A 72,089-nucleotide genomic window follows, 5' to 3' on the forward strand; every position below is an offset into this window, starting at 1 on the left:
CCGATGAGCTTGGACTTGAAAGCTTCAAGTTCCACATGTGCGAGAACCTCCGACGGCTTACACCCTCGCTACCGAACCGTAACCGGTCCCTACCTCGTAGCTTAGACGAGGCTAGACCAAAAATAACTTAGAGTTTACGAACAAAGGTTTTATCGCTTTTGGAGATCCCTTAGAGTTCACCAACTCAAGTGAAATTCCCAATACCCAATGATGGGTATTTATCGAGAAATGTCCCCAAAAATTTCCATCATATTTCAATGTGGGATAGTTGGTAAAAAGGCAAAAAAAAAATTAATTCAATTTCAAATTAAATTAAATATCAAAAGCAATAAGCAAACAACACTTGTCACAATATTAGGGAGGTTAGGTAAGGACAACTTACCATGCCTTGGAGAAGAAGCAAAGAGCTAACAACCCCAAATATATCCCTATGTGGCCAGCCCCAAACATGTGCCTCAATGGCAAGCCTAAGTGGCTTCCATTACATGCGGCTGGGCTGCCATGCCGCCGCAGCCCATGTGCTAGCCAACGGGCTGCTGCTAGCCACCACACGCCCAACAGCCATGCAGGCTTGGTGCACTAGTAGCCCCGGCTAGCTAGGCTTGCTAGTGCGCATGGCTTGTTGGGCTGGCTGCCATGTTGTGCATGGTGGCACGGCCTAGCAGCCATGCTAGCAGTTTACGACTAGCACCCCTTGACCTAGCCCACGCATGACTAGCACGAGGCTAGGACAATGAGATGTTACGACTTTAGGGTTTTGGCTTTAAATTGTGTTGGTCAATTATTTTTCCATCTCATTGATTCATTGAAATGACTCAACGCTTGACGTTCGGTTTCAATGCTCTTAGCTCCAAATCCTACGTCTTAGTTTGTAAAATCTCTATTGACTTATTTAATCCTTTAGATTAATTTGTCCCTTCGATTTGGTTACACGATTGGGTGTGACCTGAAGGGTTCAGTCAAGATTAAGCTGTAATATTAATTTTACATTAATATTACTGATCAGAAGGGGCCTCTAGCTAGGCATTCCTATCACTTGACCTCACTGAATAATTAGCTTTCCTAACTAATTCGCAAACCCTCTATTGGAATAATACAATTGTTCGAAGGACACCATTATTTTCAATCTTGCACTTGTGCTGATTGTGTATAGCCTGTTTCTTATGTCACTTAATGTCTCTTCATGAACTATAAGGTATGATTCAACGTCATCTTTATTACATCCAGAAGTGTTTTTCAATTTCCGAGTTTGATTGTCGATACGCAGATGATTTCTAAAATCCATCTGAATACGACCATGCATTTTCATAGTCTTGCTCTTCGAGAGGCCTTGTAAACAACAAAGACATGTTCCCTACTATTAATAGGGGGGACATTCTCAGTCTTGCATTGTTAGCTTCCCTTACTAAGAGGGCCTAGCCGCCCGAGTGTTGCCTTTATAATCCCCTTGTACGGGAGACGTTTGACAACATCAAAGCGGACTAATACTCATACACGAGAATTAACAATACTGATGGTTGAGGAAAGAGGTTTCGATAGCCCTAATGAGTAATATACTTATGACAATTGTTAAATCTCTTAAAGTATTCTCATAGGTCGATCCAGTATAGTTCCAAACCAATACCTATGTAAATAATTTATGACATTCTTGTCCTTGTAGCACAAGAAACGATGCTATAAATCATACTACACACTAATCTCGCATGGTCATTAGTCGTCCAACTTTCAAATGACCTCGATTAGGGATAATTTTGATATGATATTCAACGTTCACTTAATAGGTGTTTCTTTATCCAAGACATTGTCTTGATACCCTATATGAATATTCTCAAATCGAATGGACTCATTATTTAATTCTAAACCACAATTAAATACAAATCGAATAATAATTTAATGAAAAAATTAAATTACTCCATAAATGAATGGTTTTACTTAGTGTTTTATATTAAGATCTCCACAACTTAACTAAAACACACAAATAGGGAAATCAAAGCCAATCTCCAATATGCCTAATTCTCATTGCCTCAACGTGCTTGTTGTGTTTCACTTGAGGCAAAGGTTTAGTGAGTTGATCGGCTACATTGTCGTCCGTTCTAATCTTGCAAATTATGATTTCACCCTTGGACTTCCATTCCCTTATCATGTGAAATCGCCTCATGACATGTTTGACTTTCAGATGCTCCCTTGGCTCTCTGGCCTGAGCAATAGCCCCACTATTATCACAGTAGAGGTCTATTGGTCCGTTTATTGAGGGGACAACACCAAGTTCACCAACGAACTTACGAATCCAAACTGCCTCTTTACCTGCTTTTGAAGCTGCCATGTATTTGGCTTCAGTTGTAGAATCTGTAGTCGTGCTTCATTTAGACAGAACACGTACCCTGATGATTGTGACTTGAATCGTCTATGTCAATCTGAAATCTTGCGTTGGTATAACCTTCAACAACCAAATCCTTACTCCCACCATAGATCATAAATTTATCCTTGTTCCTTTTTAGGTACTTTAGGATATTCTTAACCGTAGTCCAATGCGCCTCTCTTGGGTCTGATTGGTATCGGCTCGTACCACTCAAGGCATACAATACATCCGGCCTAGTGCATATCATGGCATACATGATCGATCCAATAAGCGAAGCATATGGAATCTGACTCATTCTCTCTTGCTCATCAGGTGTCTTTGTACATTGTTTCTTGCTTAGAGTTATGCGTTAGACATGGGTAGGTGGCCCCTCTTGGCTTCCACCATATTGAATCGTGCCAATACCTTATCAATATAAGTACTTTGGCTCAATCCAATCATGCTCTTAGATTTATCCGTATAGATCTTGATGCCCAATATGTACTGTGCCTCTCCCAAGTCCTTCATTGAGAAACACTTCCAATCCAGACTCCAACATTGGAATGTTGTTTCCAATGAGCAATATGTCATCGACATATAAGACAAGGAATGCGATGTCACTCCCACTGACCTTCTGGTAAACACAAGACTCATATGGATTCTTGATAAAACCAAACTCACTAATGGCTTCATCGAATCGCAGATTCCAACTTATGCTTGCTTGCTTTAGTTCAGAAATGGACTTCTTAAGCTTGCATACCTTCCCAAATCTTAAGAAAAGACAACCTTCGAGGTTTCTTCGTCCATAATTCATATAAAGTCTTTTTGACAGCTTTTGACGGAGCGCAGTTCTGTGTAAGTATCGCGGTTAGAAGTGCATGTCCTTAAAAAGAGATAAGAGATCTCTAAGACCCATCATTGATCGAATCATGTCTAACAGAGTTCGATTTCTCCTCTCAAACACTATGTTCCATTGTGGAGTTCCGGGAGGTATCAACTCTAATAGAATACCATGTTCTTTCATATGCAAGGCCTCTGACGGTTCGTACCCTCGAACCCGACCCGATCGTCCTAAGTCTCGTAGGTTAGTCAGGACCCGAACAAAATATAAACTTTGGAGTTTTACGAACTTAAGGTATTCTCAACAAGGGAGACGCCTATATAGTTCCACTCAAGTGTGTTCTTTCCCAAATGCCAAGCCCTTGGTATTTATAGGGAAATGAACCCTTGAATTTCAATCTCCCACTAATGTAGGAGAATTGGTAAATGTGATAATTTATTTAATTCTTAATTAAATAATTAATCAAAGCAATCACCATGCAACAAGTGTCAAGGGGAGAGAGAGAGTTAGGTGAGGACCAAAACCAATGGGGAGACCATTGCCTTGCTACTGAAGGCTTTGCTCCAAGCATTGGTCCCCACCTCCCTCTAACCGGCCTCAAGCAATGGCTAGGCTGGCAGTCAGCTAGCACGCCAGCACACCAGCCAACTAGCCCCAGCACGCACTAGCCTTAACATGCTGCTGGGCTGCTGGGCGCTGGGCGTTGCTAGCATGGCGCTGCTGCCTAGCCATCGCACACGCACACGCAAGTGCCTAGCACTGCGATGGTGTTGTGCTTGTGCGATGGCACATACGCACGCACACACGCCAATGCCTAGCACTGCGATGGTGTTGTGTTTGTGCGATGGGTGATGGGCGATGGGCGATGCTACTGCGCTAGTGCTACCTGGGCTGGGCCTTGCGACAGCACATGCATGGCGCGCCTAGCACACACATGGTGCGCCTAGGCTTGCAATGAACTAGCCAAGCCTAGCATTCACATGGCTAGGCCAATGTGATGCTACGGCTATGGTCGTAGTTGTTGCTTGTGATTTTGCAACGCTCGGTCTTAACGCCCTTGGCTCGATATCCGACGTCTGTGTTCGTAAAATTCCGACGACTCATTGAATCCTTCGGATTAATTCGTCGTCTCGGATTAGTTGTTCGATTGGGTTCGACCCGAAGGGTTCAGTTAAGATTAAGCTGTAATATTAATTGTACCTTAATATTACTGATTGGAAGCGGCCTCCACCTAGCCATTACGATCACTTTACCTTACTGAAGAATTAGCTCTGTAATAATTCTGAACCCTCTATCAGAATAATACACTTGTTGGAAGGACACCATTCCTTTCAAGAATACACAACGCCGAAGAAGGAAATGCTTGCGATTGTGTTTGCCATGAACAAGTTTAGGTCCTATCTTATTTGCTCCAAAGTGATTGTGTACACGGATCACATAGCGGTTTGCTATCTTATGATAAAGAAGGAAACAAAGCCACGCCTCATCCGTTGGGTTCTTTCGCTTCAAGATTTTAAGATGGAGATGAGAGATAAAAAGGGAGCGGACAACTATGTGGCGGATCATTTGTCTAGGCATCCTTTACAGAAGGAGGATGTACCAATCAATGAAGAAGTAGGATTTGAAACTCTCATGGCTATAGCTTCAACATCTAGCCCATGGTATGCGGATATAGCCAACTGTCTTGCTTGCGGGGTCATTCCCCCGGAGTTTTCTTCTCAACAAAAGAAGAGGTTTTTTAAGGAAGTGAGGAGGTACTTTTGGAATGACCCCTACATGTTTAAACAGTGTGGAGATGGCCTTTACCGAAAATGTGTTCCGGACTATGAAATCAAAGGAGTTCTTGAGCATTGCCACTCGTTTCCATGTAGAGGACATGGGGGAGTTGATAAGACGGTGGCAAAGATTTCTCAATCTCTCCTATGGTGGCCGATGATGCATAAGAATGCTCCAAACTTTGTTTCAAGATGCGAAAAGTGCCAAAGAAGTGGTGGCATAACCAAAAGAGATGAAATGCCTCAACAAAACATTTTGGAAGTTGAGCCTTTTGATGTTTGGGGTGTCGACTTTATGGGGCCTTTTGTCTCTTCATGTGGTAATCTATACATCTTGGTAGCGGTCGACTATGTGACTAAGTGGATTGAAGCCATACCCTCCCCTACCAATGATCATAAGGTTGTGCTTAAACTTCGCAAGAGAATCATATTTCCGCGGTTTGGGGTTCCTAGGGTGCTAATTAGTGATGGAGGTTCCCATTTCGCCAAGAAGCAATTCGAAGCTCTTCTTAAGAGGTATGGAGTTCATCACAAATTTGGTCTACCTTATCATCCTCAAACTCAAGGGCAAGTGGAGGTGTCAAATAGAGAGATCAAGAACCTTCTTGAAAGGATGGTGAACAAGTGAAGGAAGGATTGGTCCCTCAAGCTTGACGACACACTTTGGGCCTTGCGGACGGCGTACAAGACTCCAATTGGTACAACCCCCTATCGGTTGATCTATGGGAAGGCTTGTCATTTGCCGGTTGAGTTTGAGTATAAAGCTTGGTGGGAAATCAAGGAGCTTAACATGGATATGTCGTTGGCCGGTGAGAAGAGATTGCTCAAGCTTAATGAACTTGAGGAGCTAAGATATGATGCCTATAAGAACTCAAGGCTATATAAGGAGAAAACCAAGAAATGGCACGACCAACATATAAGGAACAAGAGCTTCAAGGTTGGAGACAAGGTGTTGTTGTTCAACTCTAGGCTTCGTTTGTTTCCCGGATAGCTCAAATCCAAATGGTCAGGGCCTTTCGTGATTTCAAGGACAACTCCTTATGGGTCTTTTGAGTTCAAGGAGGGTGCCAACAAGTTCATGGTTAATGGTCATCGTTTGAAGAAATACTTTTGCAAGGATGACGTTGGTTTGATTGAATGCATGAGGCTTGATCCGATGGATCTTGAGCCACACTTTGGATGATAATTTCTCACGGTCAAGCTAGTGACCTAATAAAGAAGCGCTTCTCAGGAGCCAACCTGAGTTCTCAACTCTTTTGTTTCTTTATTTCCTTTATTTGGTAGATTTTAATTGATCTCTTTTAGGGGTTTTTATCTTATGGTCTTTGGTTGTTATTTTGTAGGTACTTGAATATTTTAGCATTGCTTTTGTGGATTAAGGTTTGAGGGTGTTTTCACCTCAAGGGAGTCCTTTTGAAAGGTGAAGATGGAGTTATGAAAGAAGAAAGGGTGGAATCATATGTTTCAAGAGCTAAAAGGGAATGCGTACAAAGGAGATCCTTCTCCAGAGATCAGCAGGCGTGGCAAAGATACCCACTGGCGCGAACATGAGGACCCGCAAGCGTGGCCCTGGTATCCACGAACGCGGACAGAGAAATGAGGTCTCCCCCCCCCCCACTTTCTGGAGATGCCTTGCCGCGCCCCAAGAGAGGGCGCGTACCTTCGTGCTACGGGCGCGACACTGCGAGTCTGTGAATTGAAAGGAATGGTGTCCTTCCAACAAGTGTATTATTCCGATAGAGGGTTCAGAATTATTGGATAGCTAATTCTTCAGTAAGGTCAAGTGATCGGAATGCCTAGGTGGAGGCCGCTTCCGATCAGTAATATTAATGTACAATTAATATTACAGCTTAATCTTGACTGAACCTTTCGAGTCAAACCCAATCGAACAACCGATTTGAGACGACGAATCAATCCGAAGGATGTAATGAGTCGTCAGAGTTTTACAAACAAAGCCATCTTATATCGAGCTTAGAGCGTCGAGACCGAGCGTCGCAAGTCGAGTCGAATTTAGAATTCGACGAGACGCGAAATCAATCAAGTTACAAGTACGAGCCTAGCCGTAGCCTCGCATTGGCCTAGCCATGTGAGTGCTAGACTAGGCAAGACCTATGGCAATACTAGTCGCAAGCCTAGCATGCTAGGCGCGCTAGGCCCATGCATGCTAGCTAGTCACCGCAAGCATCGCAGCCTTGTGTGTGTGCTAGCAGGCCATGTGCCCAAGCATCGCAAAGCTAGGCCTTGCTAGTATACTAGGCGCTGGCGCAAGGCAAGGCTTAACACTGGTCGTCGCACCAGCGCAGCCACGCACCATCGCATAGTAGCATGCTAGGCGTGGTGCGCTATGCATGAGGCTGGGCAGTGGCACGCACCAGCCCTAGGCATCGCTGCGCAACATGCGTGCAAGGCATCGCATGGCAGCAGCTCCATGCCTCGCACATCGCAAGCACCACGCACCAGCCAGCAGCGTGCTGGGCTTCCGTGTGGTGTGTGTGCCTCACATAGCAGTTCCAAGCAAGCTACTCGCAATGCCTCGCATAGCACCAGCGCCCAGCATGCATGGCTCGCTAGCAGCACACATGCTCTGGCTGGCTGCGCATGCGGGCTGGCTGTGTGTGGGGTGCTTGCTGGCTTGCTGCGCTGTGTGCGTGTTTGTGCAGGCTGGCTGCCCAGCCTTGGTGCTAGGCGCCAGCTGGCAGCCTTGGCAGCCAAGGCAGGCTGCCTACCAGCCACATGGAGGATACCGATTTGCTAAGTGGGGACCAAGGGTTGTGGGAATTACCTTGGGCACCAAGGCTATGGTCCCCCCTTTGGAAATGGTCCTCACCTAATCTCTCTTCCTCCTTGTGCCACTTGTAACTTATTGATTGCATTGCAATTTCATTTTTGTTTTAATTAAAATAATATGGGAAAATTGCAAATCTCCCACATTGATTGAGAGTGGGAATTCAAGGTTCATTTCCCTATAAATACCAAGGTATTGGGATATGGGAAGAACACTTGAGTGGAACTAAAAAGGCATATCCTTAGAAAAGTGAGAAAACCTTAAGTTCGTAAAACTCTAGTTTTTATTGGTCAGGTCCCGACTAACCTTCGGGACTTGGATCGTTCGGGTCGGGTTCGTGGGTACGAGCCATCGGAGACCTTCGCATTTGCGGGGTTCAAGTAAGAGCTCGAGATTCGAGCGAAGCACGCGCCAAGGGTAAGAATGTCTTTTCTCTCTCTCTCTCTTAATTGTTGTTTAATTAGTGATTACATGATTAGTTGCTTTAATTAGTGTGCGGGTCTTGGGTGGGTTTCTCTTCCGCGAAGAGTCGGACTCTACGAAACCCAACACCGGTATTGGAGCCGTGCTCACTTTTATTATTGTGACTAATAATTAAATAATGTGATTTAAAATGGATTTAAATTTCTGGCTGACGAACCCAGATTTCGACACAAAAATAGTGATTTTTGGGTGGAATCGATGTTCTAAATCGTTTTTGAGTCTTTAGGGTTGTCCAGAAGACAAAATCCACCTAGAAATATGTTTTTCGAAGGGGTTTTTCGTTTTTGACGAAAATTTTTAAATCTTTTAACCTTGATTATTTATTATAAACCTCATTGATGATGAAGGTAGATCAAATGTATGATTGCATCCCTAATCTAATGAATTATAAACCTCATTAAGCATGTTTATGAAGTCATAATTAGTGCTTAATTTGGTGTGTTCACTTTTCACATAAACTTGTATTTTTCACATTATTGCAAATAAATTGCTTTAAGTGTGAATGTTTATGGTGAACTAACAATTTTGAAGCCCCTAAAATTTCAAAGATTCAAACTTTAATTGTTTATTTGGTTGGAACTTTGATTGCTAAATTTCATGTTGAAATAATTTTTGGATTTAATCATTTTTGTGTTGATTAAAGTCCTTAAAGTTCAAAACTTGTGATTGAATTTTGATTAATCTTCATATTGGAAGATATAAATTTTTTCAATTTTACACAAGTTATTGTTGGGAAATTTTTCATTGGATGAAAGGGTTTATTTTTCCAACTCCCTATTTTGTCAAAACTCAATATTAATTTTCATTTTGGTTAAATTAATTATGGGTGTAGCCCTTCAATTTTAAAGCATCAAGAAAGACCTAAATTATTTCAAAGGTAATTTGGGATGATTTACGCTTGTGCACCATTAAAATTGAATTTAATTAAGTTGGACTTATTTTATTTCATTTTGCCCTAAATTGATTCTAAAAAAAATTTAGAATTAATTTAATGTCACACGTACAACGGGATTAAAATCCCGAGAAAAGGCATGCAAATCGAGGCAACAACACCCAAGCGCCACCAAGGCTAGCCGGGCTGCCCACGCAGCCCACATGCAGTTGCCTTAGGTGCGCACAGGGGTGTTGTGCCTTGAGGTGCTGCTGCTGTGTGGCGAGGGCTGTTATGCGCTGATGCTGGATGCGTGGCCATGGCTGCTGGAAGATGCTTGTGCGTGCTGCTGGGCAGCGAGGCAGCAAGCCCCAGCCAGCCAGCCACTCGTTGCCTGCGCCAGCGAGCATGCTAGCATGCGTAGCGTGCTGCTGGTTCTACCTAGCGTGACGTGCTACACTGGGCAATTATTCTAGCACCCAGCATAATCAGGCGCAACAACAAGGGCTGCATAGCAGCCATGGTGCACAGCCCACGAGTTTTAGGGATGGGCCATTTTTGCTTAAACTAGGGCTATCGCTTTTGCAAATTTTGCCGTTTTAATTTATTTAATTATTTTAACCCGAGGCTAGACCTCGGTTTTTCCGGCTCTTGCAAAATTTGGGTTAACCGGCTTGATTAATTGGATTAATTAAGTTGGATGAGAAATTTAGTGGGAGCTTCGTTAAATGAATGATATAATTGCGTCTTAATCACATAAAATGTTAAACAACTTTGAATAGTTTTAATCGGGCGCGTTAATTGGATTAACCACGTATGTTAGTTACTAGTTCGCACGCGTTGTGTATTGTTGTTTTTCGTTGTAAAATGCATGGGCCATTCACATATAGTGAATGGAAGAATGGAAAATATATTGTTTCACAGGTTTCGTGAAAATGGCAACTAGTGGAGCCTGATTAGTATAGTAAATATGGATTGCGATCCGTTATGTATTTTTGTAAATCTAAATACGGTCTGCGTACCGTTGCGTATTTTCGTACCTTAATATTTAGATTAATTCTAGTCGTAGTAGCCATTAATTTTTTTTTGGTAAAAATGTCTCAAGACGGCGTTTCTATGAAGACGAGCCAAGATGAAGACTCTTGAAGATTTGAAGATTTCAAGGGGTCATGCTAGTTGCCAAATGCATCTTATTTCATGTTTGCTATATGTAATTGTTCTTATATATATGTGAATGATATCTTAGGTGCATGTTTAGGATTTCAAATGTTGCGATGATTAATTAAGTTCACTTAAATCAACCAACATAGAAACCCTAGGTCCCTAAAATATTGAGCTAAAACATGCTATTCCAAGAACAACACTTACCAAATTAATGCGCGTATGTGATGGGCTATGCCAAAGCGAGGCATCACTACTTCCCTAGGAACGTAAGGTATACTAGGTATACAAGTTGTCTTGGTTAAGCTCAACGATATCGGTAAGGAGTCCTTAGATGTCGTGGCAATGGAGATAAAATGTCAAGAAAGCATTAGATGCGACGTTTTATCGTACCGAGAGTAGCTTGGAGCTATTAGCAATTAGATTGCTTACCCTAAAATATTAAGTGTTATGACAAGCCAAAGCATGCTTAATCACTTAATTATTTTTGGGATCATGGAATCATTTAATTCTCGCCTAAAAGGGACTAATGTTAAATGCGTGGATAAAATACTCAATAAGATTGAAAATTTGCATGAACGCTTTAAATTTCAAGCTTATCGGTTTATGAATGGTTTTTTCATTTCAAATTCTTTCATTTGTTGAAACATGTCTGCAAGTAACTCAAACAACCAGTTTACATTACGCTCAATTCTCGACAAGGAGAAGTTGAGTGGGCCAAATTTTCTTGATTGGCAAAGGAATTTGTGTATTGTTCTAATGCAAGAGCAAAAGGAATACGTCCTTAATGAGGAAATGCCAACACTCCCAATGAAGAGGTCACCCAGGCAGCCCTTAACCGAGGGCAAAGTGCCAATCAGGATGTCAAATGCATCATATTGGCCACTATGTCTCCGGACCTTCAAAAGACTTTCTTTGAAAAGGAGACGGCTTTTGAGATCATTTCTGAGCTTCAGACTATGTTGCAAGAGTAGGTTTGAACTGAAAGGTTCAAAACCCACAGGTAGATCCGTGAGAGCAAGCTCAAGAAAGGAGAACCAGTAAGCCCGCATATTCTTAAAATGATTGGATTGTTTGAGAACATGGAAAGGCTCGATGATGGGTATTCAACCGAGATGGCAATTGACATCATTCTCCACTCGCTACACAAATGCTATTATCAGTTCAAGATGAACTATAATATGCACAACATAGAGAAAACTCTCACCGAGCTTCATGGTATGTTAAAGCAGGCCGAGCAAACCCTCAAAGATGAGGGAAAGCATGACATGCTCATGGTGAGAAAGGGCAAGCCATTTAAGCGCTCGGGCAAGAAGAGAAGCTTTAAAGGGAAAAAGAAGAAGAATTTTCCGCCTAAGTCAAGTGCTGCTAAGAGTGGCAAGGACAAGAAGGTAGTCTCTTCTAAATCTGATTCCGAATGTTTCTATTGCAAGAAGAAGGGAAATTGGAAGCGGGATTGCCTCAAATTCAAGGAAGATAAGAAGAACGACACCGTTGCTTCTTCATAAGGTATTTTTGTAATAGACTTAAACTTCGCTAGAAAAACATCATGGGTATTAGATACCGGATGTGGCTCACACCTTTGTTCCAATGCTCAGGGACTAAGGATAAATAGGAGGCTAGAGAAGGGAGAGGTTGATCTTCGGGTCAGAAATGTAGCAAGGATGTCTGCCTTATTCGTTGGAGCTCTAAGTTTGTATTTTCCCTCTGGTCTTGTTTTAGAACTTGACAATTGCTATCATGTTCCTAGAGTTACCAAAAACATTATTTCAATTTCGGCGTTGGACGCCAAAGGTTTTGAATTTCGAATTATGAACAATAGTTGTTCATTTTATTTCGACAATGTTTTATATGGTAAGGCATATTCAGAAAATGGTCTTTATGTGCTTTCTCTAGACAAACAAGTTTATAACATTAATGATACCGCCAAAAGGGCTAAGACCATCGAGTCGAATCAAACCTACTTGTGGCATTGTCGTCTTTGCCACATTAACGTCAAACACATCAAGAAATTTCTTCAAGAAGGTGTTCTTGACTCATTCGACTTAGAGTCATTTGAGAATTGCGAAAGATGTCTATTAGGCAAGATAATAAAGCAGCCATTCTCCAAGTTGGAAGAAAGGGCAAGTGACTTATTGGGTCTAATACATACGGATGTATGTGGACCAGTGACTACACCCGCAAGGCAAGGTTATCGATATTTCATTACCTTCACCGACGAATATAGTAGATATGGTTATGTCTTGCTTATATCGAATAAATTTGAATCCTTTGAGAAATTCAAAGAATTTCAGAGTGAAGTTGAAAATAAACTTGGCAAGAAAATAAAAGCACATCGATCGGATCGAGGTGGCGAGTATTTGAGCCATGAATTCAACAATCACTTGAAAGAAAATGGTATTCTTTTAGAGTTGACACCTCCCGGAACTCCACAATGGAACGGAGTATCCGAACCGAGGAAGGCATGGTACGATCAATGATGGGTTTAGTGAACTTCCTATCTCTTTCTGGGGACACGCACTTCTAACTGCGGCACTAACACAGAACCATGCTCCGTCAAAAGCTGTCGAAAAGACTCCATAAGAATTACGGACGAAGAAACATCCAAGGTTGTCTTTTCCTAAGATTAGAGGTTGCCAAGCATATGTCAATAAATTAATTTATGACAAGCTTCACTAAAAATCGGACAAGTGTTTCTTTGTGGGCTACCCAAAAGAAACCAAGGGGTATTACTTCTACAATAAATCCGAGAACAAAGTGTTTGTTGCTCGTGATGGTGTCTTTTTGGAGAAGGAACACCTTTCCAAAATGACAAGTGGGAGGAAAATCGAACTCGACAAAGTTCGTGAGGTAGAGCAACAAAGTTAACATGACAAAACTGACAATCAAAGTGCTTTGGAAGCAGCTGTTGACATTGGTCAGAGTCAAACCGACAATAAAAATGCTCAACCCATTACCCAGCATAGGTCGGAATGGCCAATATCTCAACCAGACAAATACTTTAGTATTGTCTTAACCGAAGATTAAGACAACCTAGTTATGGAAGGAGATGAGCCAGCGACATACAAACAAGCTATGATGAGCCCCGACTCTACTAAATGGAAAGAGGCCATGAAATCCGAGATGGACTCCGTGTCTTAAAATCAAGTCTAAGACTTGGTTAATTTGCCCGAAGGTTATACACCTATCGGTTGCAAATGGATTTTCAAATTGAAAACAGACAAAGATGGAAATGTATTTATATACAAAGCTAGACTGGTGGCAAAAGGTTGTAGGAAAATTCACGGAGTTGATTATAATGAAAGCTTTTCACAAATCGCAATGCTTAAGTCCGTCTAGATAATCCTAGCGATTGCTGCATATTACAATTACGAAATATGGCAAATGGATGTTAAAACCGCCTTCCTTAATGGGATTTTGGAAGAAACTGTTTATATGACACAACCGGAAGGTTTTGTTGATCCTAGCAATGTTGGGAAGGTATGCAAGCTTAAGAAGTCCATTTATGGACTAATGCAAGCAAGCAGAAGTTGGAATCTGCAATTCGATGAAGCCATTAGTAAGTTTGGTTTTGTCAAGAATCCAGATGCGTCTTGTGTCTACAAGAAGGTTAGTGGGAGTGACATCGCATTCCTAGTATTATATGTCGATGACATATTACTCATTGGAAACAACACTAAATAGTTAGAGTCCGTAAAGGACTTAGGAAAGGCACAATACATATTGGGCATCAAGATCTATAGGGATAGATCTAAGAGGATGATTGGATTGAGCCAAAGTACTTATATAAGTAAGGTACTGGCATGATTCAACATGGAAGTCTAGGGTTTCGTAGTGACCCACACTACGCGAAAAGAAACCCGCCAAGACCCGCCCCCATAATAAATGCAATTAACAAGCAAAACGTAATTTAAAGCATAAGAAAGGATAAAAGATTATACCTTTGATGCGTGCTTCGCTCCACTATGAGCTCTTACTTGAACCTCAAAAACACGAGGCCTCCGACGGGATCGTACCCTCGAACCCAACCCGAGCGTCCTAAGCCTCGAAGGTTAGTCGAGGCCCGACAAAATATAACTAAGAGTTTTACGAATTTAAGGTTTACTCAAATCAAGAGTTGCCTTTTTAATTCCACTCAAGTGTGTTCATTCCCAATACCCATGTCTTGTTTACTCAAATCAAGAGTTTCCTTTTAATTCCAATGTCCCTTCTTCTTGCAGTAGAAACATTCGGAATCAGATTTGGAAGAGGCTACCTTCTTATCCTTGCTGCCCTTGGAAGTGTTTGACTTAGGCAGAAAATTTCTCTTTTTCCCTTTAAAGCTCTTCTTCTTGCCCGGACGTTTGAATGGCTTGCCCTTCCTCACCATGAGCATGTCATGCTGCCCTCATCCTTGAGGGTTTGCTCGGCTTTCTTCAACATACCATGAAGCTCGGTGAGGGTTTTCTCCATGCTATGCATATTATAGTTCATCTTGAACTGATCATAGCCTTTGTGAAGCGAGTGGAGAATGATGTCAATTGCCATCTTGGTTGAATACCCAGCATCAAGCCTTTCCATGTTCTCAAATAATCCAATCATTTTGAGGACATGCGGGCTGACTGGCTCTCCTTTCTTGAGCTTGCTCTCAAGGATCTGCCTGTGGGTTTCGAACCTTTTAGTTCGGGCCTGCTCTTGAAACACATTCTGAAGCTCAGAAATGATCTCAAAAGTCGTCTCCTTTTCAAAGAAAGTCTTTTGAAGGTCTGGAGACATAGTGATCAACATGATGCATTTGACATCCCGATTGGCACTTTTCCATCGGTTAAGGGCAACCTGAGTGACCTCCTCATTAAGAGCGTCGGGCTTTTCCTCATTAAGGACGTATTCCTTTTGCTCAAGCATTAGTAAAATGCGCAGATTTCTTTGCAATCAAGAAAGTTTGGCCCGCTCAACTTCTCCTTGTCGAGAATTGAGCGTAAAGAAAATTGGTTGTTGTTTGAGTTACTTGCAGACATTGTTCTACAATTGAAAGAATTTGAAATGAAAAACCATTCATAAACCAATAATTTGAAATTAAAGCGTTCATGCATATTTTCAATCTTATTAAGCATTGTATCCACGCATTAATAAATTGTCCCTTATGGGCGAGAATAAAATGATTCCGAGATCCCAAAGATCAAGAAATGGTTAAGCATGCTTTGGCTTGTCTTAATCATTAAATATCTTAAGTTAAGCAATCCAATTGCTAATAGCTCTAAGCTACTCTCGGTTTGATAAAATGTCGCATCTAATGCATTCTTGACATTTTATCTCTTTTTCCACGACATCTAAGGACTCCTTACTGATATCATTGAGCTTAACCAAGACAACTTGTATACCTAGTATACCTTACGTTCTTAGGGAAGTAGTGATGCCTCGCTTTGGCGAAGCCCATCACATACGCGCATTAGTTCGGTAAGTGTTGTTCTTGGAACGGAAAATTTTAGCTCAATATTTTAAGGGACCAAGGGTTTCTATGTTGGTTAATTTAAGTGAAATTAACTAATCATCGCAACATATGAAATCCTAGACATGTATCTAAAATTCATATATAACAATAATATATAAAGCATAAATTGATGCATTTGGCAACTAGCATGACCCCTTGAAATCTTCAATTTCCATGGGTCTTCATCTTGGCTCGTCTTCATCGAAACGCCGTCTTGAGACACCTTGGCCAAAATAAAATAACTAGCTAGTACGACTAAGATTAATCTAAAGTACAAAACTACTTAACGGTTTGCAGACCATATTTAGATTTACAAAAATACATAACGGAACGCAGTCCATATTTTCTATCCTAGTTGGGCCCTACTAGTTGCCTTTTTCAATAACCTGTTTTGAATACAATCTTTCATTCACCCATTCACTATTTGTGAATGGCCCATGCATTTTACGAAATACATAATTAAACACGCAAAACTAGTAACTAACTTAGGTGGTTAATCCGATTAACGCGCCTAATTAAAACTAGTCAAAGTAGTTTAATCCATTACTTCTAAAAGCAAATTGCTCAAGCAATCAACTAAGCTCCCACTAAATTTCGCATCCATACTTAATTAATCCGATTAATTAAGTCGGCATAACCCATAATTTGTCAAAATCAAAATTTTGCAAAAGCCGGAAAAACCGAGGTCTAACCTCGTTAAAATAATTACATAAATAATTTTAAAAGGAAAAATTTTCGCAAAATTACATAGCTCAAAATTAAGCAAAATATCCCACACAAGCGCTTGGTGGGTGCGCACCATGGCTGCTAGGCAGCCCATGTGTTGCCCCTGCTGTGCTGTGTGCTAGCATCCACGCCCAGCGTAGCATGCTACGCCAGCCAGCACTAGCAGCTCGCTACGCATACTGTGCATGCTAGCTTGCTAGCTGGTGCCTGGCAGCATATGGCAAGCTGGGTGGGGCTTGCTGCCTCGCTGCCCAGCAGCACGCACAAGCAACTCCAGCAGCCCTGCCACGCAACTAGCACTACGGCAGCACGAAACTCCCATGCCACACAACAGCCCCTCAAGGCACACCCCTGTGCGCACCATAAGCAGCCACATGTGGGCTGCTAAGCATCCCGGCTAGCCTTGGTGGCGCTTGGGTGCCTTTGCCTTGATTTGCGTGCCATTTCTCGGGATTTTAATCCCGATTTACGTGTGACATAAAATTAATCTAAATTTATTTTAGAATTAATTTTAGGGCAAAAATGAAAATAAAATAAGTCCAACTTAATTAAATTCAATTTTAACGTTGCACTAGCCTAAATCATCCAAAATTTTATTTTTGAAATAATTTAAGTCTTCATTTATGCTTAAAATTGTAATAGCTATGTCCATAATTAATTTAGCCAATATGTAAATTAATAATGGATTTGACAAATGGGAGTTGGAAAGATAAATTAACCATCTAATGATAAAAATTTTCCAACTTTCATACTTGTGTAAAATACCAAGGTTACATCTTCCAATATGAAGATTAATCAAAATTTTACTCACAAGTATTTGAACTTCATGGATTTTAATCAACCAAAATGAAAAATCCAAATTTTGTTCAATATGGAATTTAGGGTTAGAGTTCCAATCATTTAAACCTTTAAAGATTAGATCTTTAACATACTTGGGAACTTAAAATTACACATTCACATCAAACATTCACACATTAATACAATTTATTTGCATAATTGTGAAAATTTAAGTTTGTGTGACAAATAGCATATCAACTCAAGCACTAATTAAAACTCCATAATTATGCTTAAGGATAATTAAAATAGCAGTAGATTAGGGATGCAATAATGCATTTAATCTAACCTTGTAATGCTTGCATTAATCAAGGCTTAAAAAGATTTAAAATTTTCGTTGAAAAACGAAAAAACCCTAAAAACTTGGGTTTTTGGTTCGAATTTGGCTTCTGGACAACCCTCAAAAAGGGTTGAATCTGTTTCAGAATGTCGATTCCACCCAAAAATCTTGGTTCGATAGCCAAATCGTTAAAAAACGAGTTTTAAAATCAATTAAAACAAGCTTTCAATCTAATTAGAAAAGCAAAACCAGAATTTAAATCTGAATTTAAAACACTTTAATTAATCAATAATTGCAAAAATTAAAAGGAGCGCTCTTACTTGAACCTCGAAAACACGAGGCCTCCGACGCGTGCTAGCGAGCCACGCATGCTGGGGCTTGGTGCTAGGCGATGGTGCACATGCACACGCACGTACGCAAGCGCCTGGCATTGCGATGGTGCTGTGCGATGGTGCATGGCCTGCGATGGTGCGAGACACACACACGCAAGGCCCAGCATGCGTGCTGCTAGCGAGCCACGCATGCTGGATGGCTTGATGCTTAGCAATGGTGCTAGGCACACACAAGTGCCCAGCACCGCGATGTTGCGATGGTGCTGCGATAGTGCCTAGGCAGCTATGCACGCAGGCTGTTGTGCTGCTTTGCCATGCGAAGGCACGCACACACGCAGGTGGTGCTGCGATGGGCAGCCTAGTGCGCCTAGCACGCATGGCGCGCCTAGCACACCATGGTGCACCTAGGCTTGCGATAAGCTAGTCTAGCCTAGCTACTGCTATGCTCGTAGTTGTTGCTTTTGATTTTGCGACGCTCGGCCTCGACGCCCTAGGCTCGATATCCGACATCTTTGTTCGTAAAACTCCGACGACTCATTAAATCCTTCGGATTGGTTCGTCGTCTCGAAACGATTGTTCGATTGGGTTCGACCCAAAGGGTTCAGTTAAGATTAAGCTGTAATATTAATTATACCTTAATATTACCGATCGGAAGCGGCCTCCACCTAGGCATTCTGATCAATTAACCTTACTGAAGAATTAGCTCTGTAATAATTCTGAACCCTCTATCAGAATAATACACTTGTTGGAAGGACACCATTCCTTTCAAGAAGGGGCCAAGAGAGGGCACCTACCCATCTCCCATGGCATAACTCTCAACAAGAAACAGTGTGCACAGACACTTGATGAGCGAGAGAGGATGAGTCAAATTCAATATGCTTCGCTTATTGGATCGATCATGTGTGCTATGATATGTACTAGGCCGAATGTATCGTATGCCTTGAGTGCTAAGAGCCGATACCAATTAAACCCAGGAGAGGCGCATTGAACTGCGGCTAAGAATATCATAAAGTACCTGAAAAAGAACAAGGATAAATTCCTAGTCTATGGTGGTTGTAATGATTTGGTTGTTGAAGGTTATACTGACGCGAGCTTCCAGACTGACATAGACGACTCCAATCGCAGTCAGGGTACTTATTCTGCCGAAATGGAGGAGCTTTTAGTTGGAAGAGTGCTAAGCAAAGCACCACTACAGATTCTACAACTGAAGCCGAATATGAAGGCGAATACTTGGCAGCTTTGGAAGCAGCTAAGGAGGTAGTTTGGATTTGTAAGTTCAATGGTGAACTTGGTGTTGTACCCTCGATTAAGGGTCTAGTAGACCTCTATTGTAATAACAATGGAGCTATTGTTCAGGCAGGGAGCCAAGGGAACATCAGAAGGTCAAACATGTCATGCAGCGATTTCACATGATAAGGGAATGGAAATCCGAGGGTGAAATCAAATGTAGCCGATCCTCTGACTAAATCTCTGTCTCAAGTGAAGCACAGCAAGGACATTGAGGCAGTGGGAATCAAGCATATTGGAGATTGGCTTTGATTTCCATGTAAAACTTTTTTAATTAAACTCGATGTCTTAATGTAAAACACTATGTTGAACCATTCAATATTGGAGCAATGAAATTTTCTTTAAATTTATGATTACTCCATATCTACTTAATTGTGGTTTAGAATTAAATAATGACTCCAATCAATTTCTGAGAATATTCAAAATAGGGTATCAAGACCATGTCTTGGATAAAGAAACACCTGTTAAGTGAACATTGAATTTTATAATCGAAAATTATCCCTAATCGAGGTCATTTATACGATGGATGATTAATGACCACTTAAGATTAGTGTCTAGTATGTTTTATAGCACCGTTTCTTGTGCTACAAGGACATGATAGTCATAAATCATTTGCACAGGTACTAGTTTGGAACTATACCGGAAAGACCTCTGAGGATGCTTTAAGAGATATCAAATCATCATAAGTATATTTCTTAATATAGATATCGAAACCTTTTTCCTCGACCATGAATATTGCAAGTTCTCTTGTTTGGGTACTAGTCGTTTTGATGTTGTCAAACGTCTTCCGTAAATGGGATTATAACGGCAACACTCAGGCGACTAGGTCCTCTTAGTAAGGGAAGCTTACAGTACCAGACTGGGAATGTCCCTCTATTAACAATAGAGAATATGTCTTTGTTGTTTACAAGGCCTCTAGAAGAGCGAGATTGTGAAAATGCATGGCCGTGCTCAGATGGATTTTAGAAATCAAGTTTATTGACAGTCAAACTCGGGAATCGAGAAACACTTCTGGACATAATAAGGATGACGAAGAATCTTACCTTATAGTTCATGAAGAGAAATTAAGTGACATAGGAAAAGGGTTATACACTAATTGCACAAGTGGGAGATTGAAAGGAATGGTGTCCTTCCAACAAGTGTATTATTCCGATAGAGGGTTCAGAATTATTAGAAAGCTAATTGTTCAGTGAGGTTAAATGATCGGAATGGCTAGGTGGAGGCCGCTTCCGATCATTAAAATTAATGTATAATTAATATTACAGCTTAATCTTGACTGAACCCTTTGGGTCGAACCCAATCGAACAACCGATCCGAGATGACAAATCAATCTGAAGGATTAGATGAGTCATTGGAGTATTACGAACAAAGACGTCGGATATCGAGCTTAGAGCGTCGAGACCGAGCGTTGCAAGTCGAGTCGAATTTAGAATTCGACGAGACGTGAAATGAAACAAGCAACAAGTTCGAGCCTAGCCGTAGCCTCACATTGGCCTAGCAATGTGAGTGCTAGGCTAGGCAAGGTCCCAAGTAATGCGTGCCTAGCATTCCCTAGCACACGCACATCGCATGGCACAAGCATTACAAGATGCGTGCATACGTGTGGTGTGGCTATGCATGGCTGGGCATGCTAGCATTGCAGCCCTAACCATCGCATCATGCTAGGCAAAGCCCTTCACTAGTTCTCAAGCATCGCCAGGCCATCAGCATGCTAGGCTTGTTAGGCCTTGCTATCGCAAGCAACATAGGCATGGTGCCTTGCGTGCTTGCTAGCGTGCTAGGGCCTGGCGCATAGCTAGCAGCCTCGCACATCGCACAGCACCATGCACCAGCCAGCAGCGTCCTGGGTATACTAGGTTGTGCGTGTGTGCTAGCAAGCAGCAGCCTCGCATATCAATGCCTAGCAGCATGCATCAAGCAGCAGCGATGCATGCATGCTGGCAGGCTATGTGCTGACTGGCTTCACATGCATTGCGGGCTGGCTGGCGATGTGCTAGTTGGCTGGTTGGGATGCCCAGCCTTGGTGCTAGGCGCCATCTGGCAGCCTTGGTAGCCAAGGTAGGCTGCCTGCTAGCCAAGTGGGAGTGTGTACTTGTTTTTGTGTGGGGACCAATGGTTGGTGTTTGCCTTAGGGAGCAAGGTGGGTTGATCCCCTCCGTTGGTGGTCCTCACCTTCTCCCTCTCCTCCTATTTCCACCTGTAACTTGTTGATTGATTTTGAATTTCTATTTTGTTTTTATTAAAATAATATAGGGAAAATGCAAATCTCCCACATTGATTGAGAATGGGATATCAAGGTTCATTTCCCTATAAATACCCATGTTTTGGGATTTCGGAAGAACACTTGAGTGGAATTAAAAAGGCATCTCCTTAGAAATGTGAGAAAACCTTAAGTTCGTCATACTCTAGTTTTTATTGGTCAAGTCCCGACTAACCTTTGGGACTAAGACCGTTCGGGTCGTGTTCGTGGGTACGAGCCGTTGGAGACCGTCGCGCTTGCGAGGTTTAGCTTCTCAAGTAAGAGCTAAGGTTCGAGGGAAGCACGCATCAAGGGTAAGAATGTCTTTTCTCTTTCTCTTGTTTATTGTTTAATTATCTGATTGCATCCTTAGTTGCCTTAATTAGTGGACGGGTCTTAGGCGGGTTTCTCTTCCGCGTAGAGTCGAACTCTACGAAACCCAACAAATGGCTCTAGTAGTAATTTTCAACTTGATAGTACCAACAGCTTGACGACGGGTATTATCATAAGCACAAATCCCTTGAGTGGATGGAATCAATTCTTCATCTTTTTTGCCAAGCTTCTTCGTAGTGTGAAGCGGGCACACATTGATTGCCAAGCCATTATCAACTAGGCTCATAGGGACATTCATTTGCCTGCATACTACAGTAAGGTGCATGACCTTGTTATGTTGATCCCCTTCTGGGGGTTAATCTTTTCCGAAAACTAAATCAGATAGTTGGTACGTGGTAATTTAGTAGTAAGAAAGCTAACTAGCCCTTGAGGAGTCATGTCACTATCAACTCCTATTTTCGCAAGAGCATTCATCACAGCCTTTCTATGCTTATGAGAGGTAGCCAAAAGCTTCCATACATTCATTTCCTCCTTAGTCTTTTAAGGTTGCTTGATCACATTGTTGCTTAGAGGGTCGATGGGATCAACTACTAGTTGTGCTTGTGGTGGAGGTTGTGGTGGACTAGGTTGTTGCAACCTTCCATTTCTAGTGAGGACCTTGACCTCGAGATCATTCCAATCATCTTCACTAACTTCATAGTTGACGGCACCAAGAGGTGGAAAGGCCATGTCTTTGAGATAGACATCTTCTTCGTCACTCTCCCAAATTCCATTAAGTTCTTCATAGATTGGTATAAAAATAATTTATGGCAGAGGTTCATCCACAGATTGAATGAGTAGCGACGGATCAAAGGAGACTTCATCTCCTGTGATAGTCAGAGCATCAGAAAGGGGACATGTTTGAATATTGGGCTTCTTGGCCCCTGGAGGAACACGAAGCTGATTGGCATCAATCAGGTCTTGAATTGCGTCCTTCAACTTCCAGTATTGTTTGGTAGTATGATCCTTACCTTAATGTAGCTTGCAATGAGCAATGGGGCCATAGCTAGAACTTCTATTCTCAGGTCTGGGTTCTGGAAATGGCCCAATAGGCATGATAAATCCTTGATTGTGCATGCAATCGAAAGCAGTATCATAATTTTTTCCCAAAGGTGTATAAACCCTCCTTTTCCTTTGGAATTTTTGTGTGGGAGCATTAAGAGCCAACACATCATTGATATTAATGTTGTTGGTAGCATTGTTGGGCTTGGAAGACGAAGAAGAAGGATTGTCGTTCTTCTTGTTTTTCCAAGTGTTATTATTATTGTTACTACCACCAGCAGACTTGATCAGTTCATCTTCGATCTCGATGCCTACATTGTACTCAGCTTTAAAGGTGTTCAAAGGAAAGAACCTAAGATGTTGCTTGTACTTGTGAGTTAGGTTCTGGATGAAGAGGTGAACCCTCTCTCTTTCTTTGGGAGGATTCACCAAGAGTGCAGATGTTTCCCTCCACCTTTTCAGATAAGCGGTGAAGCCTTCATTCTCTTTCTGTTTGAGAAAGGAGAGTTCACAGTTAGAAGTCCTAGCTTGGATGTTACACTTGTAACGATTCATGAAGCTCTCAATAACATCTTCCCAAGTCGCAGTATGCTTGGATTCCAAGGAATAGAAACATTGTTGGCAGGCATGCTCCAAGGAAAGAGGGAACACTGTAGGGAAGAGTGTTACATCTAGTTCTTTAAGAGCCATAATTGCAGAGAAATCCTTCAAGTGGAACATTGGGTTGTCAATAGGCTTGAGTTTTGGAATATCAGCAATTGAACTTCTTAGGGAGTTTGTCCTTCACAGCCAAAGAAGTGGCAGGTTGCTCCACATAGGTGATGTTCTCAGAAATCTTGCTCACTTGCTCTTTGATCCTATCAACTGCAACAACGGTGACCTTGGTTTGGTCTATGGTATTGACTTGGGTAGTGAACTTTTGCATCATGGTAGTAAGAGTCTCAAACTTTTGGATTCCCTCAATATCTTCCTTAGTGGCCATGAGTTGGAAGTAAACTAGAGATGGAGTTGAGCTTTGTGGAGACGCTTGTGGTGGTTTCCTTGTACGCCTCTTAAGTATAAGAGGTTGTTGTGTCAGTGACTCACAGCGTACCAATCTACCCCTGCTTCTCGACCAAGCGCTGCAATATTGAAACAAACGCACCTTTAATGACTTGACTCAACCTTAACTCATTCGGAAGCGAGAATGAGAAAAAGGAAATAAAGTAAGTTTTCAAAAAAAAAAAAATTCTTAGAAAAGCATGTATGGGAGGATACCATCCGACTTACTCCTAAAAAAATGGAAAGAACGACGCAAGACCATCCTAATGAACAGTCATGAACTACATGGTGCATGACTCGAATAAAAAAGCAAGTGTGTGGACTCGACTCGACTTGTGAGTGATTAAGTGGGGTTATGGACACGTGTTATAACCGTACAGCTAGACATGAAACTAAACAGGGCACACAAACCACAAAAATACACATGGAGGACCAAAACAAGATGGACTGCGACCAAACCTGGGTACCGCACCACGATACAACTGTCGTGGCACGGCAAACGTACCGTGGTACGCTACAATCTGCTGTGACACTGTAAACAGTTCTAGGTTCTGTTTGTGACTATTTTCCAGTTTTATTCAATTTTAGGCTCCGTACTAAATATTATGTGGAATAAAAATCCTCGGTCATATGTTAGTCCAAATAACAAGATGAATAAACACACTTGGGGTTAGAAACACAACAAATAATCCAAGTAGCACTTAGTCACGACGATGAAAAATTTTGCAACCTAAGTTCAAGATCTATGTTCCACTATGATAAAGCTTCTTGGCGTCAAAGGGTACCATGGTTAAGAGTTTGGACGTGTTAGCAAGGCATCCTTCCTTGAGAGTGTATGCCAACAGGCGGCTCCGCAAGTTCGTGATTAAATCGAACTCCACTCTATGGTTTAGGTGGATTTAATAACTCGGATGAACCCTTATTGTCATTAACGTTTTCGGGTTGATAGAGCTTAAATCCCCCGGGGCTAAGATGAATGTAGAACATATACGTTTTTTAAGAAAAGTCGAAGGAAGTTAATAACGTGAAAATTACAGAACCAAGAAAAGATTTCAAGACTACCATTACACGGCAGGGATCACCGTGTCTCGATACAGTTTGCCACATAACGCTAAACTGTGACGTGACACGGCAATTGTGCCGTAACGCAGTTGTCAGAAAATCTGATCAGTGCCTCTATTTTTTCTTTCCCGATCAGGTTATTCGATTTTTCCTACGAGGCGAACCTATATACGGCGGTAAAACATCAATGCATATGCAAAAATGCCAAATTAATCATAGGAATACGATTTAAGAATCTTTCAAGTCTCATCCACTCATCTCAATTAAATATTGATCACTCAAATCGATAATTAACAAAGAATCCTCCCAAGTGGAGTCGCCAAATTGTAGGCGTCATTCGAAGCGCGCCTACATAAGCATGTTGTGAATATGCTTGGCACTCATAGGAAGTGGGAATTGACATACGATTAGTGACAATGATTAGGGACGAATAAAGTAGGGAGCCGCCAACAAGTTTTTAAGGAACTTGTAAACCGTTCACGGATCATTATAAGGCAACCACGATAAGGGACAACGAAAGGCAACAACGATTGACCCGTGAAAGTTACACCCCATTCATAGTCCATGATATTACTAACTCCATATAGTTCGGAACCACGAAAGGAGGATCAAGGATGATGGTACGAAGTAAGTCATGGAGTCACGTTCGCTCGTATTGGCCTCTACTCAATTCTTATTGTGAAATGTATTCCTGCGATCTCAAAGGCATGCAAATAATGATTCAATTTGCTCCAAACTATTATTAGGCTAAATTGGTTGAACGTTAATGCAACACATAAATCTAAAATATCGAGATCACTTGATGAAACAACAAGATTAAAAAGGAACCTAAACCGGTCGTCCAAAATATCTTATTAGTCGTGATATTCAATTACATATTCCCTTTAAACATGCAATATGGTGATCAATAAAAATAATATTAACATTGAAAGCAATTCAACAATAATAATAACGATTTGTACATGAAAAACATAATAAAAATCGTTAGAAATATAAAAGGAACAAAGGGAACATGATTCCTTCCTTTGAGTGTGTTTGATTGCAACTATAAAACAATAAACGCGTTAGTAACTTCAAGGAAAATAATAAACAATAATGAAAATTAAACTAAACTAGAGTTGATTTGAGGCTAAACCCTCAAACAGTTCTACCTTTCACACCTTGGTTTAACTGTGGAACCTTGGGTAAAGTACGGACTCCAGGGAGTGTTTAAGGAATGTATTATGAGAGAATAGGGAAGGCTAGAGCATAAGAGAGAGAAGAGAGAATGATTTGGTCCCCAAAACTGAGAAATCAGCCTCGTTTTTATAGAAGAAATAAATCGGGTGATGCAAGAAACCCTAAAAATGAAATGCGCCGCGGAGGGAACCCTAGAAATTGTCGCGTCACGTCAGGGATTGCCGTGAAACGCCGAAGTTTCCCATGACACGGCAGATATTGGCGTTGCGCGGCATTTTTGCAAATTTTCGTCTAAATTCATTTTCACCCTATTTCATAAGCATTAAGTACGTGATAGTTAGGCGTCGTTTCAGCTATTCCGGAGTTATTTCAGGCTTAGGATTTTATTATTTGCTAATCGGGCTTAATTAATAAATAAAACAAAATGAATTAAAAAGGGTTTGGGAAGAAATGTGAGTTGGACTGAGTTTGAATAAATGCTTGGATTGATTTGTAGATTGAATATGTTTGACTGAATATGGATTTTAAGCACTCCCGAGCGGTGAAAGGTTGTTCATCATCGGGTTTGATTTTGGGGAGACATTTTTAGGTGTCTACACCTTTGTGATTGCTTCTTTGGGCTAACACCCTTTTTGATTGCCAATCGATGGATGTCGACCTTTGGGTTGAGGCCTGGAATTTCTTTGTAACTCCATGCAAAGACATCTTTATACTTGTAGAGTAATTTGAAGTACTCTTGTTCTTCCAGTTGACTGAGAAGAGCACTGATGTATACAGGGCGTGGGTCTTCATGAGTACCAAGATTTAAGTCTTGTAACTCATCCAATGTGGCTTGCCCCCGTCTTCAAGTGTCTTGGGAGCTTCATTAGTCTCTATCTCTTTATCGAGATTTGGCACCTCTTCAGCCGTCACATGATACGTGGCAACAACCTCTTTGTGTTCCTCTTTATCATGATCCGACGACTCATTTTAGTTACTGAAAACCACAATTCAAACTCTTGCCTTTAATGGTTGTTGCTCAGTGATGTCTATGTCTTGAGTTTGCTTCATGCGAGAGGGAACAATGCTCTTTAGTTTGTCGTTTTTGATGACATTGTCTTCCTTTTTCTTTATGCGACTAAAAGTTGACTGCCTTTGTTTTTCGCTAAAGGCATTTGTCATGCCTACGTGGGTAAACATAGTTACTTTTCGCCTTAAGGGTTTAGAGCTTGAAGTTTCTTTCACCAGGTCACGCTCTTATAGCCGATTAAACACTGATATTTGATCCTTTGTAAAAGTTGGTTGAAGTTTATCGAAGACAGATGTTTTGGGAAGGGGAACATCATTCTCACCTTCACCTTCCTTGAGTTCCTCGGCAGTAATGTACTATGAGGAAAAGGTGTCCACTTTACGCCACAAACCAATTTTGATTGGTTTGGGGCACTGAAACCCTTGGTCTACCTTGGATTCTTGATAAGGAGTCCCGTAGTCGAGCATTTTCTTCTGAGTGTTGTTAAGTCTGCGGGGTTTAACGTCAATGATCTTACCCATCGGTGTTGGGTTTTCAAAGTCATATCTCGACTTTGCCAATAGCTCGTATGCATTTTGGCTGAACTTTACTTTGTTAAGACTTCTTTTCCTTAGATGGTTATGTTGATAACTTAGAAATTTGACTTTGAGTTCCTTTACCCAATGCCACAGTTGTTTTACTCTTTAAGCTTTGGAGTGTAGTGTCATCAATTGGCTTTGCTACCTTGGCATCAAGGTTAACCTCTCGACAATCAAAAGGTGATTCTCCCTCCATGCGACGTGACTTAGGGATGTAGCGCAAAATAGGAGTCGAGAACTTTGGCGTTTCTTTTATGACGGGTTGAGAGTCACCCTTTTTTGTCCCTTTCTTCCTTTTGTTGTGGTTTCTCCTCAACTGGAGATGTCTTTTTTCCATTTAAGGCTAAAGCAATGCTCTCCTTAGCTTCTCTTTTTTTGGTTGAAAGGAATTATGAAGGCAGTATCTCACTTGACGCCTCTTCCTCTTAAGAAAACCTAGCGTCGACAAAGTAAGAATTTGCTTTGCTAAAGGGTTTGACATCCCCATTTATCTTCTTTTCACCCCTACGATAGTACTTGAGACATTGATGGAGGGTCAATGCGACAACACCATTCTCATGCAACCAAGGGCGTCTTAGCAACATTTTGTATGATGTCTTTGTGTCAATCACATGAAAGAGAGTTGATGATGTTAACTTTCCCATTGTGAGCTCCAGGCGTATTATGCCTATTGCACGCTGATTGTCAAGGTTAAATCCTTGGATCACTATGCGAATGTTAGATAATTCATCTATCTTGATTCCTTATTCTGTCATAATGGATTTTGGCATGATGATGACAACGGATCCACCATCAACTATAATTCGACTCACTTTTTGTTCACGGATTTACCCCAACATAAACAAGGGTCGATTGTGGGGTTTTGACCTCATCAACAAGTCATCATCTGTGAAAGCTAAGGCCACGTTGCACGACACACATTTTGTGGCATCCTCCACAGGTTTTCCAGCCTTTTTTACCTTATCGGCATACAACTCTGGGTGTTGAAGTGCAAGAGATAGCTGTTGACACATCTTATTAGGCAAATGAAAAATTTGCCTCCATCCCATGCGTGAAGGAAGAGCATCCAAGACAAGAAAGTGAAAGTAAAAATAGTTAAATAGAATTATAGGCGATATTACACTCCGTAACACCAATTTAACGCGTACTACATTCATTGGCATACAACCTTATCTCTATAATTAAATTGACACAAACTTAGTTATTAAATACCATCAATGACATTCCTGTGACAAAAGTGGATTTTAGTCACCGAAATTTAAGACATGGATTTTAAAAAAATTAGCTCTTTACTAATTATTATAAATTAATTTTTAAGAAATAGCTTTTTGAATCTAAAGTTTAATATTTTTGTAGTGAATTTTGACGACTAAAACGACCTCTGGTCACCGAAATGTCACTTATATGGTCTTTAGTAAGCAAATTATTGTCAATTTAATTATAGAGATAAGGTTGTGTCAATGAATGTAATACACCCTAATTTTGTGTCATTGAATGTAGTGATGCCCAATTCTGCCAAATCATGCATGCCCTCCTAGCTAACATATTTATGATTGGGCTATACTTATTGTTAATAGGTTTGGTATGGGCTCTGAGAGTGACTTAAGGAATAATTGCGGAAATTAAGATATAGTAGGTAAAAGTTAAGATATACCACAAAAGTTAAACTTAATATCTCACAAACTAATTTTTTTTGGTGTTTAAAGAGTCACAAAGGCAGGGTAGTAAAAATCGATCATAGGATCTTCTAAAATCGAAATGGAAGCTCTAACCACTTGAGATATCCCCCCACTCTCCTCACAATCTCATATAAATATAGAACTTAGTTGATGTTAAAAAGGGTATATTTTGTATATGTTGTGTATAAAAGATGGTGGATTTCTTCAAAAATCAACGATGCAATATCCCTGTAAATTACTTAAGCATTAATTTTGCATTATTTTATTTTATATTTTAAGAAAATTGTTGGATTTTTTTAAGATAGGATAATTTATTCTAGAACCTTTTTTTTTTTTTTTTTTGAATAAGTATTTTAGAAAATTAAAAAGGAAACTAACTTCAAATAATTAGTCGCATAATAATGTATCCTATGTGAACCAAACAGTCACAATGCAAAATGCCGCAATGATTAGTTTCAAAATTCAACCCTTCCATACATCCAACCAATTTCTCAAATGGTGTGTAGCTAAAGTAGCTACACGTTTATGTAATATGCCATCACTTGTGACTCATGTCTATTCAATTCAATGCTTACATTAATGAACAGTTTTTCACAATTTCCAACCGCCTAATAATGCCAAACAAGCTTCATTATTTCATATCTTGTCCACTGCATTATTAATTTCCAAAGATCTTTCCTTATATAAATAAGTGCATACGATAAAAGACATTGTATTACTTGCATCTATACATATAATTATTTTTTTGACTAAATCAAAGTATTAGAAATGGCAAATAATAATATTGAAGGTTTAGATGGTATTCAAAGAAACAAGGAAAAAGGTCACGGTATAAGGGTTCCTGAGTTGATACTACGGGTCTTGGCTTTGATACTAACACTTATAGCAGCCATTTTGTTAGGGGTGAACAAGCAAACTAAGATTGTTCCTATTAAAATTTCGCCGGATCTTCCAGCCTTTAACGTTCCCGTCAGCGCTAAATCCAGCTACGCTTCTGCCTTCGTGTACGTACTATTCTCTCCTTCATACTCTGTATGCAAGTTCGCATTATGTTTTGTGCATCTACATCAAGGAATTGCATTATTATGGATATTGACATTTTTATTTTTTATATTTTTTATATATATAAATTATACGTAGTATGTCATCGTAAAATCAGTCTAAAACCATACTTCGTATAGTTTTCTACCAAACAGGTTGTTTGGTTACACTCGAGTGGTATTACTAAATAAATAGTAACCGCTTCTGGCCTGCAAGACTGCTACTAAGGTGATATTGGTATTTTTTTTTTCCCTTACTTAAAACTTTATTAAAAGGCTTCCATTACTTGTAAAATAACTTTTGGAAGTAACCGTTTGGTATGGTGGTCCGTGGTTGATATTCTAACTAAGGCGTGTCTAGCAAAACATAGTTTTAAAGGGAGTTATTATCAATGGCAGTAACTGTTAGTAGTAAAAGTAAGTGTTAGTAGTCAAAAAGTTGTTAACTATGAATATAGATAAATAAAGCATGAGTGTTGGTAAAATAGCGGTTGACCAGCCGTTACATATAAAAATCGATATTTGTTTTTCGTCAAACTACTAATTAACTTTCAACATTTACCTCTAATCTTCAAAATAAAAGCTAATATTTCTAACTTTTGATAAAAGCTATCTCTATCACTAAACATTACTCCAATCACTAAATTGCCAAACATTCATATTTTAAGTTGTGGTTTGACCACTAAAAACTACCTAATAGTTACTAAAAAGATACTGCCAAACACGCCCTAAGTTTCATTTTGTGTTTTTACTTTTGGTAGGTTTAATTTGAAAAAAAAACAACACGAAACGTATCACCTTTTAATCATGATAACTTATGTTAAACATAATACCTTACCAATCACTGTATTGAAAGCATTAACAATAAACATAATAAGGCTACGTAGTATAAGAAGCCAAAAAAGGAAATATTATAGATAGATAGAACATTTATCGCATTTATTTGCAAGTGATAGATTTTGTCATAAATTTCTAACTTTACTTAATTTTAGGAATTCTATTTCTTTTTTATATGTACCTTAAAGGGCAACATAAATCATTACCCTAAAATTGTTACTAAAAGTTGATCGGACCAATTTAAAATTGAATAAATAATATAGAAAACTTGGGAATCAATGACAATTGAAGTACATGGGTCATTGGATATATACCTGGTAGGTATAAGAAGCATACATATCAGAGTATGCTTAATTTGTTTGTAAAGCTTTAAATTTCAATAGTATATTTTGTGTACCATTAAAAACATTTATTTATAATTGTTGGAGTCTCAATGTTACTATTAGATATCACATTTGTACCATTCAGATTCATCTAATCCATAAACTCAATCTATACTACTAGAAAATCCGAAAAATGTCATGATATATTTATACCATCATAAGGTATTATAATACCATTAATCTATCTAATATAATGGTACTATCTATTCACTTTAATAGTATTTAAACTGCCTTATATAAAGTTCACTTTATATAATAAATTGCCCAGTTTTTTCTTGCATATACATACCCGGTATGTGCTAAAGACTTAGTCGTCATACCTTGATTATTTGATTATGATATAAGGCCTATGTTATTGTTGTTGTTGTTGCTCCTTTCGGTACTAAATAATTGACACAGTCAAATTCAGTACACGCGACAATGAACTAATTTGAATTAGATATATATATGATTAAATATTAATAAAAAATATTAATATATGAAACTTATGTGAATGCCTATTTAAAAATTTATTTCACAATAAAATATGTGTTTTTATGTTATTAAAAATTGATTGTCAAAGTCAATTCTACCTCAAAATCTAAATGTTTGATTCACTTACTATTCATATGATGAAAATAAAATAATTTGACCGCATTTTATAATTTGGACAAAAGATTTAAAAAATTAGCATTTGAGATCTTATAAGATTTGATATAGAATGAATTTTTCAAATCTCAACTTTTTAAAATTTCACTTATGAATAGTTGAAGGTAATAATGATCAAAGATGCACATTGGATCGAGACCGTGCAAATGCAAAGTGATTCAAACTTTCATAAATGGAGGGAGTATTACTAGTGAAAAAAAGTCAAACGTGATAAGTATTTTGGAACAGAGGCATTATTATTATTATTATTATTATTATTATTATTATTATTATTATTATTATTATTATCATTATTATTATTATTATTATTATTAAATAACAAAAACCTAAAAAGTCAAACGATTTACAAGAAATTAGTGGGGAGCCGAGATACAATCTGGGCCCCCACCCCTCTAGCTATAGCGAACCCAATCCTGTTAAAGATGTGAGCAGCCGCACGAGCACCAATATCCTGAGTCCTAGCGAACGCCTGAACCCGCCTCAGCAATGCAACAACATCCTTCTCTAATTCCCCCAATGAAGAAAAGGAGAAAGGAAGAAAACCATAGCCAATAGCCCTGCAATGCGCCCCATACTTGTCTCGCTTCCGCTGAGCCGCACCCGACACAACACGACCAGGAACGAAGTCAGACAACCCAGATTGAGTCAATGGAGAAGACCCCGTCAAGTCAACACATACATCTAGGCCTCTATCCCATGAGTAAAGTAACACATCTGCTGGCCGAAGAGCCCCGTCGTTCCCTCCAGTCAACCCAACGTTGACCTCCTTCCTTGCAGAAATCCCAAAGCGGAAACAAATATCAACAAGGGTATCACGAACAACGTTGTGCCGATGTTTAATACCCACCATCCCAGCACAAGACACTTCATGATCCCCATAAATATCCCCATCAAAAACCCTTGAGCAAGCAGAACAAGGTGCTGATACGGAGAACAAGGAAACACCCAACCGTAAGCAAAGAACACAACGGTAAGTCTTACCATTCATGGTCTGACCCAGACCTGATATCGGGGCCGCTCGCAACCAGGAAGGAGTGTGATCCCCCTGCTGGGACTTCCATAAGGCAACCTAACGCGGAGATAAGGAGAAAGTGAATTCTGTAGATGCAGTGACCTACGTGAAATATATATCTGCCAATTTTTTCATGAGTTTGGGGGCAGCGATCTTACTAGGGTTACGCAAAAGGTCAGTCTCCATAATCCTATCAAAAAGACTAAGAGCGTTGTCGAAGGCCAGACCTGGACCAACAATACCAGAATTACGAAGAAGCGAAGCTTGAAGACCAGAAGACTGCAAACACGACGCAAGGAAAGCATAGTGTCGAACATCACCCGTTGAATAGACATCCAATCCTCCATAAGAAAAAGGTAAGGTGGCAAGTCGCCATTGCCAATCACAAAAACTTGGCCCCGAATCAGTTACAATGCACTCCACAGAACCTCGAAGGGCCACATCAAAAGAAATTTGGGCCGCTTCAAAAAGACGAGGAGGACAAGTGAGCATAGAAAAATAGAGTTTTGAAACTCCAGTACACGCACAAAGAAGTAACAACTCACATTAGGGATCCTCAAGCTTAGCAACAGCATCCATGAGCACAATGGTCTTCGACACTCTCTGCGAAACAAGCTCACCATAGAAAGAAGCATCAGCACTAACAGGACCCCCAATCAACTTAACACCATGAGCAAAACGAGCAATATCTGGAGGAAAGACACCGGCCAGACGGCTACGAGGGTCCTCCGAGGGCTAGAAAACTTCTGTTTTCTCAACGTTAACATGAAGGCCGAGACGAGGTCCCTCCACCAAAATCAACTCCATAACCTTCCCTACCACCAAGGTGTCACCAATAATAGTGCCATCATTCAAATACCAAGCCTGCAAACATAAGTTAAAAGAATCCCTAATTCGACAAACCAACGGATGGAGCACCAAAGCAAAAAGAAAAGGGCCATGTGGATCACCCTGCTCCACACCTTGACATGACCTTAAGGTATGCTCCCCTAAATAGAGCCTGGCTGGAGTAGAGTAACAGAATTCAACCCAACGCGAAAGAGCTGGACAACAGAGACGAACCTCACGCAGTAAAGCCGTACGATCAACCAAATTAAAGGCATTCCAGAAATCCACCAACGACATAGAGAGGCCAACATCACCACCTCGAGCCTCAACCAAACGATTAACAGCATGAAGAATAGCCTCGCCACCCGCCGGCACCCCAACACCAAATTGAAGACCTCCTAAATAGTTCCCCATACGCGGACCAACTAAAGCAGCCCCAACCTTTGAAACCAGACGCCGCCAAACAGTACCCACAACAATAGGACGAATACCACCACCGGGCTTAACAGGTGGCGTGAGAGGAGCACTAGCAATATACTCCCCCAACTCAGCAGGACATTTTCCTGCGAGAAAGAGATTAACCACCTGGGTAATAGAGCCCACCAACTCATCTGAAATAGCAACCGCAACACCACTCAAGCAATCAAGAAGGTGCTGAGCACGCAAGCCGTCTCTTCCGCATGACGTACCACGCGGAAAACCCTTAATCTGATCCAAAACAACAACAGAAGTAGCAATGAGGGGCTGATCAACGGGGATATCCGGTAAGATAGGAGCCGGAAAGGAAGGGTGCTTAGCTTGTAAATCAGCAAGAGAAGCATCATTGTAAGGGGCAAGACCAGAAGATGAAAGAACCCTAACCGTAGTAGTGTAATGTCCGTCACAAATCTTTCTCTTACACTGCTTAATATTTCATTTAGACAAATCATGCTCATCATCAGCTTCCAACAAAGGAGGAGACACATCTGCCAACGTATCCCGCACAAGATGCATAGATTCACTAGGCTCACACCAAGAACGAATAGCAACGGTGATACTCTCTTCCTGCCGCTGCCGCCTGACACCCGAAGAACACTCACGACTACTCCTCGGGGTAAAGGTTTTAAGAACACAAAGAGGCAACACAAGTAGTTGAACCCAACAAGAGACGTCATCTGGCTTGGAAATCACCTTATCAAGCGCTCCTTTGAGAACCCGAGAAAAACCCAAGCAACACTTCGGAGGAATAGATTTCACCGAATGGAACCGCTTAGATAGCAAACGATCTAGGAGAGCAACATCGAACGCCAAAAGAGACTGACGAGGTGCACTAGGAACAAGATCATATGCCTCCGAAGAAAGACCTTGTGGTTTAGGAAAACCATAAAGAACAAACCGAACAACACCATCCCCCAAATCAGGTGGGTCCACAATATCATCCGGACCACGACCATGTCGACACTTCGAACGAAAAGTATGAGTCTTGAAATACTCCTCACAAAGCCAAATGCCCATACGCCGAAAAGTTGACTTCGCCTCTAAGAAAATAGCCAAATCAGAAGCAAGAGAGCTTCAGGTCAAATCTCGCGCATCCGCACAACAATGGCGATCACGGAGATGAGTGATCAAAGAAGATTTAGTGAGCCCATTACCCGTTCCATCTTGACACCCATTAAGACCCACGAACGGACAATGAAAGAGAACACTAGGAAGCATAACATCCACCACAACTTGCCACAAGAGAACCGCACCACAACACAACGCAAACTGCACCAAAAAACTCCCAAAAACTGCACCAAAGAATAACACACAAGAACGTAAAAAAACTGCCCGACAACTACCCCGAAACCACCTAAAAACAGCCACCAGAAACTGCCCGAAAACCGCCAGTGGAACACCGGAATTTTTCCTAGAAAACAGCCCTATTCGCAACTTAAACCGCGGGAAAAGGGAAGCACTCGCCCGAAAACAGCCCTATTCGCAACTCACCTGAAATTGTCTTGCTAAAAAAAACGCGAAACCAGCCTGAGAATGATCGCAAAACGACCCTGAAATTCACCCAGTAAATGCCCTTGAATTACCTTAGCGTCGACGAAAATACAACGCCAGAGAGGCTGTCGGAAGAAGGCCGGGAAAGCCACCTGAAATACCCTGAATTTCGCCTAAAAATAGGCAGAAATACGCCAGAAAAATCGCCTAAAACCGCCCAAAACTGACCTGAATTGCGCCTGAAACAGCCCGGACTACACCTGCCTTGAAGAACTCGCCCGGGCAATGACAATCATAATGATAATGATAATAATAATAATAATAATAATAATAATAATAATAATAATAATAATAATAATAATAATAATAATAATAATAATAATAATAATAATAATAATAAATATTGTTATTATTATTTTTATTATTATTATTATTATTATTATTATTATTATTATTATTATTATCATTATTATAATCATCATCATCATCATCATCATCATCATCATCATCATTACTATTATTACTATTATTATTATTATTATTATTATTATTATTATTATTATTATTATTATCATCATCATCATCATCATCATCATTGTTATCATCATCATGATCATCATCATCATCATCATTATTATTACTATAACAAAAACCTACAAAGTCAATCGATTTACAAGAAATTAGTGGGGAGTCGAGATATAATTTCGGCCCCTACCCCTGTAGCTATAGCGAACCTGATCATGTTGAAAATATGAGCAGCTGCACGAGCACCAATATCCTCGGAGAAAAGGTTTTAACGACACAAAGAGGCAACAATTGAACTCAAAAAGAGATGTCTTCAGGTTTGCAAATCACCTTATCAAGCGCTCCTTTGTGAACCTGAGAAAAACCCAAGCGACACTTAGGAGGGATAGATTTCACCGAACGAAACCGTTTAGATAGAAAACTATCAAGGAGAGTAATATCGAATGCAAAATGAGGCTCACGAGGCACGCTAGGAACAAGATTAGATACCTCCGAAGAAGGACCTTCTGGTTTAGGAAAACCATAAAGAACGAACCGAAGAACACCATCCCCAGAATAAGGTGGGGCCACAAAATCATCATAATCAGGACCATGCCGACCCTTCGTACGAAGAGTATGTGTCTTGAAACACTCCCCACACAGCCAAATGCCCATACGACGAAAGGTTGACTCCGCCTCTAAGATAATAGCCAACTTAGAAGTAAGATAGTTTCGGGTCATATCTCGCCCATCCGCACAACAATGACGGTGACGAAGATGAGTGATCAAAGATGTTTTAGTGAGCCCATTCCCCCCACCATCAAGACACCCATTAAGGCCCACAAACGGGCAATGAAAGCAAACAGAAGGAGGCATAACACCCACCACACCTTGCTACGAGCAGATCGCAATACAGCACAACACAAACTGCACTTGAAACAACTTAAAAACGCACCAAATCAAAACACCAAATTGACACCAAAACTGCAACAAAAACAGCACCAAAGCCACACCAAAAACAGCATCAAATATACACCCAAATTGCACCAAAAACAGCACTAAAAACACTCCAAAACTGAACCAAAAAACAGCACCAAATACACACTAAAGCAGCACCAAAATCACCAAAATACTGAACCAAGCAGACTGCTTGAAAACCGAACCAACTGACCTAAAACAGCACAATATCCAAGAGGAAAATTGCCCGCAAAACTGACCCACTAACCGCCTGAAATTTGCACCAAAATCACACCAAAAACGCACCAAAACACACCCAAAATCACGCCTATAAACAGAGCAGATCCATGCCTGAAAACACAGCAGAATTACGCCTTAATTTCACCTAAAACCGCACCTAAAAGTCGCCTGAAAACAAACCAAACCGCCCAGAAACAACCGAACTAGAACAACCCCAGAAATTGCACCAAAATATCGAGGAAGGCGCACCAAAAAACTCCCAGAAACCGCCAAAATTTCGCATGAAATATGCTTGACCTGAACGCATAACCATCTGGAACACGATACCTGACTTGAACACGCCTAAAGTAGCCGGAAAATCCTCCTGAAAAAGATGCAAACCACCTGAAAAACGCCACGAAAACGCTGCTAGAAACCGATTGAGTCTGCCAAAAGCCGCACCCGCCACCGTGGGAGTCGCCTTAATGTGGAAGGCGCCGGAATATGGTCGTGGAAGGCGCCGGAACTTGGACGTGGAAGCAGCCCTAATCACCCATGATGATCGCCGCTTTTTGAGAGAATTTTTATTATTATTATTATTATTATTATTATTATTATTATTATTATTATTATTATTATTATCATTATCATTATCATTATCATTATCATTATCATTATCATTATTATTATTATTATTATGATTATTATTATTATTATGATTATTATTACGATTATTTTCATCATTATCAGTATCATTATTATTATTATTATTATTATTATTATTATTATTATTATTATTATTATCGTCATCATCATGTTTATTATTATTATTATTATTATTATTATAAAAATAACAAAAACCTACAAATTCAATTGATTTACAAGAAATTAGTGAGGAGCCGAGATAGAATCTGGCCCCCACCCCTCTAGCTATAGCGAACCCGATCCTGTTGAAAATTTGAGCAGTTGCACGAGCACCAATATCTTGAGTCCTAGCGAACGCCTGAACCTGTTTCAACAACGCAACACCATCCTTCTCTAAATTTCCCTAATGAAGAAAAGGAGAAAGGAAGAAAACCATTGCTAATAGCCCTACAACGCACCCCATACTTGTCCTGCTTCCGCAGAGCCGCAGCCGACACAACACGACCAGGAATGAAGTCAGACAACCTAGATTGTCTTAAAAAAGAAGACCCTGTCAAGTCAACACATATATCAAGTCTTCTGTCCCAGGAATAAAGCAACACATCTGCTGGTCGAAGAGCCCTGTCGTTCCCTCCAAGCAATGTTATTATTGTTTTTATAATTATTGATTATTGTCCTATATTTGTAATTTTTTTTACCAATGAATAGATAGTATATGTTATACAAAAATTTTAAAACGAAGGTTGTTAACCAAAATTAATTAGTAAATTTTCTCAAATTTTTTTATTTTATTTTATTTTTTTTTATATTGCCACATGAATAGCATGGTATTCGATATTTAAAAACAGAGTTTCTATATAGCTAAGATGAAAATAGTATTGATTCAATCCAAGTTCTATCTCCTATTTCCTTAATTTGGACTCATGAAAAGCACTACGTTAATACTTTTAAACAATACTTTTTGTGTATACAGAGATTACAAACATACGTACTATGAGTGTACAAACGATTTTATATGTAGCTTTTGACTGATTTTGAATTCAAAAATGCTTTTATTGGGGAGAACTTTTATTAACTTTATCCACATACGCGCAATAAAATCAATATATGACTAGTAATTAACTTGATTGTATTTCAAATAAAAAGAGGTCTAGTAGAATAGGATCCTTACATAACATCCTTATCCATATTTGTATTGCATTTCAAAGTCTCACATACCTATGATATATTACATCATCAATGTCCATTTTATTTTTATTTTATTTTTATATTTTTATTATTATTTTTTTATTAAGGAAATTAAGCTTATAATTAAGATAGGTCTATTTTACGGTTTTTTTCAGTTTAGTGCAAGGTTATAAAAGATTAGTCCCAGTCCCTTACCTTCATCAATACGACTAAGATCCATGCCCTACTTAACACTTTGTTTGGATTGAAGGAAATGGAGGGAAAAGAAGGGAAGGGAAATAAAGGGATGGATTAACTTTCATTTGGATAACAAATAAGAAAGGAAGGGAATTGGAGGAGAGAGAGATGGAATGATTAAATTGTAAGAAATTAATCTCTCCGACAATGGAGAGATTTGGAAGGACAACTCATCTTTCTTCCCTCCCATTCCTTTTTTACCCCTCCCCCTCAGCTCACCTCCCTCCCCTTCTTTTCTTTCCCTTTTCTATATCAAAACACACCGTATCAAAATTAAAGACTTTAGAAAATAAGTCAGGTTCCTATATTTTGCAATAAAAACAAATTGGATTCAAGTATTAGTATCAAGGACCGTTACAGTGTGTTTGGATAAAGAAAGGGGAAGGAAAAGAAGGGGAGGGAGGAGAAGAGGGGAGGGAAAGGGAAGGGAGGGGAAAATGGTGAGTTTTCCTTCCAAATCTCTCCATTGTTGGAGGGATCAATTTCCTACAATTTAATCCCTTCATTTCTCTCCCCTCCAATTCCCTTCCTCCCTCATTTGTTATCCAAATGAAAGATATCCAATCTATCTATTTTCCTTCCCTTCTTTTCCCTCCATTTCCTTCAATCCAAACACACCGTTATTGTTATCCCTACTAAAGACTGGTGGGTCTAGCTAGTGTAACCATCGTCTTCTAGGGGATAATTTGGGAATAAATCAAGGTGGAAGCATATCTTGGGGAGTAGGGCTAAGGGTAAGCAATGGTAGTATTGGTGGTGAGCTAGCTAATAAATCAATGATATGCTACCCTACCATTGAATTGCTCGCAACTATTATATTTCTTGTTGGAATGATATTTAAAATAATCTAAACTATTCATGGAGTAGATGAAATTCTTTTTAATGTTGTATATTACTTATAATATGTGAACATTCAAAGTCAAGTTAATAAGCTTAACATAGAAAATGATATAACTTATTCCCTTGAAATAAAACTGTATATATTCCCTTAAACAAAATTGAATTGTTTTTGTTCAGATGGTAGTAAATATAATTTTGTGTCAGCTTTTATTATGACCTCAAAAGTTAAATGTTTCAACTAAACGTCTAATCTAATTGTTCAAATAAACATTGCAATAGGTACTCAGTCGTGGCTAATTCTATAGCATGTGCACTTGCGGCGATATCAATAGGTCTTACATTCATAAGTATGAAAGGAGGAAGAGGATTTATGCGTTTGATTATAATTATTGTAGATTTGATCTTGGTAGCCTTGTTGTTTTCGAGCATTGGAGCAGCAGGTGCTGTCGGCCTCTTAGGTTATAATGGCAACTCTCATTTACGATGGAACAAAGTTTGCAATGTGTATGGAAAATTTTGCCACCAAGTTATGGCTTCTCTTGCCCTCTCTCTTTTAGGGGCAATATCATTTCTTTTGCTGGTGACTCTTGCCATTTCAAAACTCCATAAAAATGCTTAAAATCAGGAAGCTCATCAAATCTTCATGAGAGTTGTCTACTTTACACTAACAAAAGGGTGTAGAGTTCCTTGAAAAGTGTGGAAAGTTAGGTATTCTAAATTCTATTTTGTATGATAATCTTTTTATGTTTTCATTGATACATGTTTTATAAATCAGCTGTTATGTTGAAAGACTTGAAATTTCTTTTATATATATATTTTATATCTAATACGCATAATTAATATTTGAAATTGTGCTTTACATTTTATTTAGATTGAAAGATAATACAGATGAAAGGAAGGAGGGGGAGGGGGGGGGGGGAAGGCAAGGACAGTGAAGCTTTATTTAAATCTTTCCATATTTCTCTAGTTGTAAATGGATAATTTTTTTTTTTTATGCCACAAAAATGGATATCTATGTTTATAAAAGGAGGGAAAATTGATCTTTCTCTTCTTCTACCTCTTTCCCAATACCTCTTGTTAGAAAATGTGGAACTTATATTACCCTCCATTTTTCTTCTCTCTTATTTTTTTCTTCATATTCTCTTTTGCCAAAATAGTATTAATTAAGCCCTATAGACAATTTTGAGATTATAAGGGTCAATAGAGGGTTAAAGCAAGTCATTTGTGCAGACACCAAAACATGTCTTTCCAAGAACACCCGATAATTGAATACGTACAACTCATCTGATTTGGTTTGAACTGAAAGTAGATCGAAAAAACGTTAATGAAACCTTTCAAACCAATTCCAAATTCAAATTCATTTGAAAGCCCATTTCAAACCCTGATAGCTCCATTAAACCTAATTCCCCTACCATTATCCATAATCCATAATCCATACATAATCCTTAGCTCAATGTCCTTTGTTAACCCAATTGTTATTACCTTTATTAGCCCCTAAAAAAATCGAGCTTACCTTATTCACAAATTTTTATTTAATTAATTAAACTTATATTTTCAGATAGCTCTTATAAAATGTATCTATTGATATAACATAGCCCAAATCCGATTTAATAAAATGGAGACACAAACAACATTATTAAGCGTGCATTAGTTTTAAAGGTCTTTAAGAGAAGGTAAGGAAATCAAAAGGGTTCTTTGACCTCTTTTCTTTTCTTGACGTATGTTAAGAGAATTTGATCATTCCCTTTACCCTCTTCACTTCCCTAAGGTCCTCTACTTTCATTCATTAGCATCCTCCTATAACACCCTCAAATCTCCCTCTACATAAATACTAGAATAATACGTATAAACTACCGTAAAGTTGAGATAGACTTGGGCGTATCACCGCCACGTGAAAACGTAAGGCTAACTCAAACTAACTAACTTTGCAGAAAAAACCAAAACCAACTTTATATTATTCAACACTTGACCAAAGTTGGTGAGAACAAACTCATTATGAAACTTCAAAAGAAACCCTAAACTAGGTGATCAATCCCGAACTCCCGATGCAGCATATAGACTCCACCTTAAATCACGACTGCTTACCAAATTTGGTAAATAGTGAAGGTTTTATGTCTTTGTCAATTGCAATTACTAGATATATAAATGGATCAAATTATGGAGATAATTAAGTTCGTTTATTTAGGTCATCGTTTTATCATAGCTAGAGGTACTAATGATCTTTGGACTTGTAAAATAGGCTAAAGCCTAATTGAACGGATCTTATAAGGTTATACAAAGGGGCTAGATTGATCATAAGAGGTAGAGGGCCATGATAGGCCTTCTCCCTCTAGGTGGCCGTGTGTGGACAGTATTGGAGGGTTTCGGGCTTTCTAACATAGTCTAATTATATTATGATTATAAATAGACTAGGTGCCTAGGGTTTAGAAATATGTAGTTTACTGTTAATTAACCCCAAGTTAGAAAACACAAAACCAACCCCTCTCAAACTCTATCTCTTATGTAACTCTCTTTCCTCCTTGCGCCAATGGTATGCACAGTGGTGGTGGTGGTTCGTGACGGTCGGTTGTCCGCAAAGGTGATAATCGCGGTGTTTTCCTCTCCATTTGACCAATATAGCATTGGTGGACGGCTAGTCGAATTCCGTGGACTAAGTAGAGGAGCAACGCTTGTGACTCTATACTCTCCCTAATTGACAGTCAATCGTAACGTGGAAATCACGCTTCAAAGGTATAATTATGCGATTCTTGTGAATTATGCATGTGATCTTGTTTTAGGTGCGTATGAATGAGATTCATGAAATTCCTCTTAGAGTACCTAAATCCCTATAATGGTATCATTTAGCCTCTTGCATGAACACATTTGATCATAATAATACGATTATTTTGAGGTCCATGTTCATAATTTTATAATCAATTAAGAGGGAGAATTAATGTAATTATGGGTCAATTATTATTTTAAATGTGATTTAACTTTTGGAATAGATTAAATATGATTTAATTTTACTCTATTTACTCTAGTATGGACCAAATTTTTGCCCGAAATTGTTCAAACATTTTCGAACCCGGCCTTAACAGTAATTTTCAAATTTTTCGAAAACCCTAGCCTAAATTATGATCTTGCGCTTGTGTTTTAATTAAAATTAGATTTGATTCATGCTTCATAATTTTAATTAGGTTGAATTATGCATTAGGTTGAATTATGCATAAAAATATTTTGTGTATGATCAACAACTTAAATTTAAATGTTAGAATTATATTAGAATTATTTTTATCATGAACCCTAATTTTAAAATTGAATTGGAATTTAATTTTAATTCTCGGACTAATTTAATTTAATTTTAACAAAAGTTGTTTTAATTAAATTTAAAACACAACAAAAAAAAAAAGGTTTTAAAATGGCCGGCAGCCACCGGCGTGGAGTTCGAGAGAGAGGGTGGGGAGGCGGGCCTGCGGGTGGTCCGAGGGCTGGGCAGCAGCTGTGCAAGCATTGCACGCTGCTGCCGTGGCTACTATTGCTGTTGTGAGCCACTGCCGCAAGGCGGTGGGTGCTCCCACGACGCCCAGCCAACGTGGCTAGCTTCGGCTGGCCAACGAAGGTGGCAGGTGACAACACCGGTAATTTTTTTTTAAAAAAATTATTTTATTTTAATTATTTTCAAAAATAAAAATCAGATTTTATTTTGGGATAAAATCAAATTTCAAAAGTTGTTAATTTTGATAATTATCCACAAATAAGTTGTTAATTTTGGATAGATTTTGTTAGGATATTTTGAGCAATATTCCAATAAAATGGATACTAATTGATTTAATAATGTGATTATCCCATAGTTATTTTAGGAATTGAAATAATTGATTTTAAAATTATTTGATTGGCTAGTAATTAGGATATAATGTCCTAAATTAGTAAGGATAATCATGGAAAACAAATATGATATATCTTTCCAGATTAAAATAAGATTTGATTCTATCTCATACCAAATTTAAAATATATGATGTTTATGGATGGTCATGAATAATATATGATATTATCTAATTACGAATTTAAATAATGAGATATTTTAGGAATTACGTTGCCTTAATTAAGAAAATTCGAAAATTTATTTTAGCAAGCATGTTAAGTGATGTTATCATGTGGAAATTTTATAATCTTTGGGTCATGCTAGTCTATATTTAGAACTCTAATAAAACGGGCAGGCGGCAAGGCTACTTTTGGCCCATATAGGCGGCGAGTCTGCAGTTTTTTTTTTTGTCTTAGATTTTATTCTATTTATCAAAGATGTAATGCTCTTTATTGATGGTTAGGAAGGTGCTCTATTTTTATTGACTTTGTGGTATATGCTGCCCTCATTGCTTCAATATGCATTTCTGAGCTTGATTTTTCATGTGATGATGATAAAGCTCCATCAGATGCATGACACAAATATTGAAGAAAATATATGTGTTTTATGTATATTATGATTATATATAAGTAATTGGTACAATTTAAGTGAAAAAAATGCAAAATAAAAAAAAAAAATTGGGATACTTTTGGCACTGGTTTTGGAAAAGAACCGGTGCTAAAAGTTTTTTTAAAATATTTTTAAAGACTTTTGGCACCGGTTCTATGACAAAACCGGTGCGAAAAGATTAGTTTTTGGTACCAGTTCTCCCCCAGAACCGGTGGGGATTACATATTTTCGCCCAGTGGAGAAGGATCGGGGCAAGGTCAGGCGGTCTCATGATGACCCCATAGGCATCGAATGCAAGGTTGCCAACTAACGAGTGGGCCGGATCCTTATTGATACCAGGAGCTCGTCTGACCTTATTACAGAGTACAAGCCTAGCAGCATGCTGAAAGGAATGGTGTCCTTCCAACAAGTGTATTTTTCCGATAGAGGGTTCAGAATTATTACAGAGTTAATTCATCAATAAGATCAAGTGATCAGAATGCCTAGGTGGAGGCCGCTTCCGATCAGTAATATCAAGGTACAATTGATATTACAGTTTAATCTTCACTGAACCCTTCGGGTGGAACCCAATCGAATCACCAATCCGAGACGACGAATTAATCCAAAAGGATTTAATGAGTCGACAGAGTTTTACGAATACAGACGTCGGATATCGACCCTAGGGCGTCGAGACCGAGCGTCGCAAAATCACAAAGCGACAAGTATAAAAATATCCCTAGCACCACACTAGCCTAGCCATGTGGATGCTAGGCTAGTTCGAGCTAGCATATACCTAGCATGGCTAGGCGCAAGCCTAAGCACACTAGGTGTGCTAGGCGCACCATCGCAGCCTAGGCGCATCATCGCAGCCTAGGCACACTATCGCTGACCATCGCAACCCTAGCATCATGCCTAGGCGCTGTCGCAGCCCTAGCATGATACCTAGGCACCATCGCAACACAGCAGGGCCACACACGCACCAAGCAAAGCCGTCGCAGTGCTAGGCACTGGCGCATGTGCATGTGCGTGTGTGCGTACCTCGCACCAAGCATAGCAGTGCTAGGCACTGGCTGATGCATGGTAGTGCAAGGATGCCTGGCAGCATCGCCCAGCACGCATGCTAGTCCTTGCGTGCGTAGGCTCGCTGGCTGGGCTAGCAATAGCGCGAGGCTGGTGCGTGGTGCAAGGTGCAATGCGTGTTGTGCGTGACTAGTGCGCATTGTGCGTGGCTAATGCATGTGCTGCGAGGCTGATGCGCATGGTGCAAGGCAGAGGGGGCCAGCATGTGTGGCTCGCTAGCAGCACGCATGCTGGCCATGCTAGCAATGGCGTGCGAGAGGTGCTGCGAGAGATGCGAAGGCAGCACGCACCAGCGCCTAGCACTGGCACGCATTAGCGCCTAGCATCGCCCAGCACCAAGCATGCACTACCTAGCTGGGATGCGAGGGTGCTAGCTGGCTGGGCAAGCTGGCACTGCTAGCTGGCGTGCTAGGTGGCAGCAGCCCAGCAGCCCTTTGGTTAGTGCGGTTTTGTGAGGGGTGGGGACCAAGGCTTGGGCAAAGCCTTGGGGAGCAAGGCAATGGTCCCCCCCCATCTCTCCATGGTCCTCAACTAACCTTCTCTCTCCCTTTGACACTTGTTGCATTGTGATTGAATTTATTTATTAATTTATTTTAGAAATAAATTAATTAGCAAATTATTCATTCTCCCACATTGGTTAGGGAATGAAGTTCAAGGGTGCATTTCCCTATAAATACCAAGGCATGGTATTGGGAAATGCACAACCTTGAGTGGAATAAAAAAGGCAACTCTTATAATTAGAGTAAACCTTTGATTCGTAAAACTCATAGTTTTGTTTTGTCCGGGTCTTGACTAACCTTCAAGACATAGGACGCTCAGGTCGGGTCGAGGGTACGATCTGTCGGAGATCTCGTAGTTTCGGGATTTTGAAGTAAGAGCTCTTCGGGAGCGAAGCACGCAACAAAGGTATAATTCTTGTTCTTAATCTTGTTTGATTAAGTTTATTATGCTTGTTAATTGCATTAATTAAGGGGCGGATTTTGGGGGGTTTCCTTCCGCGTAGTGTCGGGTCACTACGAAATCCTACAGCGGCATCGGAGCCACACTCCTTTTAATTTTTGCAATTAATTTTTTAATTAAGGTGTTTTAAAAGAATTTATTTTTCTGGTTCATTAGATTAGATGCTCGTTTTAATTAATTTTAAAACTTGATTTTATTCTCGATTGGGCTGTCGAACCCAGATTTTTGCTCAAAAATAGTGATTTTTGGGTGGAATCGACATTCTGGAACAGATTCATTCCTCTTAGAGGCATGTCCAGAAGCCAAATTCAAACCAGAAACCCATTTTTCTGGGGTTTTTCGTTTGTCAACGAAAATTTTAATTCTTTTTAAGCGTTGATTAATGCAAGCATTACAAGGTTAGATTAAATGCACATTTGCATCACTAATCTACTAGTTTTAAAATATCCTTAAGCATAATAATGGAGTTTTTTATTAGTGCTTAAGTTGATATACCATTTTTCACATAAACTTGTTTTTCACAAATTTTGCAAATAAATTGCAATAAAATGTGAAAGATTGTTGTGATCTTGTAATTTTAAGTTCCTATAATGTTAAAGTTCTAATCTTTAAAGGTTTAAATGATTGGAACCCTAACCCTAAATTCCATGTTGAACAAAGTTTGGATTTTTCATGTTTGGTTGATTAAAATCCATCAAGTTCAATTACTTGTGAGTAAAATTTGATTAATCATCATATTGGAAGATGTAATCTTGGTATTTTACACAAGTATGAAAGTTGGAAAATTTTATCATTGGATGGTTAATTTATTTTTCCATCTCCCATTTGTCAAACCCATTATTAATTTGCATATTGGCAAGATTAATTATGGATATAGATCATTTTATTTTAAGCACAAAGTAAGACCTAATTTTGTTCAAAATAAAATTTTGGATAATTTAGGCTTGTACACCAATAAAATTAAATTTATTTAAGTTGGACTTATTTTTATTTTATTTTATTTTTCCTCAAATTGATTCTAAAATGTAATTTAGAATTAATTATTGTCACACACAAATCGGTATTAAATTCCGAGAATTGGCACGCAAATCAAGGCAAGAACACCCAAGCGCCACCAAGGCTAGCCGGGCTGCCTAGCAGCCCACATGTGGCTGCCTATGGTGCGCACAAGGGTGTGCCATGATGATGCGTGTGGCTGTGTGGCAGGGAGCTTGCTGGGCGCAGCATTGCGTGGGGCAATGGCTGGGCAGATGCTGCCTATGCATGCTGGCTAGCATCAGTAAGCGCCAGCCCAGCACGCAAGTTACTCGCAAGCACCAGCATGCTAGCAAGCGTGCGCAGCATGCTAGCAGGCAGCTGGGCTAGTAGCGATGCTTGCTGGGCATAGCAGGCCTCGCCCACGCACCATGGCGCCATTCCATGGGCTACCTAGCAGCCATGGTGCGCACCCTCAAAGGGTTATGTTGGGGCATTTTGCATAAAATTTGGGCTATGATTTTTGCATTATCCTGTCTTTAGAATATTTTATCTAATTATTTTAACGAGGCTAAAAACCTCGATTTTCGGTTTTGCAAAATTTTGACAAATTATGTTTTATGCCGACTTAATTAATCGGATTAATTAAGTATGGATGCGGAATTTAGTGGGAGCTTAATTAATTGCGTAAGCATTTTCCGTTTAGAAATAATGGATTAAACAACTTTGACTAGTTTTAATTAGGCGCGTTAATCGGATTAACCACCTATGTTAGTTACTAGTTTTGCGTGTTCAATTATGTATTTTGTAAATTTTGCATGGGCCATTCACAAATAGTGAATGGGTGAATGGAAGATTGTTATTCAAAACAGGTCTTTGAAAATGGCAACTAGTGGGGCCCGACTAGGATAGAAAATACGGATTGCGTTCCGTTATGTATTTTTGTAAATCTAAATACGGTCTGCGAACCGTTAAGTATTTTTGCACTATTAGATTAATCTTAGTCGTTCTAGCTAGCTTTATTTTATTTTGGCCAAGATGTCTCAAGACGGCGTTTCGATGAAGACGAGCCAAAATGAAGACCCATGGAAATTGAAGATTTCAATGGGTCATGCTAGTTGCCAAATGCATCTATTTTATTCTTTATATACATTGTTGTTATATATGATTGCTTGATGCATGTCTAGGATTTCTATACGTTGCGACGATTAGTTAATTTCACTTAAATCGACCAACATAGAAACCCTAGGTCCCTTAATAATATTGAGCTAAAATTTGTCGTTCCAAGAACAACACTTACCGAACTAATGCGCGTACGTGATGGACTACGCCAAAGCGAGACATCACTACTTCCCTAGGAACGTAAGGTATACTAGGTATACGAGTTGTCTTGGTTAAGCTCAACGATATTAGTAAGGAGTCCTTAGATGTCGTGGCAAAAGAGATAAAATGTCAAGGATGCATTAGATGCGACATTTTATCAAACCGAGAGTAGCTTGGAGCTATTAGCAATTGGATTGCTTACCTTACGATATTCAATGATTAAGACAAGCCAAAGCATGCTTAACCATTTCTTGATCTTTGGGATCTCGGAATCATTTTATTCTCGCCTAAAAGGGACAATTTATAAATGCGTGGATGAAATGCTCAATAAGATTGAAAATATGCATGAACGTTTTAAATTTCAACTTATTGATTTATGAATGGTTTTTCACTTCAAATTCTTTCAATTGTAGAACAATGTCTGCAAGTAACTCAAACAACAACCATGTGTGCCCGAAACTCCCCGTAAAGTTAGCTATCAAGCTTAACTTAACAAACCTTGAAGAATGGGAAGAAGAACTCAGGAGAACTCTCCGGAGTTATTCCAAGGAGTATGTTCTGGATACTTCCCTCCCAACCCTCTGTACCAAGAAACACTTGAGTGACGAAACTTATTGTGCACGGTCAAAAGATTGTAAATTAGTGTCACAACTCATGGCTAACTCCATCCCGGAAGAATGGAAAGAAAAACTTCCATTCTCTTTTCCGGACTTGTTCCTTGGAGGACTAAGGGATGTTGTCGGTGTGAGATTCTCTAAGAGTTTCAACGACAACAATGATGGACTCTTGTTTGAAGTGACTAAGTCACTTAAAGACATGAATGTGAAGCCATCGGATTAAGGTTGTCTTGTGAAAGAGAGGTACCATCTTTGGTCTACAGTCTGCAACACCAAGTTGAGACCGAGTATGCCCCTCCGACCCCATGTGGCAAGAATGACTAAGCTCTTCAAGCACATGGAACTCCTCGAAATTCCACTACAAGATGGAATGGTTGATCATATTATGCTAACTTCACTCCACTCAGGATATGATGCACTAAGGGCATATATTTCTGAATCGAAGGAGACACATTCCTTGAAGAATGTGGTGGAGCTACTTCACCGAGCTAACTTATTTGGGGCAACCAAAAGACCGTCAAGAAGGAGGGATTCAAGGTTAAGGCTAAGATGCGTTGCTTCTAATGTGGCGGGCAAGGCCACTTCAAGAGAGAATGCAAGCTCTTTCGAGAAGAGGAAGAGAGGAAAGGAGCATCTACCTCAGGTATCTTCCTAAACACTTGTGAATTAAGCTTATCATAGGTATTGGATACCAAGTAAGACTCACTTTATGTTGCCTTTTCAGGGACCAAGTGAGAAGCTTATCAAGTGTTGGTGCAATAGCAATAAGACGACGAAGATGTTTTTTCGGTCGTGCTTGCATGCACTATTTTATCTTTGAGATGTAATTAAAACTACTTCTAGTTTTGTCATGCTTTTGAACAATATTTTGATCAATGGTGTTGGACACCAAGATGTTTGAAATGAAAGACTTCTACCATAGTTGTTTCAAAGATTGTCTTTCAAACATATGTTCAAATTGAATTGCATGCTTTACACAAAGAAAATAGGATTGATACCAAATGAACTAAGACCATCGAGTCGAATCAAACCTACTTGTGGCATTATCGTCATGGCCATATTAACATCAAGCGCATCAAGAAACTTCTTCAAGAAGGTGTTCTTGACTCATTCGACTTAGAGTAGTTTGAAAATTGCGAAGGATGCTTATTAGGCAAGATGATAAAACAGCCATTCTCCAAGTTAGGAGAAAGGGCAAGTGACTTATTAGGTCTAATACACACGGATGTATGTGGACCAATGAGTACACCCGCAAGACAAGGTTACCGATATTTCATCACTTTCACCAACGATTATAGTAGATATGGCTATATCTACTTAATGTCGAATAAATCAGAATCCTTTGAGAAATTCAAAGAATTTCAGAAAGAAGTTGAAAATCAACTTGGCAAGAAAATTAAAGCACTTCGATCGGATCGAGGTGGCGAATATATGAGCCATGAATTCGACGATCACTTGCAAGAAAATGGCATTCTTTCAGAGTTGACACCTCCCGGTACTCCTCAATGGAACGGCGGAATCGAACCTTGTTAGACATGGTTCGATCAATGATGGGTCTTAGTGAACTCCCTATCTCTTTCTGGGGACATGCGCTACAAACTGCAGCACTAACACTGAATAGAGCTCCATCAAAAGCTGTTGAAAAGACTCCATATGAATTATGGACTAAGAAACCTCCTAGGTTGTCTTTTCTCAAGATTTGGGGATGCGAAGCATATGTCAAGCGATTAATTTCGGACAAACTTCACTCCAAATCAGATAAGTGTTTCTTTGTGGGATACCCAAAAGAAACCAAAGGGTATTACTTCTACAATAAATCCGAGAACAAAGTATTTGTTGCTCGTGATGGTGTCTTTTTGGAAAAGGAACACCTTTCCAAAATGACAAGTGGGAGGAAAATCGAACTCGACGAAGTTCGAGAGGACGAGCAACAATTTCAACCTGACAAAACTGACAATCTAGATGCTTTGGAAGCATCTAAGAAGATTGGTCAGAATCAAACTGACAATGAAAATGCTCAACCGATTACCCTTCGTAGGTCGCAACGACAAAGTTCTCAACCAGACAGATACCTCGGTATCGTCTTAACCGATGTTCAGGACATCCTAGTCATGGATGGTGATGAGCCGGCAACATACAAGCAAGCTATGACGAGCCCCGACTCTGCAAAATGGAAAGAGGCCATGAGATCCGAGATGGATTCCATGTCTGAAAATCAAGTAATGGACTTGGTGAAATTGCCCGAGGGTTATACACCCATTGGTTGCTAATGGATCTTCAAAGTGAAGACAGACAAGGATGGAAATGTATCGATATACAAAGCTATACTGGTGGCAAAAGGTTATAGACAAATCCACGGGATTGACTATGATGAAACTTTTTCACCAGTTGCAATGCTAAAATCCGTGCGGATCATCCTAGCGATTACTGCATATTACGATTATGAAATGTGGCAAATGGATGTCAAAACCACCTTCCTTAATGGAATTTTGGAAGAAATTGTGTATATGACAGAGCCAGAAGGTTTTTTCGATCCAGGCAAAGCTGGAAAGGTTTGGAAGCTAAAGAAATCCATTTATGGACTAAAGCAAGCCAGCAGAAATTGGAATCTGCGATTTGATGAAGCCATTAGCAAGTTTGGTTTTATCAAGAATCCAGATGAATCTTGTGTATACAAGAAGGTCAGTGGGAGTGATATTGCATTCCTAGTCCAGTATGTTGATGACATACTTCTTATTGGAAACAGCACAAAATTACTGGAGTCCGTAAAGGGCTGGTTGGGAAAGTGTTTTTCAATGAAGGACTTAGGAGAGGCACAATACATATTGGGCATCAAGATCTACAGAGATAGATCTTAAAGGATGATTGGATTAAGCCAGAGTACTTACAATGATAAGGTAGTAGCTCGATTCAACATGGAGAATGCCAAGAGAGGGCATTTACCCATGTCCCATGGCATAACTCTCAGCAAGAAACAGTGTCCACAGACACCTGTTGAGCGAGAAAGAATGAATCAGATCCCATATGCTTCGCTGATCGGATCGATCATGTATTCCATGATATGTACAAGGCCAGATATATCGTATTCCCTAAGTGCAACGAGCCGATACCAATCGAACCCAAGAGAGGTTACACCGATGCTAGCTTCCAGAAAAGGAACAAGGATAAGTTCCAGGTGTATGGAGGCCACAAAGAACTGGTTGTTTAAGGTTACACTGACGCTAGCTTCCAGACTGACAGAGACGACTTCAAGTCACAGTCGGGGTACATATTCTGTCTGAATGGAGGAGCGTTTAGCTGGAAGAGTTCCAAGCAGAGCACCATTGCAGACTCTACAACTGAAGCCGAGTACTTGGCCGCTTCAGAAGATGCCAAGGAAGCTGTTTGGATTCGCAAGTTCATCAGCAAACTTGGTGTAGTACCCTCAATCAAGGGGCCGATAGACCTCTATTGTGATAACAATGGAGCTATCGCTCAGGCCAGGGAGCCGAGAGAACACCAGAAGGTCAAACACGTGCAAAGGCGATTTCACATGATAAGGGAATGGAAATCCGAAGGTGAAATCAGAATTTGTAAGATTGGCACAGATGATAATGTGGCCGATCCTTTGACTAAACCGCTGCCTCAGGTGAATCACAACAAGCACATTAAGGCGATGGGAATCAAGCATGTTGGAGACTGGCTTTGAAATTCCCTGTACATGTGTTTTAATTAAACTGGTAGTTTTAATGTAAGACACTGTATTCAACCATTCATTTATGGAGTAATTAATTTTGTGCAAAATTATCATTCACTCCATTACTATTTAATTGCGTTTTAAAATTAAATAATGAGTCCATTGGATTTACGAAAATATTCAAAACAGGGTATCAAGACCATGACATGGATAGAGAAACACCTGTTAAGTGAACATTGAATATTTAAATAAAAAATTATCCCTAATCGAGGTCATCTAACAGATGGACAATTGATGACCGCCATAGATTAGTGTGTAGTATGATTTACAGCACCATTTCTTGTGCTGCGAGGACGTGACAGTCATAAATCATTTACACAGGTACAGTTTGGAACCATACTGGATAAGACCTATGAGAGTACTTTAAGAAATTTCAAATTGTCATAAGTACATTTCTCATTATGACTATCGAAACCTGTTTCCTCCGACCATGAGTATTGTGAAGTTTTCTTGTTTGAGTACTAGACTCTTTGATGTTTCCTAACGTCTGCCGTAATTGGAGATCATAACGGGAACACTCGGGAGACTAAGTCCTCTTAGTAAGAGAAACTTACAATGCAAGACTGAGATTGTCCCCCTATTAACAATAGGGAAAATGTTTTGTTGTTTACAAGGCCGCTCAAAGAGCGAGACTGTGAAAATGCATGGTCGTGCTCAGATGGATTTTAGAAATCATATGCTTATTGACAGTCGAACTCGAAGATCGAGAAACACTTCTGAACGTAATAAGGATGACGATGAAGCTTACCTTATAATTCACGAAGAAACGTTAAGAGACATAGGAAATGGGCTATACACTGTATGCACACTTGTCCAGAAGGACAAGTGGGAGATTGAAAGGAATGGTGTCCTTCCAACAAGTGTATTTTTTCGATAGAGGGTTCAGAATTATTACAGAGTTAATTCTTCAGTAAGATCAAGTGATCGGACTGCCTAGGTGGAGGCCGCTTCCGATCACTAATATCAAGGTACAATTGGTATTACATCTTAATCTTAACTGAACCCTTCGGGTCAAACCCAATCGAATCACCGATCCGAGACGACGAATTAATCTGAAAGGATTTAATGAGTCGACAGAGTTACGAATACACACGTCGGATATCGAGCCTAGGGCGTCGAGACCGAGCGTCGCAAAATCACAAAGCGACAAGTATAAAAAAAGCCCTAGCACCACACTGGCCTAGCCATGTGGATGCTAGGCTAGTTCGAGCTAGCATGCACCTAGCATGGCTAGGCGCAAGCCTAAGCACACTAGGTGTGCTAGGCTCACCATCGCAGCCTAGGCGAATCATCGCAGCCTAGGCACACCATCGCTGACCATCGCGGCCCTAGTATCATGCCTAGGCGTTTGTCGCAGCCCTAGCATGATGCCTAGGCACCATCGCACACCATCACAACACAGCAGGGCCACACACGCACCAAGCACAGCCATCGCAGTGCTAGGCACTGGCGCATGTGCATGTGTGTGAGCGTACCTCGCACCAAGCATATCAGTGCTAGGCACTGGTTGATGCATGCTAGTGCGAGGATTCCTGGCAGCATCGCCCAGCACGCATGCTAGGCCTTGCGTGCGTAGGCTCGCTGGCTGGGCTGGCAATGGCGCGAGGCTGGTGCGTGGTGCGAGGTGCGATGCGTGCTGTGCGTGACTTGTGCGAATGGTGCGTGGCTAATGCATGTGCTGCGAGGCTAATGCGCATGGTGCGAGGCAGAGGGGGCCAGCATGCGTGGCTCGCTTGCAGCACGCATGCTGGTCATGCTAGCAATGGCGTGCGAGAGGTGCTGCGAGAGATGCGAAGGCCAGCACCAGTGCCAGCACGCACCAGCGCCTAGCACTGGAACGCACCAGCGCCTAGCATCGCTCAGCACCAAGCATGCACTGCCTGGCTGGGATGCAAGGGTGCTGAGCAGACTGGTGCTAGCTGGCTGACTGGCTGGCACTGCTAGTTGGCGTGCTAGGTGGCAGCAACCCAGCAGCCCTTTGGTTAGGGCGGTTTTGTGAGGGGTGGGGACCAAGGCTTGGGCAAAGCCTTAGGGAGCAAGGCAATGGTCCCCCCCCCTACCTCTCCATGGTCCTCACCTAACCTTCTCTCTCCCCTTGACACTTGTTGCATTGTGATTGATTTTATTTATTAATTTATTTTAGAAATAAATTAATTAGCAAATTATTCATTCTCCCACATTGGTTGGGGAACGAAGTTCAAGGGTGCATTTTGCTATAAATACCAAGGTATGGTATTGGGAAATGCACAACCTTGAGTGGAATAAAAAGGCAACTCTTATAATTAGAGTAAACCTTTGATTCGTAAAACTCATAGTTTTGTTTTGTCCGGGTCTTGACTAACCTTCAAGACTTAGGACGCTTGGGTCGGGTCGAGGGTACGATCCGTCGGAGATCTCGTAGTTTCGGGATTTTGAAGTAAGAGCTCTTCGGGAGAGAAGCACGCAACAAAGGTATAATACTTGTTCTTAATCTTGTTTAATTAAGTTTATTATGCTTGTTAATTGCTTTAATTAAGGGGCGGATCTTGGGGGGTTTCCTTCCGCGTAGTGTTGGGTCATTACGAAACCCTACACATGCACAAGGCCTCTCACCCCCTAGTTGGCTTTGGGGGAGGGGTAGTGCATCCGGTGGGGAGGATTGACCTACCCATCCGGCTAGGAGAAAAGGGGGAGGGACGACACATGGTCGTCAAGTTCTTGGTGGTCGAGGAATTGACCGCTTATAATCTGATTTTTGGTCGTCGAACCCTCAATGAGTCCAAGGTAGTCATCATCCTATCCCTCATGCTGATCAAATTTGAGAGGGGTGATGGGTTAGTGGGTTCCCTGAATGGGGATTAGAAGACGGCAAGGGAGTGTTATCTCTCAGTCGTCAAGCCTAATGTGGCCGCAGCCGGCCAAGATGAGGAGCTAATCGACCTTGATGGCTACAAGTTAGCCTCGCCTGCTCCCAAAGCAGCCGGCAAAAAGAGGAAGGCGGACCACCTGATGGCCGTAAAAAAAGAGAAGCAATAGCAATCACTGATCGGGGAGCGGTCAGATGATCTCCGTCCCCAGCCGGGTGGTGAAAATATTGACATTGTTCTAGATGACAGCCGTCCGGAACGAACTGTTAAAGTGGGGACGGTTGCTTTTGCCAAGTTGGATGCAGATTTGCACCAACTGCAGAAGTACTTCAAAGACATTTTTGCCTTTTAAGTGGAGGAGATGCCAGGCGTCAACCCGGATCTTGCTGTCCACAAACTCGCCGTGGATCCAAAAAAGAAGCCGGTTAGGCAAAAGAAAAGGAACCACGGCGAGGAAAGATCTCAGGCGGCAGCCGCCGAGTTCAAGAAGCTGCTGGATGTCGGGTTCATTCGGTAATGCTACTACCCGGATTGGGTAGAAAAAGTTGTCCTTGTCAAAAAGCCGAATGGTACCTGGCGGATGTGTGTTGATTACACAGATCTAAACAGTGCATGTCCAAAGGATAGCTATCCACTTCCAAAGATCGACAATCTGGTCGATTATACAGCCGGTCATGCCTTGATGAGCTTCATGGACGCCTATTCAGGCTTCCATTAGATACCCTTGTGGAAAAAAGATCAAGAGAAGACGACATTCGTCACAGATCAAGGGTTATTCTATTATACGGTGATGCCATTTGGGCTGAAAAATGCGCCTGCTACCTTCCAGCCGATGATTAATACGGTCTTCATTAATCAAATTGGGACGAATGTAGAGGCGTACATTGATGACATGATAGTCAAATCTAATCTCCAGACGGATCACCTTGCTGACCTCCGAGAAACCTTCACCACCCTCAGGCGGAATAAGGTCATGCTTAATCCTAAAAAGTGCGTCTTTGGTGTTGAGTCTGGGAAGTTTCTCGGATTTTTGATTGACCAAAGGGGGATAGAGGCCAACCCGGCAAAGGTACAGGCGGTAATTGACATGAAGTCACCCCTCACTGTCAAGGAAGTCGAAAAACTTACCGGTTGTCTGGCAGCATTGGGGAGATTCCTCAGCCGGTCAGGCGACAAGTGCCTCTACTTCTTCTAGGCAATCAAGAAGAAGACTAGATTCGAATGGGGGGAAAATGCTGAGGCGACATTCCAAAAAGTGAAAGAGCACCTCCACTTATTGCCATGGCTGGTCAGCCCTCTAGCAAGAGAGGTTCTCTATATGTATTTGGCCGTCTCAGATCATGCCCTCAGTGCCGTTCTCCTAACTGAGAGAGACGACATTCACCTCCCGGTCTATTTCATTAGCCATGTTCTTCGAAATGCTGAGCTGCGGTACCCCTTGGTTGAATAATTTGGTCTCTCCCTATTCATGGCAGTCAAGAAGTTGAAACCGTACTTCTTGGCACATCCGGTGGTGGTCTACACAGATTAACCCCTCAAACGGCCAATGGCAACCTTGGAGTCATCCGGCAGAATGCTCAAGTGGGCTATTGAAATGCAAAGTCTAGAAATCGCCTTCGAACCAAGAAAGGTAGTGAAAGGTCAGGCATTCGCCAACTTCATTGTGGAAATGACAAGTCCGGCTCAACCGAACAATGTTGATCAGGTCTGGAAGGTTTATGTAGACGGGAGCTCAACTATGAATGGTTGTGGTGCAGGCGAAATTTGCAAGTCTCCGGAAAGGGACCAATAATATGAATATGCATTACGGTTCAAGTTCCAAGTCTCTAACAATGAGGCGGAGTATGAGGCCCTACTAGCTGGTACCGCATATGCAAGGCGGCAGGGGCAAGAAAAGTTGACACCTACTCAGATTCTCAGTTGATTGTTAGCTAATACCATGGTGACTACGAGGCCACCCATCCGGCTATGATCAAATATCTGTAGGCGGTCAAAGACGAGGCTGAGACACTTGACGAGTTTCATCTAAGTCAGGTGCCCAGGTCAGAAAATAATCAGGCGGATGCACTGTCTAAGTTGGCATCATCCGCCTTTTGTGATGCGCCTAGGGCAGTCTTTTGGGAAGTCATGGAAAAAAGAAGCATTGAACATGATCCCATTGGAGTTCTTGACCGAAGCTCTACCTGGATGGATTTCATCCGGGCTTATTTGGCAGACGGCACTTTGCCGGACGCCCCTTCAGAAGCCGCTGCATTGAAAAAGCGAGCCTCATGTTTTGAGATCTACAAGGGGGAACTCTTCAGGAAGGGTTACCTCTAGCCGCTGCTGAAATGTGTTACCCAAGAAAGGGGGAAAGAAGTTCTAGAGGATCTGCACTCGGGCTTTTGTGCATCACATATAGGCAGCAGAACTCTAACAAAACGGGTCAGGCGGCAAGGCTACTTTTGGCCCACTCTAGATACGATCTGCGCATCATGATGTATTTTTGTAACTAAAATACGGTCTGCGTACCATTAAGTATTTCACTACTACATTTTTTATCTATTGCAACCCCCAAATTCGTTGCATTAGGCGTCAAAATCCGTGGCATTAGGCCTAATGCAACGGCCATGTACCGTGGCATCTGCTAGCGTTGCAGTAGGTCTAATGTAACGGCATATGACACCTAATGCCACGACATCAATGATCCGTGGCGTTAGATCCATATCTGATGCAACAACAACATTATTACCGTGGAATTAGCTATAATACCTAATGCCACTATTTCCTATACCTAATGCCACGGTGCATATACCCTAATGCCACATCCCTATACCTAATGTCACAGAATTCGTATACCCTAATGCCACGGTTCCCTATACCTAATGCCACACAATGCTTAAACCTAATGCCAATAATAATAATAATAATAATAATAATAATAATAATAATAATAATAATAATAATAATAATAATAATAATAATAATAATAATAATAATAATAATAATAATAATAATAATAATAATAATAATTATAATAATAATAATAATAATAATAATAATAATAATAATAATAATAATAATAATACAATTAAAATCAGAATTTTCAAAAAAAAAAGATTAGAATTTATTAATATGAAGTCAAAGTTTGTACATTGTTATCTATAAGGAAAAAAAATTACAAAATTAAATTATCACTAGTTAAACTAAGAAAAACAACAATTAAAAGTTAAAACTAAATCATTTTGTCCGCCAAACAATATTTTCGGCAATTCTTTGGACCACATTATCATTTCTTTCTCCTCCTTCTCCAATTTCTCGTAAAGCAATTCATGAAGCATCTTCAACTTCAGTATTATCCACCTTTAGCAATGTAAAATCAACAATATTTTGATTAGTTTGTGATAAATTATGTATATCTCCTTGATTTGAATGGTCTCCATCGAACACTTATTATTAGTTAAGAGAAGGTGTTTGAACGCGAAAAAAAATCAGAATAGTCAATAAAAAATCAGAACGCGTTAAGCATGAAGAATGTCATTAGAATAGTTACATTAATTTTTATCTTTATTAATAATAAAAATGAGATCCCATACGTAGTGTAACAAGTCATCAAGTAATGATAAACTGAGGAAGTATTGAGATCCTACTTTCACTTTCATGTCCAACTGAGGATGGCGAAAGAAAGATACAATTAATAGGAGAAAATGTGGCAAAACATACCTTCCAACTCATCCTTATCCACAGTTATTTCAAGAGATTTCGCATAAGCAAAGAAGCCTACCATCAACTGGCAGGGCATGCTGCTTGGCCCAACTGGAACAGGTCAAAAGTTAAAGTTCGTTAAGCTGAGACAAGAAATTGATTGCAGAAATTTATCTGCTATGATCATTACAGTATGACAACATAAAAAATAGTCAAATAGGAGATGTTACTCAGACAACTGCTCCAAAACAACTTACCAGGCCATGGCTGAGAACTATGATAAACAACTTCTCCTATTTCAATGCCATTTTCCTCCCATGTTTCTCTTCTCACTGCTTCTTCCAAACTCTCTCCGGGCTAAGACAAATATAATACGATAAGAGATATTTTAGGTACAGAGTTACTGAAGCAGAAAGCACAAAGGAGAGGAGAAGATAATGATTCTTATAATGTCACACATCTCAAAATTGGAGGCACAAATGTATCACAAATACGAAAAAAAGAGAGGTATGGAGTCCTCATATTTCTAGGTACAAATCTCGACTGTCTGCTTAAAAGTGCATGGTCATTTTCATTGTCAATCACGAGCATAATGACTACCTGGTAACAGGACAAACAACAGGAAGAATTTAATTCTACATTCAAATGGTTATATCCTCTGATATAGAACATATAATCTAGATACTGCATGACAAGCAATAAGATGAGATTTGGAGGTAGAAAAATAAAACACAGTTGCGAAATGCTTCAATAAGATATGCAGTAATAAGTTAGATCCATATTTACCTTGGACAGCTGCACAGGACCAGTACTCCGTTGCTCATCCTGCTCTTTCTGTATATAGCTCCAAAAAGCAGGAGAAAGTCGAGCCAAAAAACCATCCAGAAAAGCCAATTAACAGTCCAGACATCAGGTCATAGATGCCAGCTCCAATTTTGAAGAGCAAGTAAAAATAAGTGTCAGAAATTAAAAATATAATAAATAGAAAATGCTACTACACAATTAGTAAATTGAGTTTTTCATCAACAATAAACAATTTGTGTTTGTGTCACTCACTAAAATATTTGGTTTTGAATGAGGGAGAAAAAATAAATGCATTTATGTGACTAGTGTATTCCTGCCTCTTTATTGTGCTTGCGGTGTTTATGGCGGTGGCTCTTATCCTTGTCTTTTGCCTTTTTCCGAGAAAATAGAAGGTCATGAAATGCCATACAGATTTTTTTTCCTTTTCTAAAAAAGAAATAAAACCTCAACAATACAGCACAATCCAGTACTCAAAATACCTTCTTTGGCTTGTCATCATGCTCGCGTCTTCTTGAGCGACTTGAAGTTCCATGCTCACTTTCAGAAGAGCTACATAAGTCCCAAAAAAAAAGGTTAATATACTGGAGAAAGCTATATGAAGCCTAGGCACAGCTATAACATCACATATTTTATTCTTACATAAATCACAATATAGGGAATCATGTCAAAATTTAACTAAACAAATATAAGGGAGCAACCCACAAGATTCAAGATTGAATAAATCCAATGCATCCACAGGTGTCTGTGGACACTGTTTCTTGCTGAGAGTTACGCCATGGGACATGGGTAGGTGCCCTCTCTTGGCATTCTCCATGCTGAATCGTGCTTGTACTTTATCAATGTAAGTACTCTGACTCAATCCAATCATCCTCTTAGGTCTATCCCTATAGATCTTGATGCCCAATGTGATTCTCCTAAGTCCTTCATTGAAATGCATTTTCCCAGCCACCCCTTTACGAACTCTAATAATTTTGTGCTGTTTCCAATGAGCAATATGTCATCGACATATAGGACTAGGAATGCGATGTCACTCCCACTGACCTTCTTGTAAACACAAGACTCATCTGGATTCTTGATAAAACCAAAATTACTGATGGCTTCATCAAATCACAGATTCCAACTTCTGCTTGCTTGCTTTAGTCCATAAATGGACTTCTTAAGCTTGCATATCTTTCCAGCATTGCTTGGATCAACAAAACCTTCCGGCTGTGTCATATACACAGTTTCTTCCGAAATCCCATTGAGGAAGGCGTTTTTGACATCCATTTTCCATATTCGTAATCATAATATGAAGCAATCGCTAGGATGATCCGGACTGACTTAAGCATTGCACCTGCGAAAAGGTTTCATCATTCTCAATCCCGTGGATTTGCCTGTAACCTTTTGCCACTAGTCTAGCTTTGTATATTGATACATTTCCATCTTTGTCTGTTTTTAATTTGAAAATCCATTTGCAACCGATGGGTGTGTAACCTTCGGGCAAATTTACCAAGTCTCAGACTTGATTTTAAAACATGGAGTCCATCTCAGATTTCATGGCCTCTTGCCATTTAGCAGAGTCGGGGCTCGTCATAGCTTGTTTGTATGTTGCTGGCTCATCTCCATCCATGACTAAGATGTCCTGATCTTCGGTTAAGACAATACCAAGGTATCTGTCTGATTGAGATCTTGGCCGTTGCGACCTACGAAAGGTAATAGGTTGAGCATTTACATTGTCTGTTTGATTCTAACCAATCTTATCAACTACTTCTAAAGCATTTTGATTTTCATTTTTATCAGGTTGACATTGTTGCTCGTCCTCTCGAACTTCGTCTAGTTAAATTTTCCTCCCACTTGTCATTTTAGAAAGGTGTTCCTTCTCCAAAAAGACACCATCTCGAGCAACAAAGACTTTGTTTTCAGATTTGTTGTAGAAGTAATACCCCTTGGTTTCTTTTGGGTAGCCCACAAAGAAACACTTATTTGATTTTAGGTGAAGCTTGTCAGAAATTAATCGCTTGACATATGCTTCACAACCCCAAATCTTAAAGAGGTTTCTTAGTCCATAATTCATATGGAGTCTTTTCGACAGCTTTTGACGGAGCACAGTTCAGTGTTAGTGTCGCAGTTAGTAGCGCATGTCCCCAGAAAGAGATAGGAAGTTCACCAAGACCCATCATTGATCGAACCATGTCTAAGAAGATTCGATTTCTCCTTTCGGATACTCTGTTCCATTGAGAAGTTCCAGGAGGTGTCAGCTCTGAAAAAAAAATACTATTTTCTTTCAAGTGATCGTCGAATTCATGGCTCAAATATTCGCCACCTCGATCCGATCGAGGTGCTTTAACTTTCTTGCCAAGTTGATTCTCAACTTCATTATAAAATTCTTTGAATTTCTCAAAAGATTCAGATTTGTTCGACATAAGGTAGACATAGCCATATCTACTATAGTCATCAGTGAAGGTGATGAAATACCGATGACCTTGTCTTGCGGGTGTACTCATTGGTCAACATACATCCGTGTGTATTAGACCCAATAATTCACTTGCCCGTTCTCCTAATTTGGAGAATGGTTGTTTTATCATCTTGCCGAGAAGACATCCTTCGCAATTGTCAAATGACTCTAAGTCGAATGAGTCAAGAACACCTTCATGAAGAAGTTTCTTGATGCGTTTGATGTTGATGTGGCCAAGACGACAATGCCACAAGTAGGTTTGGTTTGATTCGATGGTCTTAGTTCTTTTAGCGGTATCACGAATGTTATAAACTTGTTTGTCTAGAGAAAGCACATAGAGACCATTTTCTGAATATGCTTTACCATATAAAGCATTTTCGAAATAAAACGAACAACTATTGTTCTTAATTTGAAATTTAAAACCCTTGGCGTCCAACGCCGAAATTGAAATAATGTTTTTGGTAACTCTAGGAACGTGATAGAAATTGTCAAGTTCTAAAATAACCCAGAGGGCAAAGACAAATTGAGAGTTCCAACGGAAACGGAAGACATTTTGGCTCCATTGCCGACCCAAAGCTCGACCTCTCCCTACTCTAGCCTCCTATTTATCCTTAGTCCCTGAGCATTGGAACAAAGGTGTGAGCCACATCCGGTATCTAAAACCCATGATGTTTTGCTAGCGAAGTTTAAGTCTATAACAAAAATACCTGATGAAGAAGGAACGTTGTCGTTCTTCTTATCTTCCTTGAATTTGAGGCAGTCCCGTCCAATGTCCCTTCTTCTTGCAGTAGAAACATTTGGAGTCGGATTTGGAAGAGGCTACCTTCTTGTCCTTGCTGCTCTTGGCAGTGTTTGACTTAGGTAGAAAATTCTTCTTTTTCCCATTAAAGCTCTTCTTCTTGCCCGAGCGCTTAAATGGCTTGCCTTTCCTCACCATGAGCATGTCATACTTGCCCTCATCCTTGAGGGTTTGCTCAGCTTTCTTCAACATACCATGAAGTTCGGTGAGGGTCTTCTCCATGCTGTGCATATTATAGTTCATCTTGAATTGGTCATAGCCTTTGTGCAGCGAATGGAGAATGATGTCAATTGCCATCTCGGTCGTATACCCAGCATCAAGCCTTTCCATGTTCTCAAATAATCCAATCATCTTGAGAATATGCGGGATGACTAGCTCTCCTTTCTTGAGCTTACTCTCAAGGATTTGCCTGTGGGTTTTGAACCTTTCAGTTCGGGCCTGCTCTTGGAACATGTTCTGCAGCTCAAAAATGATCTCAAAAGCTGTCTCCTTTTCAAAGAAAGTCTTTTGAAGTTCTGGAAACATAGTGGCCAGCATGATGCATTTGACATCTCAATTGCCGCTTTGCCATCGGTTAAGGGCAGCCTGAGTGACCTCCTCATTGGGAGTGTCGGGCATTTCCTCATCAAGGACGTATTATTTTTGCTCTTGCATAAGTATAATGCGCAAATTTCTTTGCCAATTAAGAAAATTTAGCCCGCTTAACTTCTCCTTGTCGAGAATTGAGCGTAATGAGAATTGGTTGTTGTTTGAGTTACTTGCAGACATGGTTCTACAATTGAAAGAATTTGAAATGAAAAACCATTCATATAATCAATAAGTTTGAATTTTAAAACCACATATGCAAACATTCAATCTTATTGAGCATTTTATCCACGCATTATTATTTGTCCCTTTTAGGCGAAAATAAAATGATTCCAAGATCCTAAAGATCAAGAAATGATTAAGCATGCTTTGGCTTGTCTTAACATTTAATATCTTAAGGTAAGTAATCTAATTGCTAATAGCTCTAAGCTACTCTCGGTTTGATAAAACGTCGCATCTAATGCATCCTTGACATCATATCTCTTTTGCCACGACATCTAAGGACTCCTTACTGATATCATTGAGCTTAACCAAGATCAACTCGTATACCTAGTATACCTTACGTTCCTAGGGAAGTAGTGATGCCTCGCTTTGGCGTAGCCCATCACGTACGCGCATTAGTTCAGTAAGTGTTGTTCTTGGAACGACAAATTTTAAGCTCAATAATATAGGGACCTAGGGTTTCTATATTGGTTGATTTAAGTGAACTTAACTAATCATCGCAACATTTTGAAGTCCTAGACATGCATCTAGCATTCATATATATATATATATATATATATATATATATATATATATATATATATATATATATATATATATATATATATATATATATATATATATATATAAGCACAATATTATATGTATATAAAGCATAAAATAGATGCATTTGGCAACTAGCATGACCCCTTGAATCTTCAAGTCTTCAAGGGTCTTCGAAGCTTTATCTTGACTCAACCTCATGGAAAACACCGTCTTGAGAAGTCTCCGCCAAGCATGCAATTTCTAGTTACTACGACTAAGATTAATCTAAATATTATGGTACAAAAATACTCAACAATACGCAGACCGTATTTAGATATACAAAAATACGTAAAGGAACGCAGTCCGTATTTTCTATCCTAGTCGGGTCCCACTATTTGCCATTTCCTCAAAACCCTGTTACATAACAAGCTTTTATTCATACATTCACTATATGTGAATGCCCCATGCATTTTACGACGAAAAACAAGTAACAATGCACAACACGCGAAAACTAGTAACTAACTTAGGTGGTTAATCCGATTAACACGCCTAATAAAAACTAGTTAAAGTTGTTTAACATATTATGTGTTTTAAGGTGCAATTCGTTCACGTAATTACCTAAGCTCCCACTAAATTCCGCATCCAACTTAATCAATCTAATTAATTAAGCCGGTTTAACCCATAATTTGTCAAAATATTTTGCAAGTGCCGAAGCTACCGAGGGCTAGCCTCGTTTAAATTTAAATAATTAAAACGACAAATTATTTGCAAAAGTCATAGCCCAAAATTAAGAAAAAACGACCCACCCAAAACCTTGTGGGTTGCACAGTAAGGCTGCTATGCAGCCCTTAGTGTAACGCCTGCTATGCTGGGTGCTAACATGCTCGCCCAGCGTAGCACGCTACCGTAACCAGCACCAGCAGCACGCAACGCATGCTGCATATGCTAGCATGCTTGCTGGCGCCTGGCAACATATGGCAGGCTAGCTGGGGCTTGCTGCCATGCTGCCCAGCAGCTTGCCTAAGCATCTCCAGCAGCCTAGGCCACGCACTTAGCAACAAGCAGCACGCAACGAGCCTCGCCACACATCACAACAGCATTACGAGGCTAGGCACCTTGCGCATACCTAAGGCATCCACATGTAGGCTGCGTGGGCTGCCCGGCTAGCCTTGGTGGCGCTTGGTTCTTTCCTCGATTTGCGTGCCATTTATCGGGATTTTAATCCTGATTTATGTGTGACATAAAATTAATTCTAAATTTATTTTAGAATTAACTTAAGGCAAAAAATGAAAATAAAACAAGTCTAACTTAATTAAATTCAATTTTAATGGTGCATAAGCCTAAATCATCCAAAATTACCTTTGAACAATTTACGTCTTTCTTGATGCTTAAAAATTAAAAAGGGTTATACCTATAATTAATTTAACCAACATGCAAATTAATAATGAGTTTTAACAAAGTAGGGAGTTGGAAAATAAACCAATCATTCAATGAAAAAAAAAAAATCCAACTTTTAACTTGTGTAACACTAGTAGAAAAAAAAAATTAGGCAACCCCCCTATGGCAACGGTTCATGAAAACCGTTGCCAACTTGCTGTGAGCGCAATTTAAAAAAAAAAAAAAAAAAATGGTTTTATTTGGCAACGATAACCGTTGCCAATTGTTAAAATTTTTAAAAAAAAAATTTAAAAGGGGTAGATTGGCAACGGTTAACCGTTGCCAATTAAAAAAAAAATTCTGGTTTTTTGAATACAAATAGCAAGCTGTGCACTAACGTTCTTCAATTCTTTCACCTCCAAAAACGCGCGCCTTCCTCTCCCCAAACCATTCCTCCATTGAATTGAAGCTTCCATTGAAGGGTTTTGTTCTTCTGCCTCCCTCAAGCACGCACTCCCCTGTTCTTCTGCCTACCTCAAGCTCGCACTCCCCTGTTCTTCTGCTTTCACCCCTCAAGCACGCACACACTCAGGTCTTCTCTTCTGCCTCCCTCCATATATAGCAGCTCCTCCATTATTGAAGTATGTAGCAGCTCCTCCATTGTTATAGCGCTCCTCATTTTTAGGTAAGTCGTAATAGCGCTCCTCCATTGTTATGGTTTTCGAAGAACTGGTCTTTAAATTAGTTAATATTGACAATGCAAGTTGCTTGTAATTGCTAGGGTTTGTCAAGAATTTGTCTTTTGTGTTAGCATGAATTGGGTCTGTGATGTTGGAACTTGAATAGAGTTATTTATAGTTAGAAGTTCCTTGGTATTGAAAAGATGATATACCCTTGTATCTTATTACTATAATTTGACACATGTTTGTGATGATACCGTGTCTGTCAAACTGGCTTCGAATGAATTGAATGAAATTTTAGCAATGCACCAACTGCCCTCAACCTTGTTGCTGCTTTCATTGCTGAATTTCAGCCAAAGACATGGATAGAAAACAGTTGTTATTGTATTTAGGACAAGCTACATTTACCTATATTTCTAAATTGTTATGAGAACTTTATTTATCATCACTAATAAAGTTGAGAATTTTATTTTGTTTATAGGATAATTTAGTCCTTTTTATTTAAGAGAACAAAGTTGAGAGTTTAGGGTTTAGGGTTTAGAGTTTAGAGTTTAGAGTTTAGGGTTTAGGGTTTAGGGTTTAGGGTTGAGAGTTTAGAGTTTAGGGTTTAGGGTTAAGGGTTTAGGGTTAAGGGTTAAGGGTTTAGGGTTTAGGGTTTGAATATACTTTTCTTTATGAGTTGCTTCTCACTATATATATGCGTGTTTCAGGCTAAGAAATGGGTGTCAAGGGCTTCTAGGGTAAGATCATCAGTTTGGAGAGTGGGCGGAAAACATCCTGGTATGGTATCTTACTCTGACTGTCCTTGTTCTTGCATTGCTCACTAATATCATTCTTATCTTTTCCCTTAATCTGGTATTCTATTTGTGTTCTATATATATAGGTTACACTGAAAATGATTATCAGGAATTTTTGGGCGAAGCATAGACCTTGGCATTGACCTTCTATTTGAGAGTGTTGAGCCTTTATAGGTACTCAGGTATATATATATATAACTTTATGTGCTTTAAATAAGTTCTTGGTTGCACAATTTTGTGGAGATGGTGTGTGATATAACTTTGGTGCATCTTCTATCATGATGTGTCATTAAAGTGGTGGTTTTTAATTGATTGCATGTATCATCATATGCCTAGATACCCGTTCAAGACTTTCTCATTAGGCGAAAGTCTTGAATAGTCCCTGGTTGGGACTGTTCTTGAACGTTTACTCTCACTTAGGTGGTGAATGTATGTCAGTTTTTTCGATTTTAAGGAACATCTTGGCTTAGCATTTCCTCGATCACCATGTTCTCTGGGTACATATGTGGGTAAGTAATTACCTACGTCGTGTACTTGAAGAACTGGGGGGAAATGCTGCCGGATTTTCCTTAAAATTGGAAATCTGATATACATTCACTAGTGAGAGTAAACGTTCAAGGATGGGTTAGGTTGAAGTGATAAGGACCCTTTGGAAGCATATATGCATTTTTGTATCTATATGAATGTTATATGCATGTTGTGTGTTTGAATTTGATTTGTATATATAAAAGATGTAGCAATTATACATTATTCGTAATATGTTTCCATGTTTAGAGACAATTTACTTAATGGAGAGGGATCGTGGATGGATGTATGGTAGACGTGATACATTGGAATTCTTTAATGGGGTTCAAGAGTTCTGCGAGACGGCTTCGTCTTATCAGCGCAGAATGGGTTTCGAGTGCCTCTATTGTCCTTGTGTTGATTGTAATAATGTGAAGGTGGTCAATAGTGTTGATATCATTAGAGATCATGTAGTTTTTCGTGGGTTTAGGGTTAAATATCATGTGTGGATTTGGCATGGTGAAGAAGGAGAGTACAGTAGGGATGTTATTGGGTATGATGTGCATGATGATAGAAGCAATGATATCCGTGGGGACGAGGAATACTAAAATGATGAACATATTGATGGTGATGGTGCTGAGGAGGGATTTGAGGATGATCCCGTGGATGAGGTTGAGGATGAAGGTGTGGATGAGATGATGCGTGGTTTTGAAGGTGACGTGTTTGAGTCATTATCGGAGGCTTCTAAAAAGCCTTTGTATCCTGGGTACAAAAAATACTCCAAACTATCAGCCGTGCTAACTCTTTTTAACATTAAGTCGAAGCATGGGTGGACGGACAGTAGTTTTACTTCCTTGTTGAGCGTGTTAAGTGAGATGTTGCCAGATGGGAATGAAATTCCTAAGTCTTACTATTACGCTAAGAAGCTCATGTGTCCATTTGGTTTGGAGTATAAGAAGATACATGCATGTCCTAATGATTGTATTCTTTACCGAAATGAATATGAAAAATTGGAGGAGTGTCCAAGATGCAAGAAGTCGGGCTACAAGCGCAAGAGTTGCAATGCTGGTACGAAGGGACCTCCTGCTAAGGTGTTGTGGTATCTTCCCATAATTCCAAGGTTTAAGCGTCTGTTCTCTTTACCAAAAGACGCTAAAAACTTGAGGTGGCATGCAGAGGGAAGAAAGAAAAACAGAATGTTGAAGCACCCAACCGACTCCCCGCAATGGAAGAACCTTGATATGAAGTTTGGGGAATTTGGTGATGAAGTCAGAAATTTAAGGCTTGGTTTGTGCACGGACGGGATGAATCCATTTGGCACTCTTAGTACCCAGCACAGCACATGGCCGGTACTTTTAGTGATCTACAATTTGCCTCCTTGGTTGTGCATGAAACGGAAATATGTAATGCTTTCACTCTTGATATCGGGGCCAAGGCAACCTGGAAACGACATTGATGTGTATCTTGTGCCATGGTTGATGATTTGAGAAAGATGTGGGACGAAGGGGTTTCCGTGTTTGATGCTCATAAGAATGAGATGTTCACATTGCGTGCAGCTCTTATGTGGACCGTTAATGATTTTCCTGCATATGGCAACTTGTCTGTGTATAAGAATAAAGGGAAGAAGGCATGTCCCATTTGTATTGATGAAACGCCAAGCAGACGCCTTGATCATTCTTTCAAACAGGTGTATTTGAGGACAAGAAGGTTGCTCAGGCGCGATCACCCGTACCGTCGGCAGAAAAAGGCTTTCGATGGGACGGTGGAGGAGGGGACTACTCCTAGGCCACTGACTGGTGAGGAGGTTTACGCTCGGGTCAAGGGTGTACGAACAGTATTTGAGAAATCCGAAAAAGCAACGGAATCAGTTGCTCTCTTTAAAAAAGAATCAATCTTTTGGTTGCTCCTGTACTGGAAAGAACATGACGTTAGGCACTGTCTTGATGTAATGCATATAGAGAAGAATGTGTGTGACGCTCTTGTGGGAACGCTGATGAATATTCAAAACAAGACAAAGGACGGAAAGGGTGCACGTTTAGATTTGGAAAAGATGGGGGTGCGTCCAGAATTGTGGGTTCAGCAAAGGGTTAGTAAGGGAAAGGAACAGGAAAAGGAAAAAGAAATGGGTTCGAAAAAGGGAAAGGGGAAGAGCAAGGGAAAGGCCGCGGATGCGTCGAAGAAGAAAAGTGAGGGAAAAGCCAAAGAGGGGAAGGCCTATTTACCTTCGGCTTGCTACACATTGTCAAGGGTAGAAAAACGGAGGTTTTGTGAATGTCTGTATGGCATTAAGGTTCCATCAGGGTACGCATCTAACATGAAAAGATTTGTATCCTTAAATGGAGAATTGAAGCTGACAAGTATGAAATCCCATGATTGTCATGTTCTGATGCAAGTTTTTCTACCAATTGCAATACGTGGTATTTTGCCAAAGCACGTGAGGGAAGCTATTACAAGCCTCTGTTCGTTTTTCAATACAAGAAGGACCCCTTCACCTTGGCTATGGGAAAGCCCTACCATCCGGGACGGGTATTAGGTGCTGGGGGGAGCTTGCTAGGATGGGAGAAGGTAATGGGTCCCGAATATACCAAATCTGGAAGATCCCGAGCAAGTGTGAACTCGCCACAGAATTTCGATGCCACAGTGGCATCAATTAAAGAACAAGTGCGCAATGAGATGCGTGAAAAGTTTAATGCATGGGCGAAGCAAATGAATTTGCCGACCTTGCCCTTTTCCTCGACAACACCGGCCGACGCAAGTAGCCACCCACGAAGAGAAGGAGAACAGGAGGTAAATGATTAGAATTCAACTCTATAAGTTTTGATATGCTTGGATACGTGGGTATGGTTCTAATTAATGTTTCACTATCAATACACTACTACAAATTGATACTCCTTCACATGCAAACTCAAGGGGGCTTGATACTCCGACACCTCATCACTTTCCTATTCTACAGGTGATTTTGTGCTTCCTTGTTTGGATAATGATATTTGTTTTTGGTGTGAAATGGTTAAGTTGGCTGTGAAATGGTCGAGTTCGCTGTGTTGTGTTGTCAGTATGCTTTG

The 72,089-nt window shown here is 40.1% G+C and overlaps 2 protein-coding genes across 2 annotated transcripts; both read left to right on the forward strand.

The window, feature by feature from the left end:
- Positions 1–4,538: 4,538 nt before the first annotated feature.
- Positions 4,539–5,945, forward strand: LOC110696188. The gene is made up of 3 exons (XM_021873477.1): positions 4,539–5,166; positions 5,296–5,570; positions 5,685–5,945. Exons 1-3 carry the CDS (start codon positions 4,539–4,541, stop codon positions 5,943–5,945), a joined length of 1,164 nt encoding a protein of 387 aa, XP_021729169.1.
- Positions 5,946–30,068: 24,123 nt separating this feature from the next.
- On the forward strand, positions 30,069–41,441 carry LOC110695953 (CASP-like protein 1E1). Its single transcript, XM_021873201.1, has 2 exons — positions 30,069–30,348; positions 40,930–41,441. Exons 1-2 carry the CDS (start codon positions 30,113–30,115, stop codon positions 41,267–41,269), a joined length of 576 nt encoding a protein of 191 aa, XP_021728893.1. The 5' UTR covers positions 30,069–30,112; the 3' UTR covers positions 41,270–41,441.
- The last annotated feature ends 30,648 nt before the right edge of the window (positions 41,442–72,089 follow it).

The sequence above is a fragment of the Chenopodium quinoa genome, unplaced genomic scaffold, assembly GCF_001683475.1.
Source record: "Chenopodium quinoa cultivar QQ74 unplaced genomic scaffold, ASM168347v1, whole genome shotgun sequence".
Lineage (NCBI taxonomy): Eukaryota > Viridiplantae > Streptophyta > Magnoliopsida > Caryophyllales > Amaranthaceae > Chenopodium > Chenopodium quinoa.

Excerpts from the sequence above, each read along its gene's own strand:
- LOC110696188 (XM_021873477.1), top strand. The coding sequence starts at position 4,539 with ATGCTTGCGATTGTGTTTGCCATGAACAAGTTTAGGTCCTATCTTATT. Across the intron at positions 5,167-5,295 it reads ATGCGAAAAGTGCCAAAGAA|CGGTCGACTATGTGACTAAG; the intron begins GTGGTGGCATAA and ends ACATCTTGGTAG. Across the intron at positions 5,571-5,684 it reads AGAACCTTCTTGAAAGGATG|GCTTGTCATTTGCCGGTTGA; the intron begins GTGAACAAGTGA and ends ATCTATGGGAAG.
- LOC110695953 (XM_021873201.1), top strand. The coding sequence starts at position 30,113 with ATGGCAAATAATAATATTGAAGGTTTAGATGGTATTCAAAGAAACAAG. Across the intron at positions 30,349-40,929 it reads AGCTACGCTTCTGCCTTCGT|GTACTCAGTCGTGGCTAATT; the intron begins GTACGTACTATT and ends ACATTGCAATAG.